This window comes from Dipteris shenzhenensis, chromosome 5, assembly GCF_047967505.1.
Source record: "Dipteris shenzhenensis isolate YYH24624 ecotype China chromosome 5, Dip_SZ_1.0, whole genome shotgun sequence".
In the NCBI taxonomy this organism is placed as follows: domain Eukaryota; kingdom Viridiplantae; phylum Streptophyta; class Polypodiopsida; order Gleicheniales; family Dipteridaceae; genus Dipteris; species Dipteris shenzhenensis.
The window spans coordinates 44,382,503-44,454,591 of NC_141600.1; positions in this window are offsets into that span (position 1 = coordinate 44,382,503).

Here is a 72,089-nt window from a genome sequence, read left to right on the forward strand (position 1 = left end):
AAACAATACATTTGTGAATAGATCTTGAATAGCAAACATTTGAATAAATACAAGATCATGTAGCTGGCCTTCTTCTACCGTTAGTTAAGGAGTAGGGAATTATACTTGCCAATGATCCAGAAATTGTGTGGGAGCTAGGTATCCAAGCATCCCCCACACTCTTGTTATCAATGTCACAATTAATACTAGAAAAAATAGTAGACTACTCAGCATTAAACGGGGGGTAAATATTAAAATGTTCTAAACACCATCATAGCAAGAGGTCTTCAAGCGGGGGGATAAATTCTCAAATAAACTATGCCAAGCAGGGGGATAATTTTTCAATTGTTTTTTACTAATCATTAAGGCAAGTGGTACTCTAATGTGTGGCTTAAAATGGAGGATAAGAGGGGTTTACTAGGGGGTCTAAGAAGGTGGATAAGTGGGGAGTTAACAGATAAATAAGGGGAATTTTTGGAGAAGGGTAAGAGGGGTTTTTAGAGAGAGACATTTCTACCCGAGGCACAAAGGAAAGATGATCTTATGATATCATCTTCTATAAGTAGATGTTCATTATTATTATTATTAAACATCCTAATTAAGTACACAAACATAACACTTTCTTGAGGTACAAAGTGTGGGGATATCACCATAGAGAAGCGTTTTTGCAAATCAATATGTCCATGGAATACATAACTTATGATTGCCAAAAGTTAACCAAATGTAGAAAATTAGTAGCTCCAAAGAAAAGGCCAGGTTGAAGAAATGAAAGACAAACTAAAAGTGCTTTAAAAGGTTAGAAAACTAATATTGAAGAAACAAATTACTATTTTAAAAGTTAATTTAGACAATTAGTACTTGAAAATAAAAGATGTTAGTGCAATAAAAAAGTAGTATACATTAAACCATTAGTAGAAATAAATCAATAAAGTACTAAGAAAAGTTAGTAAAGTAAAAAAACTAGACTTATCAAGCCTACCTGTAGAATTAGACATAAAGATACTTCTTGTAGAATTATAGAATTATATATATATATATATAAGCCTAGAAAGAATAATAGATACAAAAGTTAGAAAACCTAACTCTATAAAAGTAAGAATAGTTAGAAAAGGTTAGAGAAGTTACAATAATGACATTAAAAAAATAAATCTTTATATATATCTAAGAAAAAACCCGCCTTAAAGACTCATAGAATTTTAACTTTAAAAATACCTTATAACCTTAACCATAACTATAATAAGCATGAAATAACAAAGATACTTATGCATATATGAGTAAACAACAATACAAATATATATATATATATATATATATATAAACTAACAAATCAAGAGAATAGAAACAACCAACTAGAACCTCTTGGAGATTAAGAGAATTAGACAAGTGAAAAGCTTGTGAGCTGGCCAGAAGGCCAAGTTGCAATTGTCAAGACAAACAATTTAATCATAAAGATTGCTTATAAGGAGAGAAGGTACTCCTAACAAACAATTACCTATTGCAAAATAAATTTGTACACTTGTGAAGCGAGAGAAACAAAACCCCAGAAAGCAACCATAGAATTATTGCCAGAAAGAAGAAAGACAAGCCAAATGACACTATTGCCTTGGCATTTTGCTTAGCAAGTAATACTATCACAAATCCTAACTCCAAAGTAGGCCAAAGCCAGAACATTTAAGGTAGTTTGAGAGTGTAAATTGCTTGGGACACCCAAACAGCTCAAAACTATCATATCAACACATAACTAACTTTTTGAAGGAAGTGGAATAATTATTGGTTTGCCAAATCCACAAACTCGGTAATGTAGTACAAAGACATAATACTCAGGCACTAAACACAAAATAAGCCATCAGAAACTCCAAACACTGTAAAGAAAAACAAGCATAGAGTCTTGTGGGTGCGCATAAGAGACTTGCCCAAGAGTACGCCTGCAACTGTGAAGTTTTTAACAAGAGCCAAGTAGGCAAACACAAACCATTTGCAAACGTAGAACTCGACAAATTCAAAAAAGCCATTTAGCTCAAACAGCAATGGGTTAATGAACATCCAAAATACCCTAGCAAAATAAGTGATATCACAAAAAACAAAGCGCCATAAGGGAGTCTAACAAGAGTGATATATGTTGAAAACCTGCATAACCACAATAAAATTTTAAAGAGTAGTCAGCATCCCATCATCACTACATCCCAAAAAGTTTGATATACAACCACATAACGTTTATCAGACAATCTACATGTTATAGCAAGGTAACCACTTGAAGAAAATGGTTAGCACAAGGTAAGAAGAGGATATGTAATTAGCAGTACTACTATGAAAACTCAAAAAACACAGAGAATCGGTGCAAACTAGAACCCAAGAGGAGATAGAGAAGCAAGTGCTAGAAGAACTATGAATATCATGCAAAATCAGGAGCAAGTCAGCCTTGCAAGAAGACTAAAATAAGAATTAGCACCTAAATTGATGCCATAGCAAGCCGCAAGTGAGATGTGACCATGAAGTAGGGTAGAACTTTCTGACGAGTGGAAATGCAACAAGCAAGGAAGTAAGAGAGGCCAAAGAGTCCAGAGGCAAAGAGGTATTATAGTAACAAGTATGGAGTACAATATCTTCCACCAAATTCCATTAATGTCCACCCTGTGTGATTCTATCGATATATGCTAAAAATGTTACAATGTAAGAAAAAAGTGGCAATGTCACAAGTCAAACTAGCATTCAGGATGGCCCAAAAAGAAAGAAGAAGGCAAATCCTAGATAACTCAACACTTGCACAAAGACATGTAGAATAGAGGCATTCAAAGGCTTTTGTGAACCACAAGTGGTCAGATAGAGTTTAAAAACTTTGTAACAAAATGTACAATGTACAATGTACATATTAGTAGAGTAAAGCAGTGACTAAACTATGTAAACTTTGCAAATTTGCTAGAGTAAATCAGTGACTATATGATGCAAGTTTTTCAAATTTGAAACAACTACTCTCCTTTTGTTTTCTACAACTATTCAATGGAGGCATAAATTGATTTTTGTAAAGTGTACACGTGGACAAATAGAGTTTGAGCACTAGATGATGCAAGTTTTGCAATGTATCCAACTACTTTTCTCCTATACGACAAGAGTGAAGGCCCTCCTTGCAATTTTTATTGGTGGAAGCCGATCGATGGAACTGCCTTGCACCTCTTCCTTTTCATCTTCTGTCTACTCTCTGTTTGTTGTTTTTTTGTCTTCTTCCAATCCAATGAGTTCATATGCTAAAGTTGCCTCTCTAAACCTAAGAAGAAGGTGTCTTCTATGAGGATCTAAGTTGAGAGGGCTTGTAATGCCGCTTGCAAGGGCACAGGTGAGTGAAAGCACAATACGGTGTTTGATTTTAGTACTATTTTGGCAAAAAATAAATGGTATTAATTGTGTACTTGTGAGTACATTGAATTTTTTGCATGTCAAACTAGATTACCTTTTAGGTTTGGCTATGTGGGATGCAGTGTTTTATTAAATAAAATTCTTGAAGCGTTATTTTCACATAGGAGGTTTGAAAAACCAAAAAGCCATCTCACCATAATTGCTTAAATGTCAATGAAAAATTAATATTTTGCAGAAGAGAGACTCTTGATATAGTGAGAGAGGCTAGCAAGCTAGCCAAGACCTCTCTCCCTGCTCCCAATAGATCTCACCAGGAAGGAATAATCAAGCTAGTCAAGACCTCTCTCCCTGCTCCCGGTAGACCTGTCCCTACTCCTGATAGTAGACCTCACCAGGATTGAATAATCTTCAACATACAACTACACAAATAAATCAAAATGGGCATTCCATTAAAGGCAATGTGAACAGAGATACCAAAAGACAAAATCACTCAAATGAAAATGAGAATAAAGATAACAAAAGATAGATTACTCACCTTCATATTCTCATCTGCCAACTAGATCCTTGTCCTTTCAAAGGAAGATGTTTCTCTCTATGATATCTTCTGATATTCTTTGTTGGTCCTTCCTTTTTTGATATGGTCAAAACTTGAGGTCTCTTTGAATCTTCAAGAACGTCTCATCATCCATCTCATAGTCTATCTTACATTTTTGAATTGATTCAAAGCACATGGATCGACATTCCTTTGAGTTGAAGTTGTCTTCTATGCTATGGGAAGGGCCATCCTCTGTGATAGTCTTAGAATCAAATTGGAAGTCTTGGGCAATCATTACTAACATGTAATCCTCCCTCCAGTCAGAATATTTCTTGAATGTCTTGAAGAAGAACATACTCCATATCTCCAATTTTGAAAGTGGGCAATGTTACAACATGGCTACAGCTTTCAATGTCAAGGACATTAATACTTACAGACCCGTTAAGTGTCTCTGATCTTAGTGCCACAAGGTCCAGTGTAGTAGCTTCATCTCTCTCCTTGTCTACATTTGTCACCTCCTCCTCTACTGCTCCCCCCTCCTCTTGGAGTTTCTTTGTATCTTGGCCTTCTGGGTCTTGATCCTAGGGCCTCTCTTCTTCCTCCTCCTCTTAGATCTTCAAGCCTTGTTCAATGTCAACCTGGTGACAATTTAGATACATCACAAATGACAAACTTTCCTCTAGAAGTTTGCACTTTTGATTTGATACCCTTTGGCAGAAACTCATATCTTTTGTGAATGGAAGACCTGAACTTATTATCTCTCATTATATCCTTGATGTGTCTATAATATATGTCTGCAATGCAAACCCTTCCCTCCCTTGTTATATTTTGAAAGACACTAGCCATAATTTCCCTATGTTGATCAACCAAATCTGAATAATGGAGCTCCTTATTGAGCATGTTATAGAGAATGTGAAAATCACATTGGGCATTGCACTTATGGAGGAAGTCAAAAAAATGCTTATCACATGGGTTGCTTTTTTCTTTTGACTTCGAACCTTCTAGGCCCAGTGATCTCCTTTCCTTAGGGATAGTTGATTCTCTTTCTGGAGTCCTTTTCCATTTTTTAACATCATTGTAAACTTTTCATCATTATCTACTTCTAGACATCAACACAAGAAAATGAAGACACATAAAAAGAAGTGTCTACCAAATTTAGGTTCCTCCACATGGGCAGCATCAAAAGTGAAGTCCACAGTCCTCTTGTAGGAAACCCTGCCCTTGTCTTTTACATCGGATAAAGCAAACATATTTTCAAAGATTGATGAGAGAAATATCTAGCATGATGGGATGGCACAAACAAAATTTGCTTAAGAAAGTGATTTTTGATGTTTTAAGCTTGTCCAACAGGCCAAATCGCTTTCTTGAGCACAATCCTAGAAAATGGACTTAAGAAAGTGATTTGGTCTACTAAGGAATTGTCCAACAGCCCAAATTCTTTTCTTAAGCACAAATCTAGAAAATGTTTCAAAGAAAGAGATTTTCCTACTTTTAGGCTTTCACAACAAGTAAAATTGCTTTGTTAGGTACATCTTCTAGCACAACAGCAGCAGCAGTGTACCCTTTAGACGTGTGAAAAAGACAAACACATTCAAGTATAATTTCAATAGTTGGGCACTAGTTCCCCCAACAAGAATAATTGATCTCTTGAGTACATTCTTTGAAAATACCAAAATAAGAAAACATAAGGATCAGATGATTGTACCTAGTTTAGAATGGTCCCTGACTCCAACATTAGAAGTGTGCTCTTGGGGGCCCTTACCCTTCTCTTTTGGATTTAAAAAAGCGAACATTTTCCAAAGCTGATATCACTAACCAAAAATTAAAGAGAAATAGAGAAGACCTATACAAATTGCCCCAAAGAATGAAGAACTTGGTAGGAGTCAAACAGAAACTAGATTTGCTGTGATCCATTTTGCACCTAAGATAACTATGTGGACTTATTTCATAGAAATAATATCTATGTGGACTTATTTCAAGAAAGTGTCACGATTTGTGCTCAAGAAGGCGATTTGGCTTGTTAGATAGGCCTCAAAGGCCAAATTGCTTTCTTAAGCACAATTTATAGAACTATACTCAACAAAGCAATTTGGCATATTGGACAAAACTCCAACATCCAAAATCGCTTTCTAAAAGCATTATTTGGAGAATTAAACATCATTAAAAGACCTAGTGAACATGAAGGCTCCCCACAAATCCAATTTCTTTCTTATATATAGTGTACACATTCAAGGAAAAAGCAATTCTACTTGGTATAGGATTGCCTCTAATAGTAAAATTAGAAGGCATGGATCTAGCTTCCTTCTTTGGGGTAGTTTTCCCTTATCCCTTGGATCTTGAAAACAAAACACAAATTTTAAAGTTTGTGACATAAATATTTGAATTTGTGCTTCTAAATATGATTTGGTTTGTTAGCCATGCCTCAAAATCCCCAAATCACTTTCTTCATCACACTCTTTAGATATGTACTTAAGAAAGCGATTTGGAGTGTTGGCCAAGCCCCAATACAATGACTCGAATCTTGAGGAGGGTATGATTATGTAGACATGCTTCTTTTCATGGAAGATACTATGCTCTAAATGCGGCACACCTCCATTTATAGCACACATGTGGGCTTGCTTTTCGAGGCACCACGTTACCCTATGTATAGATCTCAACAAAGTTTATTTTGTTTATTCGCATGATTCTACTGCTCACCGTCGATTGAATTTTTTGCTTGCCTTGCTCACTGACGACCGAATACTACCACTCTAATGCTTACTGAATTGGTTGCCTCTTATGCCTATTGAATCTATTGCAAGTTAGCCTACAAGCAAATTCTATCATAGGTGAAAGTAGAATCTCTTAAACAAAAGATGGTATGGGTGAATCTACTCTTTCTATAGGTAGGGTTGAAAATTTGATAAATTATTTTTGAATGTGCTTAACAAAGTGCTTTGAGCTATTGGGCTCACCCTAAACACTCAAAATTGCTTTCTTAGGAACATTTCATTTGTTTCACACTCCCTGTTGATTTTGGAGTCCTGATAGGAATTAGAATCCTACAATTGTTCTTAGGAAAGAGACTTGGCCAATTGGATTTATCACCAATAGTACAAATTTCGTTCTTAAGCACATTTATTCTATAGCTCTTATTTGCGTGTGTTTTTGGGTGCATTTCTTTCTCTTGTAGCTTTTGGAGGTATTCAACAACTATGAATAGACCAAAATAAGACCCATTGAAGAATTATAGTGAGTATTCATAATTATGTAAGAATTTTTATTATGATGTACTACATCTTTCTGATTGTGCTTAAGAAAGTGATTTGGGTTGTTGAGGACTCTCCCCAAAATTGTGTGTACATTCAATGAAAATGCAATCATAAGAAGTAGCCTTGACCAAGAAAGATGATCCTATCTAGTATAGGATGGTCCTTGACCAGAACATTAGAAGGGATTTCTATTCCTTCTTTTGGGGTCCTTTGGCTTTATCCATAGGAAGTTTTAAAAAAACACAAATTAAAATGTGTAAGACTCCATAGATATTGATTTAAGCTCAAACAAGCCCAAATCTCTTTGTTTGGCACACACTGAGGATTTGTGAAGCGATTTGGCCTATTGGCCATGCCAAAATTGCTTTCCTCAGCCCATTCTTAGGATTTGTGCTGAAGAAAGCAATTTGGCCTATTGGCTAGGCCTGCACATGCCCAACTCATTTTCTTCAGCACATTCTTAGGATTTGTGATGAAGAAACTGGCCTACTAGCTAGACCTTGATGTGCCCAAATCGCTTTCTTCAACACAAAAACTAGACAAGTATTTAGAAAATTTTGTGAACGGGTACCTTCTGTGTGTTTCTTCATTGTATGTGCACCTCTTACTCAGAAATGCTAATGGATCGCATTCCTATTGCATTGCAAAAATGATGAATGGATGTAGGAGGATGAATGGACGTGGGTGAGTGGAGATGAAGACAAGGTCTAGGAGTGGGAAGAGTGATGTAGGAGGTGGGGTGTTGAGAGTGAGAGCCATTGCCCACTTGTGTACATGATGGGCACAATTACCGAATGATGACTATACATATGTTGTACATTGAGACTCGAGTCCCACATTACGTCCACATGCTTCTATTTATAGAAGGTATTGTGGTCTAAATGTGGCACACCTACACATTGGAGAGGTTTTTGAGGCACCATTCTTGATTTTGCCTACGTATTGCTATAACTCGAGTGTTCCACCCCACTTGTTGACAAATCTACTCTCTCACTCCGTCGGGCCTCAGATTGCTACAAATTTTGCCACCTCTACATCTATTGTTTTTGCCACCTCTCACACCAAATTTACCAAAAGTGAGCCCTAATACAAGTTCTAAAGACCACATGTCAGATCTGGTACAAGCAAGCAAGTGTAGGAAAAGTCTAATATGCACAAAAGCTAGTATGTGTTGGAAATATAGCCTATGGGGCCTTGGTGTGTTCCAAACCCCCTCATGGGCACCTATGGGTTAATGTGGTTAAAAGGATTCCCTTGATGGGCAATTGACATGAGGATAAAAGAAATACAAATCCAATAAGCATGGGATGCAATAAATGCACTTGGTATATAAAAGGTGATTGTGAAGCCTCTCTCATATCACGTCGACTCTTTTTCAGAGTGAGAGAGACGACGTGGTTAGGAGGCATAAGGAGTGGGACCCTCGTGTACTCGGTGCTTTTGTGGCTACCACTTGGTAGCATCTATAGCTTTTGTGGCTACCACTTGGTAGCATCTATAGTTTTTCCAATATGGTGTCAGAGCAGGAAGATGGCCTACGAACTGTGATGAGGACATGTGGCAACTGTGCACAACTATGTACTTGACAGCTGTGATTAAAAGTCCTAGCACAATGATGGCTTGGCAATAACTTCACACACATGGGAGTGGTGAACCACATTGTACTTTGTCTACAAGTGGTGGGCGGTGGTTGTCGCTGTATGGCCAGATATGTGTTCAGAACGGGCTACTACAAAAATCCAAAGTCGGCTGGTATGGGAATTGATGGTCTGCATCAGTGATTCGTGAGCTCATTTGTATCTGATTGGTTGATCATGCTCTGTGTGGGTGGTCATCATTGTTGTTTTGACGTAGCCCTACTTGGGTGATCAAAGTGTGTGATTGATTGGCCCTTTGTGGGTGGTCAGTGGTATTGGCCCAGCTAGGTCACACTCGTAGTGTTTGGACCATGGGGGGGTGTTGGAAATATAGCCTATGGGGCCTTGGTGTGGTCCAAACCCCCTTGTTGGTCTAACGCAGCGCTATGTGGGTGATCAAATTCTCTGATTGATTGGCCCTATGTGGGTGGTCAGTGGTATTTGACTAACTAGGTCACACTCGTGGTGTTTGGGGGGGTGTTGGAAATATAGCCTATGGGGACTTGGTGTGATCCGAACCCCCTCACAGGGCTACAAGGTTACACCTTAATTGGAATGCTAGAGTTGCACCCAAGTATTTCAAAACTTGCTTTTGAAATGCAACATTTGATATGATTAGATCAAATACAATCTATGATGAGATTGTGTTACCTTTAGCTTTTCATATATACAATCTAAGGTGTAAAATTTGACACGTGGCTTAATCATCTCGGGATGTTCATGTAAACAGCTTAATCCTTCAAATTCATTCTGTGAATCAACCTATTGATTCAGTGTTCCCCAAAAACTTGCTAAGCCTTACAAGGGAACTGCAAAGTTTTAGGTTTCACCTAGCTTTTTTCTATTTGCAGGTTTATGGAAATTGTTCTTGTAAGTGTTTCATAGGTATTACACTTGGAAGATTAAAAATGCAAAATTTATGGCTTTTCATTCATAAAACATGCCTGTTTTTTAGTCGACTAGAATATAAAATGGAGGTTTTTAAAGTGTGCATGTTTTCATATATAAAAACGTTAAATTTATATGGGTTTTAGTTGGATGAATTATGGTTTGTGGAGGAGGATCAAGATAACCTCATCTCCCTTCTAACGTTTGGCTTAGTCTCCTCTAAAAACAAGATTTGCCCTCTTTCATTAGTGTACTCCTTTGTTGGCTTTTCCCTCCACATACCGGCTAATGTCTCAGCATACCAGCTTGTTGGCTTCTCCCTCCTCCGCATACCGGCTCGTGTCTTAGCCTCCGCATTGCACCATGATTGCATCAAATGATCCCCAGCTCTGAGGTAAGATTTCTTTGTCGACTTCCTCTCCTCTTCGCTCCATCTTTTGTAGCTCCTCTTCTCTTCACTCCTCTTCTCTTCAAGGTAGTAAGGTGGTTAATTTCTAACGCAATCACTTGGATCATCCCAAAGTTTGACTGTGCCATCAGTGGGCCATGGAGGAGAGTCTCAGGCGGGTGCCACTGGTAATGCGGCTCTTCTTTCTCCTAGGGTTTGAAGAACTCGAGAGGAATTGTTTGATAGTCTACCAAATTTTTGGAAGCAGGTGAGTGCATGCTCTTTGCAGCAATTGTGGAGGATACAAGTGTGTGACGATCGTAATGTTAATGCACCTAGCTTTTGCCCTTAAACACCCTAGAGGAAGTGGCAAGAGCAGCCTAAAACTCCTCCCTAATAATCTCCGATAGCAGAGCATCGTCCTTTCTGTCGTATAGGTGAAAACAATCGACCGTCATGCTCTGGCTTGATGTTATGCCAATTACTTTGAGGTCAAGCAACTTCAATTAGTAAACAGCGGAAAGATGTTAAGTTTTAAATGGATTCTTTGCAGCAACCTACTAGCTGGATTCCTTATTTGTATCCACTTCCCATCAAATGATAGAGAAGGGATACACGCCATAGCCTCTGCTGCTACATACACAATCAATCACAGCTATCCCCCTCCATTGCTAGAAAGGTGAGATGTTGAGGGCAGTTTTAGGAGCGTAGGCATGCATCTAACTCTATTTTCCTGTGAGGCCACATTTGTTCCTAGACGAATGATCACCGCATCAGTTGAGCATCGTGACGTAACGAGGGGAAGGGCGCTGTCCATGATGGGTATGGAGAAGATAAGCCAGCTAGAATTTGGCAATGATGAAGGTAGTGGATGGTTGACATCGAAAGGAAAGACGAAACATGAGACGACATAAAGTGTCTAGAGATTACAAGGCAAGCACGAATGCATGCACAAGGGTGGAGTACAAATAAGAACAAGAGAGAAGAAGAGGATGATGGATCGTGGACAGTGGAGATACAGTGATGGAGCAGTCTTCCCACGATGATTAGGAGGTGCTATCCTACCTTGTGGCTTTTGGTCGTCCTGTCTTGTAAATCCGTTTGGAAACCCCTACGCTTTGTAAGCTTATTATTGTGCTAAGGAGCAGGAATGTCGAAACAGACTTAGAAAATCTGTATGCACGAACTATCGTTGCCGCACATTCTTGCCCTTTGGACAATTGACTTTAAACTGCATTTGGACATGCCGATGTTCATAAGAATTTCTCACAATCTCAGCTTTTTAGGGATGCTATCAACATAATTTTGCCCTGCAAATTTCCTCTCTCCATTGTTTAACTCTTGTGAGTCTAGAAACTTGTCAAGTTCTCAGAAATAATCTGCTCATCCTTGGAGGAGTGGCCATTTTTACTGTTGAATTTCTGATGCAAAACAACTCCCTCGATTGAGTTGGTGACCCTGCACCTCCTTTGTCTTTGGACTAGTCTTTATACTTTCTGCAACCCACACTTTATATGTCATAGGTAGAGTTATGCTCTTGATTATCAGGCTGCTTAGACTACCTTCTACCATATCATAAATCTGCTGGTTTCTTTTTAGATACATATCTCTATTGGTCTTTCCGGAGATATCTAATGATCATTACAAAAGCATCAGTTGGTGTTTCCATAGAGACATCTGATAAAACATGTATTTGCTATACTTTATCTTGTAATGCTATTTTTGCATTATTGGATATACAGGTACTACAAATTCTTCCGACTACTTTCTTTTGGTTTCTCTAAAAGGGGGTTTTTATGTGAGGTCTAGTCAGGTGCTAGGCAAGTTTTTCATACTTATTATGATGTTTTTTTCCTCAGTATTAGGTCTGTTGTTTTCTTAGGCCATCTTTGCTTCCTTTTTACCTCATATGCTTGTGACTTGATTGCTGCATTTGTTTTTTTTTGAGAGCTTGAATCTATTCTTTGACCTGCATGAACTTTATGCTAAATAAATAAATGTAGAATTATTGATTCAACTTTCAACTGCTTGTTGTTTGACCTGAATTTTGCATCCAAGTAGTCATTGCACTGCAATATTTTACAGATTTACACCCTAGAATGACCAGATTGATCCCTCTCGTGAAAAGAAAGAGTGTGAGAAAATCCTTGTCTGATGTAGCATCATCATCTCATGTGACATGTGACTCAGATCTAGAAGAGATACTAAGACTGGGTGAAGAAAATGATGTCTTAAGAATTAAAAATGCTTGCTTATTCTTGGGTTATTTCTTTTGAATGGGCATTCTTTGACAAAAAGCTTGGGCGTATTTTTTGTACAACATGCCAAAAAATGAGAAAATGTCGCAGTGAATTTGGCAATATTGGATCGGTGAATATTCAGCTTAGTGCGATACGATGTCATGCCACTTCAAAACAACACAAGTGGGCATCATACTCACAAAACTATGGGAAAAAAGCCCTCCATGAAGGTATCCAACGGCAATTAGGGGATGTTAATGCTGGAATTTTGAATTTACTTCGAGCTTCTTATCATGTTGCGAAGGAAGATATGGCATTTCTGAAATTTTCTACAATTTTGGATTTATTGCATATGTGTGGAAGTGTATTAGTGCCCCGAGAGTTATATCGTAATGAAAAAGCAACAATGACATTTGCCACTTATATTAGTGAGTCTATCTTGCACACAATAATAGAGAGGCTAAACAAATCACCTTTTTTTGGTCTCTTAGTTGATGAGTCTACGGATATTTCAGTCATGGAGCATCTCATTATGTATGCCACTTACATCTATGATCATGAGCCTTGGGTTTCTTTCTTAGGTTTGCTTGAAATACATGATAGGACAGCTAGGGGCTTGGAAACTGCAATTATAAAATTCTTTAGAGAATATGGTATAGATGAGAGAAAAATGGTCAGGATGGTGCATCTATAATGATTGGTTCGACAAATGGATTGGCTGCATTGTTGAAGAGGAGTCCTTTCATGACATCAGTACATTGTGTGGCACACCGAACTCACTTATGTGTTTTTGACACTTTTAAACAAAATTCTGATGCACAACATGTGGATTGTGTGTTGAATGAAGTTGCTGGAATTTTCAAGAAAAGCTCTAAAAGGTCATCTAGATTGGCAGAGTTGGCTAATCATCTTGATTTTCTAAGCTTGATGATGGAAAAGATACACAAGATGAGATGGTTGAGTAGACTTAAGGTAATTTCCAAGATTTATGAAATGTATGAGCCGCTTTTGGTATGCTTATAAGAGGAGAATACAAGAGTGTTTAAATTGGTTGCAAACTTTAAGTTCATGTACATGTTGCATTTTTTCGGTGATGTGATTGATCATCTTGCAAGCTTGCCATATGCCTTTCAAAACTATTATGTGGATGTTACAACTCTTCCTAGTTTAGTGGCTTCTACCATCACTATGCTAGATATGGAATTTATGGGGCCTCAAGACATCAACATCAATATGCAAGGGCATGATGGTTATGTTGAGATATCGAGCTCCACTCGTGATATGCCAGGGTGACCCTTGTGCATTTATGTCCCCGACTTGTTAGCTGCAGATGCGGTTGGTACACTGCCCATGAATAATAGCTGGATGACAGCTATCCTTATCTACTCTCGTTCGTGGCTCAATTAGTACGCCACCTTAGTTAGTTGAGTTTGGTTTGAGACCCACATATAGGATTCTTCTATTTCTTTGTACTAGAGTTCTTTTGGCTTTCACAACTAAGAAGAGGAAAACTGTTTTCAGCCTCCACCTTTGTGTGTATTCCCCCATTGTGTATGTGAGAAAACCGCAAGTGAGACTCCTTCCCTCTCTCCCACTATCTTCACATGGTATCAGAGCCTTGTTCATGGTAAGGAACTCAAGAAAGCAAACCAAGTTCGCGGTGTCCTGGTAAGAGGACCAGTGTTGCTTTCCTTTTTCGAGTTTGGGAGCAAATCTCTACAAGTAGCATAACTGGAAGTGCAAGAGTGCATTGTCTTAGATTGAGACGCCCTTCGCGGTGTGGCGAGGCCGTTTCGAGGCCTGTTTTGGAGGTGGAAGTTCTTCGCAGGCACCAAAAAAAAAAAAGGCCCTGTTTTTGCTGTGCAACCACTGCTCTGCAGGTCGGTGAAAAGTTGCCACAGAAAATTGCATTGTATGCCTGTGCGCAGAGATACTATGAGTTACAGAATCATCCTTATTGCTTGTTCATGCAAAATCGTCACTAGGAAGTGACTGTGTGGTCAAATACCACTTTCGTTAGTTTTGCAAAATTGCCTGTGTGAGGTAGAAGCTGTGTTTTTTGCAGTGACATAATATTTTGCAGTGTTCTACAATGGCGTCTGATTCTCTTTCACAGATTATCACTGAAAAGCTTAACAAGAACAACTTCCAAGCATGGAAGTTTCGAATGATGAATTTTCTTATGGGAAAAGGCTATTGGGAGTTCATTACAGGAAATGAAGAAAAACCAATTCTTCCTAATGTTTCCAATCAACAAGAAATGCAGGCATTTAAAGGATGGCATGAGAGAGCCACAAAAGTTATGTACTAGCTTTCTATCAGTATTTCGGATTCTATGATTGTGCATATTCAAGATGCAAGTACGCCAAAGGAGGCATGGGATACTTTGGCAAAAATGTACAGCACAAATACGCAAGCCAGGAAAACTCAAGCAGGAGTTGCACAATGTGCAAAGAGAAAATATGAGCATCAATGACTACCACATGAAGGTGAAGAGAATTGCAGATGCACTTGCTTCCATTGGGTCGCCAGTGGAAGATGATGATCTAGTTTCTACGACCTTGAATGGTCTAGGAAAGGATTATGCACAGTTCCGGACATCCATTGCCGTCCGTGAAAAATTTCCTGATTTTGAGGAGTTGTTTTCTCTTCTAATTTCTAAAGAGCAGAGAAATGGGGGTGCATCTTCTTCAGGAGGAACTTCAAAAGAAACTGTCTTCTACTCAAATGTTGGAAGAGGTAGAGGCAAAGGTAGAGAAGGCCAATCTGGAGGCCATGGTAGAAATTAGAATATGTAGCAAACTCAAGAAAACCAGTCCTATGGAGGAGGACGTGGTAACTCCAGAGGCAGGGGAGAGCCAAAGAGGCCGTGGTGGATGGCAGAGAGGCCAAAATGCAAACATCAATGTTGAATGCTACTACTGTGGTAAAATGGGTCATATGGCTAAATACTGCTACAAAAAGCAGAATGACATTATGAATGGAAAATTGCAGCAAGGCAATTATGCATCTTCTAGTAGACAGGGTGATGACAGAAATGAGCATCTATTTATGGTGCAACACATGACCAATTCTGTGACAAGTGCAGAAGAAAGAAATGATGTGTGATATGTTAACTCAGGTGCATCAAACCACATGACAGGTCATGTAGAATGGATGCAAGATGCAATGAAAATGGAAAGACCAGGATTTGTGGAGACTGGTGATGATACTGCACATCCTATTGTGCCGATTGGTAAAATTCCATTGTCTATGCAGGATGGGAAAAAGAAATACCTGTCTGATATATTTCATGTCTTGAACATCACCAAGAATCTAGTTTCTGTTGGTCAAATGGTTGAGCAGGGCTTGCAAGTCAGATTTAATCCTCATGGATGCTTTGTTGAGGATATGAAAAATAATGGTCGCTTGATAGCAAAAGGAAAGAAGAAGGTCAGGATGTTTACGTTGGAAGTGGACATGCCTGAATTGAGTGCAGCAATGTTTGCACATGGGACCGGTGTAGTTGCAAATATTGATATCTGGCATAAATGCATTGGTCATGTTAATGTACATCGACTTAAATCAATGCAGGCCCAAAACATTGTTGCAGGATTGCCTAAATTCAAGGTTGTAGAAATGCATAAGGTATGTGAAGCCTGTCAATTTGGAAAACAGGCAAGGAAACCATTTCCTAGGCATGTTCAAGAGAGTAAGAAGCCATAGGAATTAATCCACTGTGATGTGTGGACTACTAAAGCTGCATCTATTGGAGGCTGTCATTATTTTGTCACTTTTATTAATGACTACAGCAGAAAAAGTTTGGGTGCATTTTATGAAAAAGAAAAGTGAAGTGTTTGGGCATTTTAAAGCTATTAAAGCTATGGCTCAAAAAGAAATAGGCCTACAAATAAAATGCCTAAGGTCAGATGGAGGGGGAGAGTACCTCTCAAATGAGTTTGCAAAGTTCCTGAAGGAGCATGGCATAAAACAGCACTATTCATGCAGTCATACCCCACAGCAAAATGGACTTGCAGAAAGGAAAAACAGGCATATTGGAGAGGTTTCTCGGGCCATGCTAAATGAAAAATACCTTCCAGATTATTATTGGGCTGAAGCAGTTGCTACAGCAGTTTACATAATGAGCAGGACTCCCACTGCAGTAATACATGGCATGATGCTAGAGGAGATGTATACTGGTAGGAAACCAAATATTTCTCATTTGAAAATTTTTGGTTGCATTGCCTATGTTCATGTGCCAGATGAGTTGAGGTCCAAGTTGGATCAAAAGCTGAGTAGTGCATCTTTATTGGTTATTCTCTACAGCAGAAAGGGTATAGATGCTACAACCCTTCTACTCGTAAGTTTACAGTGAGCAGAGATGTTGTTTTTGATGAGATGAGAAGCTGGTATAAACTAGTAAATGTGATGATTGATGTAGATGCACAAAATGGTAATGCTGCACAGAATTCACAGCAGCAATCACAAAATATTAGTGGACCTACAGTGTCCTCTAGCAGTGGTTCACATACTTCACCATGGACAGGCAGATTTAGATCAGGAGAATCTCCTCAAAGCAATGCAGATAGTGGTATGCAAGTATCATGAAAATGAAAAGAGAAGGTAGATCAGCCCATGTTTGATGTGAATGCAGGTCACTCTTATGTGGATGGTGAATCCAATGGCTCAGAACAGAGCATTGACGATGAGTTGGGTATTCCTTCTATTGTTACACCTGGAGTAAGGAAGACCAGGGATATTTTGAGAGCAGCTGGAAGTGAGCCTATTTTGCGCAGGTCTACCAAAGCAAGATATCCTGTGGATAGGCTGAAATATGATGGAATGACAGCCATTCACTATGCCTATATGGTCAAAGTGATACAAGAACCAGAATCCACTTCTTTTGAGCAAGCCATGGGAAAAGAAAAATGGGAGAAAGCCATGGATGAAGAAATGGATGCCTTGGAAGCAAATGCTACATGGGAATTGGTGCCTTTGCCTAAAAACAAGAATGCAATTGGCTGTAAGTGGGTTTATAAGGTCAAGCACAATGCAGATGGTTCTGTGAATAGATACAAGGCAAGATTAGTAGTCAAGGGGTATGCACAGACATATGGCATTGATTATGAAGAAACATTCAGTCCGGTTGCAAGGATGGCAATTGTAAGAGCAGTCATTGCTATGGCTACATCAAAGGGATGGTCTTTACATCAGATGGATGTAAAGAATGCTTTCTTGCATGGTGATTTGCAAGAAGAGGTCTTTATGGAGTAGCCACCAGGTTATGTTCATGGTGTTCATCTTGAGTTTATTTGCAGGTTGAAGAAAGCCTTATATGGCTTGAAGCAAGCACCTAGAGCATGGTCTGACAAGATAGGACAGTATCTTGTCACTATTGGCTTTCAGATTTCCAAGGCAAATTTCTCACTTTATGTGAGAAAAACAGAGAAAGGTATTATGCTGCTTGTCATTTATGTTGATGATTTGATCATCACAGGTGATAGTGATGAAGATATCCTTCATGTGAAAATGCTATTGAAGCATAAGTTTGAGATGAAGGATTTGGGAGAGTTGTGTCATTTCTTGGGCATTGAGGTGATTAGATCACCAAGTGGGATACAGCTCTTGCAGAGGCAGTATGGATTGGACATGCTGTCCAAATATGGGATGACAGGCTGTAAGCCTATTTCAGTTCCTTTGGAGTAGAATGTGAAGCTGAGCACAGATGCAGGTGAGCTTCTGGAAGACCCTACTATGTACAGATGCATAGTAGGAAGTTTGATTGATATGACTATTACCAGGCCAGATTTGAGCTATGCTGTTGGATTGGTAAGTCAGTTTATGCAGGCTCCAAGGAAACCGCATTTGGATGCGGCTAGATGCATACTCAGATATGTGAAATCCACATTGCAGTATGGACTATTTTATGAGGCTGGGGTTCAGATACAATTGCATGGATACACTGATGCTAATTGGGTTGGTAGTATTTTTGATAGATGATCCACCAGTGGATCTGTGTTCTCTTTTGGGACTGCTGCAGTCACTTGGAGCAACAAGAAACAGCCTACAGTTGCCTTGTCGAGCACAGAGGCTGAGTATAGGGGTGCAGCAATGGTTGCATGTGAGGTAGCTTGGTTGCATAAGCTACTCTATGATATGCATCAGTCTACAGATGGGCCAGTTGTCATTCATTGTGACAACATGAGCAGTATACACTTGGCAAATAACCCAGTCTATCATGCTAGAACAAAGCACATTGAGGTGCATTATCACTATGTGCGGGAGAAGGTTTTATTAGGTCTTATTGATTTAGTTTATGTCAGCACAGAGGATCAGGTAGCTAACATATTCATGAAGGCATTGGCGCAGAGAAGCTGCGCAAGTTCAGAGACCTACTTGGTGTGCATGAATTGGGATTGATTTCGAGGGGGAGTTTTGAGATATCAAGCTCCACTCGTGATATGCCAGGGTGACCATTGTGCATTTATGTCACCGACTTGTTAGCTGCAGATGCAGTTGGTACACTGCCCATGAATAATAGCTAGATGATAGCTATCCTTATCTGCTCAAGTTCGTGGCTCAGTTAGTATGCCACCTTAGTTGAGTTTGGTTTGAGATCCGAGTGAGACCCACATATAGGGTTCTTCTATTTCTTTGTACTAGAGTTCTTTTGGCTTTCACAACTAAGAAGATGAAAACTATTTTCAACCTCCACCTTTGTGTGTATTCCCCCATTGTGTATGTGATGTATGTGAGAAAACTGCAAGTGAGACTCCTTCCCTCTCTCCCACTATCTTCACAAGTTATGGATTTCCTTCTATTCCTATGTTTGGTGGCCAAGATGGATGGTTATATTCCATGCATAGAGCTTTAAAAGGGGACATGTACTATGGGGTAAAAATTGATAGATGTGTTATTGGTAGTGATCTTGCTGAAGCTCTTGAGTTTCAAAGTGCTTTTTGTAATGAAGTGAAAAGAAACTTGCGATCTAGGTTTTTTGAAAATCATGTGTTGGAGAGCTTCAAAATCCTTGCACCTTCCATGTTTCCTTCAACTCAAGAGCTTAAAAGTTATGGAGGAGATGAGCTGGGAGTGTTGGCACAGTAGTTTAGAAATGATGCAATGTTAGTGGATGGTACACATGTAGGATGCTTGATTGATGGTAGAGCATTGAAGAGGGAATATCATATTTTTAAGATACAAGCAGCATCAGATTGGAGAGGAAAAGTGTTGAAAGATGCATGGTGCTTTATTAGTAGAAATGAAGGGCTTCGTGATAAGTATCCTATGCTTCTTCGAGTTGCAGAAATTGCCCTGTTGTAGTGCACCAGCACAGCTATTTGTGAAAGGGGCTTCAGTATTCAGAACATCATCAAGAACAAGTTGAGAAATAGATTGGAAACCAAGAACTTGGATTCACTTATGTGGATTTCAATCGAAGGACCACCTCTAGCAGAGTTTGATTTTGTGCCGGCTATACAATTATGGCGGAATGTAGCCAAAACGTGTAGACATGCATACAGTGAATTAGAATGATAATGTATCATGACTCCTTGAGCTGTATCTTGCTTTTTTAGTGAGTGAAATGATAATGTAGCATGACTCCTTGAAGCTGTTTCTTGCTTTTTTATGAAGATATATCCACATCTTGTCATGAATGTAGTACCATTATATTTTCAAGAATGTATTAGCAATGTTCCCTTGTAAACTTTTAATATATGATTATAAAATTGTTTAGAGTAGTTGTAAAATATAAGTTTAAGATTTATTAAATTTTTGGAAATATGGTTGAAAGTTTTCTAAGGCCATGATGACACACGATAAAATTCAAATGTGCTGAAGTGCTCAAATTTCCCTTTTCACAAGGCTGAATCATAATATCTCAGGTTTGTGATTGCTAGGTTGATTCAAAGACTTGTAAGTTTTGAGATATCAGGTTTCTCATTACGCAACCAAAAATATTTTTGGGGAACACTCTGATGATTGCGTGGCGAATACCAAATTGTCCTTAAAGGGCAAGAGGAATGAATTGATACAAAAAAATCAATACGTGTCAAAAATGGTTTCCAATCTAAACTACGAAATCATTACTATGTCCTTCCTTCTCAGACAGGCCAAAAAACAGGTATGGACTCCGGGCCCTGCAAAAGAACAAGAAATGTATGCAGTTGCAAACTTGTGGAGTGAATGGCAGTAGGCAGCGTTGGAAATATCCCATAAGTTGCTGTGCAGAAGCGGATGTGAGTTACATATTGCCTACTCAAGACATGAAATAATCGTCTTTTGGTACTGTTAACGGGTGATGGGTGGCTAGGCGAACAAGGTTGGACTTCTGCACGTGGCTCATCTTAAAGAAGATAGGTAGCTGAAGCATGGAAGCTTCATGATAGCTGAAGCCAGCCCATCAGGATATGGTAGAGTCCCTTGCTTCGACTTGCTTCGGGTAAAGAAGGTTCCCCAGGAGGCTGCTGCCCTGACACTCCCTTGCAAGCTTCAGGAAAAGAAGGTTTCCCCAGGAGCTGCTCTGGACGAGAGAACCCGCGCTGTTCACGAATGCGATGGGGGATGTCGAGTGGACGCATTCGACAAAAGCGTTTGGATGAACCAAAAATCAAGATGGGCACTTGGCACATGCTTTACCAGCTTGTCATAGGGAGCAGAGCATAGATTCCCCAGTACCTTTTTAAATATCTCGGCCTGGCTACCAGGTTGGTTTTTGAGTTTTGCTTTTGGTGGTAGTATTATTTTACGGGCCTTCCTACATGATTTTTGTCATAGTGCTGCATATAGATTATTTTCCTTACCACAGCTTAAAAGATCGATTGTCAAGTAGACTTGGAACCTTGGCCTATTGCGGATAGACCAGCCAGTCACGTCCTCAACAAATATGATTTTTGGCATACTGCCTCGATATGGCGTATAGATTATTTTTACCACAGCTTGTGGCTAACCTGGTTAAAGTTTTTCACTGCTGAGGTTGGTATTGTTGTGTATCTGGTTTGGTTTGCAGTCTGGTTGGTTGTCATGAGAGGAGACCACATTGGACAAATAAGTATTCCTTTCCCTGGGTGGAAAGGGCGCTGTTAAGCAAGCCTCTGTAGGCTGTAACATGAAAAGAAAAAATCTTCGTGGTAAGATGTCGCAATCTGCTCAACACTTTCCAGAAGCAGAAGAATCCCATTTGCAGACCGGCATCATGCAAGCTAAACAGCGATGACGGCTCTGTAAAAAGTGTTGAAATGATGACAAAGTATGCATGCAACCATCTCCAAATCTGAGACCAAATCTGCAAAATAGCATTTGGGGCAAATCAAGTTGCAGGTACAAGTGGCATAGCTGAATAGTGCCTTGCAAGCAAAGAGCCAAAACAGCACAATCAATGAAAAGGCTAATTGGGGATGGAAAAGGGTTGATTGAAGTTTTTCCAATGGATATGTAGTCCTTTACTTTGCACTGGGTTATTGTCATGTCCCACCGAAATGGCCATCTAGAGCCCAAAGGCTCTGAATGTTAGAGGGATCGTCTCTCATATAGAGACGTCAATAGAAGGCACCCAAGAATTTATCACTATTTGAAGCTTCGGACCCTCTGCTGTTCAGCTCGAACTATCTTATTAGGGACCTATTGTTTATCTAACAGGTACAATGCTCTAGGAGTGAGTTTTAGGCCGTTGAGGCTGCTGCAAGAATGGTAGAAGCGTCCGTGACAGTCTACCTCTTCCGTCTGCAATCCACACTGTTTCAAAGTAATGGTATGACATGTTTCGATGTCTGAAATTGTGATTGAAACATGATATGTGAATGCGTTATTCATTTAATATGTTACATAGAGAATAGAGTTACTGTTTCACATAAACTTCTTGCATTCTTGTCAAGCGATGAGCAGAGAAATGATTTAGCTTTTCTGGAGCACCAATGTATAGACTGTTGTCAGAAACCTGCTGGAAGAATCTACCTAGTATCATTTGTGATAGCGCCTTCTTGAAGACTTATTCTTTTCAAAGCTGCCTTGCCTCGATGGTAAGTGTTGGTTCATGACCGTTTGCGAGAAGACGACGAGACTATTTTGTCAAAATATTATTTTCTTTTCTAAATCTTAGTCTTTGTATGTGAATGTGATATACCTGGTGGGTCACCCTGAAGTGTGAACGGGTTTATGAGTGTCAGTTGGCTGTCAAAGTCATTTGCTTCTGTTGGGCACGTGTCATTGGTGTGTGTTGGTGAAAATTTCCCTAAAATGTGCACCTCTAGAATGTTATGAGGAAGGTGCCAGCCTCCTAGTTCTTGGATCGTGTTCTTGGATCGTGTCTCTGTAGCAGCATGATTGTTTGAGTCCAAGTTGACTGCTAACAAGTATGTATGAATATATTTGCCTTCTACAGAGGCAAGCATTGAAAGAGTTCAGCTTGACTAAAGCTCTAAATGTCATAGTGCATTGGCTTTTTGCTACTTTCTCCTTTCCATTTTCATGTTGATAGATATTGCTAAGAAGTGAGCCACACTCTAGCATGTCACTCGTCCCCCTTGGGTCGATGTAGCTAGTATTCATAAAAGCAATAAAATTAGACGTTTACTTTAAGGCTTGCATCAACAAGTAATGCAAGATCATAGAGTAAGGCAATTACCATGACTTTGCAACAGGTTAAACTATGAAGATGGGTAGCCTTATTTTTAAATGGCATTGTACCAGCTATATCTTTTTCTTTTGCATGTGAAAATGACTAAACAAGCCCATTTCTCACAAGAGATCTAAGGAACTCAACAAGGAGATCCTAGAACTCCCATGTACAAAAACCCTCACAAGAGATCTAAGAAACTCAACAAGGAGATCCTAGAACTCCCACAAATAAATTTCATAATTTCATAGACACAAAAACAAGCCCATTTATCACAAGAGATCTAAGGAACTCACCAAGGAGATCCTAGAACTCCCACATACAAAAATCTATCCACATGGGATCGAAGAAACTCAACAAGGAGATCTTAGAACTCCCACAAACAAATTTCATAGACACAAAAACAAGCACATTTCTCACAAGAGTTCTAAGGAACTCAACAAGGAGATCCCCAAACTCTCACAAATAAATTTATCTCATAAGAGATCTAAGGAACTCAACAAGGAGATCCTAGAACTCCCACAAATAAATTTCAAATGCATAAATATCTAAAGTATTTTTATCACAAGAGATTTATTGATCATCTAAAAAAGATGACAAATGAGTTGTAATGCTACAACAACAACCAAAAAACATTTGTACAAAATGAGATGTCCAAAATGACCTAGCTGGTACAGGCAAGACATATGTCCTTGCTGAAAAGCAAGAGCAAAAACAAGTAAAATAAGTTCATTGCAATGCACCTCGAGGGGCACTGTCCTGTGCTCTTAATTGCACTCCCATTTCTTCAAGTCTAGTGATATCTCATGAATGGCATAGGCAGCATGTGACAGTAAGTCTCTGTTGTCTCTTGGTCATCTGCTGCAACTCTTGCCAAGCCAAAATAAATTTTCATGTGCAACAGCAGAGTTAGTGTTATTACAATATGAAGGCCCTAATAGCTACACATCTTCTTCCAGCATATCCCACACATCACCCCAAAGGCAGACATCCCAATTGCATTGTATCCATGTTCAGTCTATAACCCACTCTTGAGGCTATCCTTGCTTGAGAGCATACCTTTAAAAGGACATCTTCCTTCACTCTTGGGCAAAAATGACGCTGATCCAACTTTCATGACTCAAATCTCATGTTAGTTGAGATAGCTTGATGCATAAACATCCACATCAAGACAAACTTCTTTTCTGGAATCTTAATATGCTGTCCTACATCTACTCATTATGGCCTTCTAAAATGTAGGGATAGGTCTCAGAGAGGAATTTTCTTCCCAAATAAACTCCATGAGATAATTGATCTAGTTTCCTTTTTTCCTCACAATAGGACAATGGAACAATGGATCCTTCCTACCAAAGATTTATCTTGTGTATTAGAAATTTTGATCTAATTAATTAATCCAAGTTCTCTTTTAACCTCAATTTTCATATTGGCTCTCACAAACAAGGCACAACCAGTACATGATAGTTGAGAGTGTTGGCTCAATAAAGAAGTTTTGGAAATAAGCCACCATAAGGCTCCAGGTTAATTAATTGTAGCTCAACAAGAGAATAAGGCAATTACAAAAACATAAGGACCACATTGAGCTTCAAGATGTTACATGAAACTCATACAATGGAAAGGCCCAAAAGTCAGTCAACAATTCACACAAGAGAAAGACAATTATAATATTAGCAACTATTTGCATAATGATACTTTGCTTTGTCGACATGGATTTGTGTAGAATTAAATGTACCCAAGTAATCACGCATAGTCAATTCAGGAGATTCTCCCCAAGTAATCACGCATCACTAGAACACATGATAGCAACAAATTCAAGACCTTACAACCAACACCTTTGCCATCCAAGTACAAGTAATGCGTACAATACATAGTGGCAACAATAGCATCTTGCCAAATGCGGCTAATCTAACCCATGGTCATCAGACAAGAATTCCAAATTGCCTTCAATGTTGCTTGGAAGACCAAGAGAATCCTATGATGGCATCACAAATACCTTCTTATGAAACACTCATTGCATGTCCAAGACCAAGTCTCAAATCACTTGTCACATGAATTATCTTAGAAAAAAGAGGGCAAGCCAACAATTTTAGCAATTGAAGCCAATAGAAGCAAACACGACAAGCAAACTATCATAGGCACACCTATTGCTATTGCACAAGATTCTTCTTCATCTTCCAATAATACATATAGACAAAAGCACCGTAAAGTTCTTGCATGAATGCTATAGAAGAGCGACTCAATTCCTTGAATGATTTAAGCATTTGCTAAAACAGATGCTTGCAGGATTGATATCAAGAAAGACAAAATTCCATGCTATGCTAATCATACCCATATGGAATTAAAGACACCTATCCAAGAAGTGTGCAACTTAAACTTGCTAGAGGGATGTTTTAATAGCCCTTGCATAGCATTCACTTAAATTACACAGTCCACTATATTATGAGAGGAACCAACGTCACGAATAGCCTAGATGATGTACAATCCGTCTTGCCACATCAATTGAAATGACCAAGCCATAGTTGTCACACTTAAAAGGCCCTCAATGTTCAATAACTTATCAATGAATGGATCATGTAGCTAAATTTGATGATGAAAGCCCCATGAAAGCATTACACCTCTCAGCATCACGCTTATTTACAAGAAGTGAAACTAATAATCAGCAAAAGGAATGATCATACAAGGTTCCAACTCTCAACTTCAACCAAAAAATAGAGCATCAAGGAGACATAGAATGACATCGCAATAACACAAAGATGATGCAGATGAGAACAAAGAGAAACTATTTGCATACATTCATAAGTGCAAATTCTATGTGTGAAAGCAAAAGTCAAGTATTAGCAACAATAACCAACCCAAAAATAGAAATTGTTATGTATATTCAAAGATGTACATTGAGAAGAATAAGATTACTAACCTTATTCTTTGGACACCCACGGGTGCCAAAAAATCTGCAAAGCAATCATAGTGTAAAATTCATCCCAAAGATAGATGCCATGCTTTTGCATTGCATCACCATTTTTGTTGAAAACAATGAGCTTGCTTTTCAAGAAGTTGGAAGGCTTGCATGGATATAGATAGGAAAAGAAAGTTTCAAGGCCACTAACTCACAACAAAAGACATCAAAACAAAGTCCAGCTTGGATAAGGTCCTACAATCAAAACAAAGACGAGCTTGACAAGATCCTCCAATCAAATATGTAGTTTGATTATCTAGAACAATTACAAAAATCAAGTCTTGACAAAGATCAGACGATTATCCATCTTTGTGTGTGTGTGTGTGCGTGCGCGCACGCGTGCAGGCGTGCTCTCTATTTCTCTCTCCTTTCTACGCAATACAAGAGACAAAACCAACATGGGCTGGAGCCCCCCTTAGGAATCTTTATTTCAAAGATAGGGGAAAATTTTAGAGTATAAAGCTTATGCAGCTTGAAGGCTCATAAATATACCTCCAGAATCCGATTACATGAGAGATGCAAGTCCCAACGTGGTAATTGCCATGTGTCCAAGTCCTAAACAATCCACTAGCTACATACCAAATGAGTTGGTCCTTGGTCATATGCTAATGTAGACTCCTCTTTGTAACCAACCTTGGCCCCTTACACTCTCTTATACTTGCAACATATAGTTATAGCACATAACCACAACACCCATTAATTGTTAGCTCTTGCATGCAAAATCTAGACCACATGAACAAGAGATAGTGAGGGAGTAAGGTGAGATGGAAGAAGAGTTTGAGAGTAAGGCTATGAGATGAGTGCAAGAATGATAATGGAAGTAGACTCAAGTTCTAGAGTAAGGCTGTGGGCAAGATGAAAGGAGTAAGCTTGAGGAGAGGAGGAAGGTAACGAGAGCAAAGTGGAAGAATTGTTTTGCAGTAAGGCTACAGGCAAGATGGAAGGAGTAAGCTTGAGGAGAGGAGGAAGGTAATAAGAGCAAAGTGGAAGAAGTGTTTAGTTGTAAAGCTGCGGTCAAGATAGAGAAGACAGACTAGAGAGGGATTTATAGAACTGCTGACTCATAATGTGAGATGAAATATTTGGAAGAGAGAATTTGGCAAAGAACCCAGTCTTTCATGCCAGAACAAAGCACATTGAGGTGCATTATCACTATGTGCGGGAGAAGGTTTTACTAGGTCTTATTGATCTAGTTTATGTCAGCACAAAGGATCAGATAGCTGACATATTCACAAAAGAATTGGGCGCAGAGAAGCTGCGCAAGTTCAGAGACCTGCTTGGTGTGCAGGAATTGGGATTGAGCTCGAGGGGGAGTGTTGAGATATCGAGCTCCACTCGCGATATGCCAGGGTGACTGTTGTGCATTTATGTCACCGACTTGTTAGCTGGAGATGCGGTTGGTACACCGCCCACGAATAATAGCTGGATGACAGCTATCCTTATCTACACTAGTTCGTGGCTCAGTTAGTATGCCACCTTAGTTAGTTGGTCCTAGTCTCTGTGGGCATCCCCACCAAGAAAATCGGTGCACAAAAAAAACAAAAGTATTTTGGTTGATTGAGGTTAACCTTTTTTTACTGTGGTTAAGAACCTTGATCGAGGTGGGTTATAGTTTCCAAAGCTGCAAAATACTAAAATGATTTCAAAATAATGGCATTAGATAGGCTAAACTAGTTAGTGAAGATTATTCTAAACTCTGACCAAGATATAGACAAAATAGTTTAAAAAAACTTTTTGATAATCGCACTAATGCTGCGAGTAATGATGCCCAAAAGATTACTTTATGGTATCAAAATTTTCTTAATGATGTTTCCTCTAGTGCATGGATCTTTGGCTCAAACAAGGCTCAATATGCAGAAGCTACTTTAGGCTAAAAACAATATTCCTTTTATCTGCTTTAGGCTTGAAAAAAATGTTCCTTGTAATGATGTGCCTTGTATCTGCTTGCACTTTCTTTTCTTCAAACAGTCTCAAACCTTACAATACTAAGGAAAGACAATTAATAGTCTTTGTCAAGAAGTTAAGAAACATATAGAACCATGACTTGAGTTCTTGATATCAGATTTCTAAAGAAACTCAAAGAGCTCTACACACTCCTCATCAAAGAAGAAGGAATGCCTCAAAGTGAGAGCTTCTACCTTGACAAAGAAAGGGGTTACATTTACTAAGGGAGATGGAGCTCAGACAACATATGGAGGCTTTGATACCATGTAGAAGAAGATGGAGAGAGAGAGAGAGAGAGAGAGAGAGAGAGAGAGAGAGAGAGAGAGAGAGAGGAGGAGGAGGAGGATGAGAGGAGTGCACACATTGTATTCCAAAGATGTTAGAGTATATACATGTTCATCCTTGAAGGTTGGGTTAGGGTTTGTCCCATGAACCCTACCTCTATGGTGCAATTTACACCATTCTCAAGCATGAGAGATCCACTCAATCAAAACTTGAAATCAAAGGGGTTATACATAAGGGAAAATTTTCCTCCTGAAATCATGGAACTAACAACTCCATGTGAGTTGTTTGTAATGTGCAATGTAGGAGGATCTAGAATGATCTTTATGAAATTCATAGTAAATGGATACCTCCCAATGGTTTAAGAAATCCATATTGATTCCATTGCAAATAAAACTTTTAAAAATTTGCAATGGTATAGTGAATTTGCATCCATTGTCAACAACCCTAGGTCTCAAATTTACCTAGGATGAAGATGCCTTTCCCTTACGAGAAAATACATGCATAACCTCATAGCAAAATCATCATTTGATGAGTCAAACCCTCAAGCAAAAAGACTTCTTTGTGAAATTCCTTATGGATAATCTTTGAGGTTTTTAGATTATAGCCAAATTTTGTTCAAACATACTCATAAAAAACATGTCAATCGATTTTGGTGATACTCATTTGGAGTTTGCTTCGACCCCTAATGGCATATTATTATCAATATTGTTTAGGTACTAGCCAAGTGCTAGTTAATTATATTATTAACAATACACAAGTAAGATTAGTTCATGATTGGTAATGATCGAGCTAGAACAAAATGCATTTGATGGGATGAATTTGATAGATCTACTATGGCTCCATTGGTGAAGATTCCTACTATGCTTGAACCTCCACACACCGTGTCTTCTTCTCAAGAAATATCACATCCTAATAATATTGGAGTCTACTAGATCCCTCCTAGTGTTACATCCCTTCCTTATGCAGGGTATGCTACAATAGAGTAATCTTTGTCAAATCATGTAGGGTCCATTTGATATTGCATGCAAACTATCCTACCAAATGTGCAGATGATCAACACTAGATTTGATGCAAAACATAAACCATAGATAGACAGAGTTTCTTATCAACTCCTATTGCACTTGATTCAAAAACTTTAGATTTTATTCATAAGACAAACTGCTCAGGCCGACTAGCCTTGTTATAGGTTACATTAAATATCTGAAGGCAACAAACTGATCACAAAGATCACCCTCATTACATGCACTTAGGCTCACAAAGAGTAGAGCAACAACAACATACGATGCTATGACCACACGAAGAATAAATTGCTAACAAAGAACCGACCCAATATAAGCATGCATAGAGAAGTCGGTGAACATCGACAGTAGCATCACCACTAATCACTGATGATGGTCCAGTGGTCCATCTCTTGAAGAACCTCCCAAGTTGACTACCAAGGACACCGCCTCCAACTCTCATGGAGAGACCACAGACCACCCAGAGGGAGCCGACCAAATGAACCCTTTGATGGAAGAAGAGCCAAGAAGTCACTTCACATAAACACCACTAACATAGTCGTATGCATGGCTACCACTTGGCTTCATTCTCAAGGACCATAGAGGTCCCTTAATTTTAATCACTCCCCCCCATGAGGTTTACTAAGAAAACTATCATGCTAACAAACCCCCCATAAACCGAAATGGGAAGAAAAACTCGACTAGTAGCTCACAAAGAGCTTTATCAGGAAATCGCCAATGCTCACAAAGGACTCCAAAACAAAGTACTACAACAAAATCAATACGAAAAACAAACCCACACTATATAAAAAAGAGCATACTTACACTAAAAAGCCCAATCTTGATCTTTAAGAAAATCTACTTCCATGTTACATCAGCTATAATCATGATAGCATGAGGTGTGGTTATGGTCAAGCAAGAAACCAGAGGGATCGACAGTGCTTAATTGACTAGAACCTAGAGGGTCAGGGACTAGGAACTATCCTAGGCCTAGGCAAGAGTGGGGGAGTGCAAGGTTAAGGTCCTTTATAGACATGTGGCACTCAAGTGGGTTCCAAGTGGTAAGCACTGTGTTCAAGGGAGACTTCTAGAGAAAGGATCCACAAAGGAAAAATGGAAAAAGAGATGGAACTCGAAGGGGAGTTCACGGGGTCATGGGAGGAGCACTCTAGAGGCCATGGCTAGGTGGAGAACTAAGGAGAGCCCTCAAAGTCAATTTTTGTATCATTGGTATCAGAGCTGATCTAACTCCTGAGTGAATAGTGTGGATCTATCAAAGAGTTGTGACCTTTGTAGTTTTACGTAAATGGTGTACTTTGTTTCATGTCAATCTTTCGCTCATGCACACGAGCTGTGTTGTTGTGAGCTATTGCATCTTGGATTGCTCGCTACTAGGTGGTTGTGGGTAGGCTGATCTTGTATTCTGAGAGACAGCCATGTAATAGCAAGTCTTCTAGCAATTGGCAATGCAAAGCTTTTTTACCTTATCTAGTACGATAACTTTCGAACTTGTGTGTCCAAAGGTCATCATCTACTTGTATGCAGCATCACTGGTGGGTGCCACTGAGTTGGAATTGCTTTCACTCCACCATAGCTCATTTGCAGCAAGCTCTTCATCGACTTGAATACTTCCGCTCCGCCATAGTTTGACTATTGCAAGCTCTTCTTCCACTTATAGTCTTCTCCTTTTTTATGCAAAGGTGGAAGCCTACGATCCAACAACACTCACAGGAGAGAGAGATCGGCGAGATATGCAAACATAAGATCTCATCACGATTTGACGACCTACATAGATAGACAAGGCTTAAGGCTTTGTAAAAGCCACATCATACAAAGAGACTTGCCACATCATCTAAAGTCATAGACCTTTGTAAAAGCCATGTCACCATAGTTCTTTTACCCCTCTCCATAGTTTAAGACCTCCCCTCTTTTTCCAAAGAATCTAAGGTCCTTTTCACTCGTTTCTCTCTTTTAAGATCCTAAGGTTCTCCAACCTTTAGCCTCGTTGATTTCAAGTAAAAGACCAAGGAGTTCGAGATCCAAAGAAGGGAAAGAGCAGAATCCAAAAGCGAGTTCATGATTAAAGAAAGCAAAGCGACTTCAATTTTCAAATCCAAGGATATCGAACAAATACTAGGGAAGTGGGCAGTGCATTTTCCTCTCTAATATAAAGCGTTTTTCTCTGATATAAAGCGTTTTACTTTATAATTTATGGGTAAAACGTATTTGTAAAATGACACCTCCAGAAAGGCACGAAATGGTTACCGAGGTTGAGGAAAGGGCTAGAAAAGGAAAAGCCATAGTGGTAGAGGACATACTCATGAGGAAATGCTTAGTAAAAATCAAGAGGATAATGTAGAAATGGAGGATATCGGTTATAGCAATGATTATGGAATTCTGTATTCGAAATTCATTAAATTAGAAACTCGAATGCAAAATATAGAAACATGGTTAGGAATGATCAATGAAACATTGAAGTCCCTAGCTGATGCCCTAACTAAATTGTCCAATTCACAATTAGTAACCACTATGGCAAAATCACCGACTCCTCCTAGTCAAGTTGAGAGGTCTACCTCTCAACTTAGAGAAACCTCTAATATACTAAAGGATTTGAAGCCACCAATTTTTAGTGGGGAAGAAAAAGAAGGCAACAAGGACGCAATAAATACGTTCTTGCAAAAATGGCAAGACTTCCATAGGCTCAGGATTAACCCTCCTAAAAATCAAGTCGTGGAGGCCATTCTTTCCCTAGGAAATAAAGCATATAAATGGTGGATGAGCCTCAGGGAAGCTGATAGAATTCCTAAGTATTGGACTAAATTTGAGCAAGCTTTCCTAAAAGAATTTTTACCCAAAAATGAACTAGAAAGAGCTTGGGAAGCTTGGGATAGTTGTAGCATGGGAAAAAAAAATCTAGTCCAGTATATAGCAAATTATAGGGAGGCAGTCCTTAAGCTGAAGGGAATTGATGAATTCCAAAAAATAAGGGGTTTTGTGACAAGCCTAAGAGATGCCTATAAGAGGTGAGAAGGAATTCTCCCAAAACCTTCGAGGAAGCCATAAGATATGCCCAGATTTATGATGACACCATGGGGAAGTTTACAGTAGGAACTTCGAAACAAACTGGTTTTGTTCCAAGGTCCAATAAACTTTCCAATCTTAAAAGAAAGGGACAATTCAAGAAGGAGATTTTCCAAGGACCACCAAAGAGACCTCAGACTCAGAGATATCCTCTTGTGAAAAAGGAGGATTATGAGAAGGCCAAATAGGAAAATATTTGCCTTAAGTGTCCAGCCAAAGATCATGTTGCTTGGAACTGCCCTAGAAACAAACAGGCAAGAGCTAAGCCCCCAAATAAACCTCCACAAAAACAAGTACACATAGTGCAAGTTTTACTGCTTAATGGTACTGAAAAGTACACCAAGGTAGAGGTTTATCATGAGGATAGCATCCATATGTGTTTTTTATCATCATTGACAATGTGGTAGCCCACATTTGGTCCTCATGATAATGAGGATGCATGGAAAAATTAAGGGGTAAAGAGTTAAAGTGATGGGGTTGATGATAGTGCAATGGATAACTTCTTAAATTACTAATTAAGAAGTTAAAGCTGCTTGAGAGTCCTAATGCCCATAAATATGTAGTCTCTCTAGCAAAGGGCAGTGATAAAAAGGTTTGGGACACCATGATATGTGGTGTAGAGGTGAATATTCAAGGCTATCAGGATGCCTTGATTTTCCAAATTATGCATCTTGATCGAACAGATGTTGTTCTTGGTCAAGAATGACTGTATAGTCTTGGGCATACCTTACAAGAGAGTTATCTGAATAACTCCATTAGTTTTAAAAAAGATGGTAGAGTCATCCAAATTCAGGGAGGACATGATGTGCCCAACTCTCCACTTATTTGTTCGATGGAATTGGAACGACTACTGCACCAACAAGAATGTGAGGTATATTTTTGTGAACGAACTTATATTGGTGATTTTATGTCTTCTGCATCAGAAAGAAGTAATTTTATTTTTAATGATGTTAAAAATTATAAAGCTTCTTTTAATGATTTAATGGTTGAGTTTAAAGATGTTTTTTCATCTAATTTACTTGATGGTTTATCCCCTGAGAGAGAAGTAGATCATTAAATAGAGTTAATTCCAGGATCTACCCAGTTTGTAAACCCCCATATAGACTTAGTCAAATGAAAGAACTTGAGGTCGAAAGACAACTAAATGAATATCTTAGGAAGGGCCAAATTTAACCAAGTAGCTCACCTTGGTTTGCACCAGTTTTACTGGTAAAGAAAAGGATGGTACTATGCATTTATGCATAGATTACTAAGCACTAAATAAAATCACCATTAAAAAAAAGCTCGTATGCCTTGCATTGATGAGCTCTTTGATCAATTGCAAAGGCCAAAATATTTATTAAAATTGACCTAAGATTAGGATATCACCAAGTACAAATTAGAGAAGAGGATGTCCCTAAGACATCATTTCGTACTAGGTATGGGCATTATCAGTTTAAGGTAATGCCATTCGGTTTAACAAATGCTCCAGTAACTTTCATGACACTAATGAATAGGGCCTTAAGATCCAATTCAGGAAATTTTGCTGTAGTATATCTTGAAGATATCCTTATTTATAGTAAAACCAAGAAAAGCATTTGGAACATTTGCGAAAGGTCTTCCAGTTGCTTAGAGATAACTCTCTTTTTGCTAAAGAATCCAAATGTGAATTCTTTGCAAAAGAAGTAAAGTACATGGGACATATAATATCCCAAGAAGGAATTTGTATGGATTCTGAAAAAGTAAGGGCCATACTGGAATGGCCACATCCTACAAATCCGGAAGAATTACAAATATTTCTAGGTTTGTCTGGATTTTATTGGAGATTCATCCAAGATTATGCTAGGATTGTTGTTCCAATGACGGACCATCTTAAGGGAAAGGGAAGTACCTTCAGATGAGATAAACCTCAAAAGAAAAGTTTTGAGAAGTTAAAGGTAGCTATAGTAGCTTCTCCTGTCTTAAAGGTAGTGGATCCCAATGAACCATTTGTGGTTGAGACGGATGTTAACGATTTTGCTATTGGAGCAGTACTTATACAAAAGGGTCGACTAGTGACTTTTGAAATCATAAAGTTAGACCGTGCCCAATGGAATTACTCGACATATGAGAAGGAACTGTATGCTATAGTCTATGCTTTAAAAAAATGAAGGCACTATTTGTATGGTGCCAAATTTGAGATCATTTTTTATCAAGAAAGAATTAAGTGGTAAAAGGGTCAATCAAATCATTGAGGATATGCTTCGAGCATATGCGAGTAAACGGCAAACTAATTGGGAATAGTATTTGCCCATATTAGAATTTGCATATAATAGTGCCAAGCATTCAGCTACAGGTTTTAGTCCATTCATGATGATGTATGGATTTCAACCTAGAGCCCCAATTGCAATGGGACTGAAAAAAGAGAAGGTTCAAGCAACCAAATACTTTCTTGAAGATATGAATCAAATGGTAAAATTAGCTAAAGATAGCATTAGGAAGGCTCAAGATAGAGCAAGAAGTTATGCTAATCCACACTATAGAAAAGTAGAATTCGAAGAAAATGAGAAAGTCTATCTAAAAGTGCTTGAATCTAAATGGTAAAATTAGCTAAAGATAGCATTATGAAGGCTCAAGATATAGAGCAAGAAGTTATGCTAATCCACATTGTAGAAAAGTGGAATTCGAAGAAAATGAGAAATTCTATCTAAAAGTACCTGAATCTTTAGAAAGTGTAAAGACAAGTAATTGTCCAAAGTTGTCTCCTTGGTATTGTGGACCATTCATAATACTTAAGAGAATTGGAGAAACTTTCAAGACAGGTAATTGTCCAAAGTTTTCTCCTAGTTATTGTGGACCATTCATAATACTTAAGAGAATTGGAGAATTTGCTACCAGAGGAATGTAGGGTACATCCAATTTTTCATGTTAGTAGGCTTAAAAGAAAGTTAGGACATGATGATAATCTCATTAGTAATGAAGTCCTAGTTGAACTCATTGAACCTCCATCTTTACCACATGAACCAAAAATAAATTTAGACAGGCAAGAAAAAAGAACATGACATACAATATGGCAAGAATGTCTGGTTAAGTGGAAAGATTGACCTGAAAAGAGTTCAACATGGGAAAGGGTAAGCAATCTCCAGAGGAGGTTTCCCAATTTTGTTTTTGAGGATGTAAACCATTAAGGGGAAGGGAATGTTACATCAGTTGCTGCAATCACGATAACATGAGGTGTGGTTATGACTAGGTGGGAAACCAGAGGGCTCGACAGTGCTTGATTGATGAGAACCTGGAGGGTCGAGGACTAGGAACTATCCTAGGCCTAGGAAAGAGTGGGGGAGTGCAAGGTTAAGGTCCTTCATGGACATGTGGCACTCAGGGTTCTAAGTGGAAAGCACTGGGTTCAAGGGAGATTTCCAGAGAAAGGCTCCACAAAGGAAAGTAGAAAAAGAGATGGAACTCGAAGGGGAGTTCACGGGGTCGTGAGAGGAGCACTTTAGAGGTCGTGGCTAGGTGGAGAACTAAGGAGAGCCCTCAATGTCAATTTTTGTATCATTCCACCATCATCCTGGATTCTTCTTTGCCACCTTCACTCACAACTAATACTTTGTCCTTGTTTTTACCTCTCAATAGGCAAGAAATCCTAGAAAATGTGTATTAATCTTGAAAGCGGGACGATCCTTTACCGCTCGAAGCAATTGAGGAGCCAAAGAAAAGAAAAACAAAGCAAGATTAGAAGATGATATGAAGATGTGCATGAATCCAGAATTTAACCAAAGAGCTGGGGGTCAAGCCACCAAGGACGATCGAAGAGAGAGAATCGATTGAGACGAGTGGCACGCCAAGAATGCCAACTGTGCCAGGTATACCTATCCAACATCTGGAGCATACATAGCGAGCACCAATCCACGAGACCATAGTCAAGTGGTCTACCAAGCTTCAAGTTCATAATTAGATATGCGCTGCAACCTATGTGAATGGTCTTACCATATTCCAATCCCCGACAAAGATAGCTTTCTTCACAAAAAATTGGAACTGGAGATTCTCCCAAAGTTGTGTGCGATGTATTCTTAGGTGCGTAGATGGAGACGAAATAAACAGGAGAACCATGAAATGAGATCTCCACTGCCAAAAAAGATCCATCATCAAAAGCTAAGTAAACATGTGGATTCGAAGCATTTCAACTGATTGATCCTCGTCTCAATACTGACACTCTTTTTTCAATTTCCCAGTGCGCAGACAAGGAGGCACTCATCTTGCGCTCTTGGAAAGTGTGGATGTCTGCCAGCCAACAATTTAAAATCCTGCCTACCACTACTTGCTTCCACCAAGTGCATAGACCTCAAACATTCCATGGGAAAAAGCTACAAGACTACATGTGTAGCTTAATCATCAGGAAGTAGATCAGCAACTTCGTCCTCTGGAATGTTCTAAAGCGGGGCGTAAGGGTTCGCGAATGGTTGCCTATTTCGTGCCACCCCTTTGGCAAGCCGAGTTTAGTAGTTTACATGCATCTTAAGCATGCTGTAAAGCACACGACTTCCAAAGCTGCTAATCACCACCCTTGTTGGCTACCACTTGGCAAGACTTCTCAGCATTCATCTAACTTGGCAATTGCTTCCCCTGAGAGGGTGTCGTACATATGCGAGGAGCTAGACATGAGGAGGGTCACCCTTCACCTTGCTAGACAATGACTCCACACGTTTTCTTTGGTAAGAGCAGCACAGACATGGGCAACTGAGGCTGGAAGTGGATCCTCCTTGTCTGAAGAATTAGAAGCATTAGATTTGGAACCGAAACAGCAGCTGCAAGATCCTTAAATCGTAAAGGACAATCCCTTGCATAGTGATGAGATTGATGCCAATGGTGATAGGTGTCTGGGAAGAACCAAAGCAAACTTGAACAACAAGCTCCCAATCATTCAAAATCGTGAGCGATGGGGAGGCTTCCCTTCCCTACCAGGATATATGTAGAGCACGATGCTTTTCGTTTCCATGTGTCACCATATGGGATCCTCCATTCAACGCCCATTTCACAATAGTCTCAGTCAACTTCGGCGATCCAAGCCGGCATGCCTACATGGAAAATCTATTCTAGTTCACCCTTGTGCCTGCCTAGTCACCCACCTAGTTGACTAGCTACATCATCACCACCTTGTGATGTGCATGGTAGCATGTTTAATGGACTGACACTAGGCCATGCACTATCGCCAAATTCAAATTTTCCCAAATTGCCCACCGCTTCTTTCAGAGAGCTCACCTGACTTTCACCTGAGGTTCTCCAATCCTCAGCATGAAAACGAGATGGAGTGCTACCCTCCAACTTCAACCTCTACCTCTAAAGTAGCCTCTGCTCTCCTGAAGATAGCAACCATGGCTTTGAATGACAGCAACATAGCCAACATAGGAGAAGCGAACGCCAACTCGAATGATTGCTTCGTAGGAAAAGAAGCGATCACCAACACCAATGAGTCTAGCATGGAAGGAGAGGTAGACACCAATATGGGAGATGGCCATGAAATGGAGAAGGAAGCATCAGACATTTCAATGGAAAGCGTGTCTACAGATGATTTTGACAACAAGTGGGTCCTTGGGCATCATGAAGACATGGTAAGTTCTCCTTGTTCCCCCTCTCTATTGTAAAATACGTCAATGTAATGCTTGTCTACTAGTTCATAAGAGCTCGAAGAGCTCAGTGCGTGAGAGTACTGAGCTCTACATATATCCTCACCCGAAAGTAAGGGTAGGTCACAGTGTTAGTGGAGCTATTAAATGCTTGCAACTTCCTCTTGAAGATAGATGCTACTTGTCTTGAGCATTGATTAGACATGCAGGCATGTCTTATAGGACATCACATGCTGCTCTATGGGCTGTTAAGTAGCTAACCCAATGGAGTTAAACTAAACGCCCTGAGGCTATTGATCACCTGATCACAATGCAGGAGGTGAGAAGCCATGGGTGGTCGATCAAGGTATAGTTCCTTCAGAACTAAGCGTACATGAAGAGCTCTATAAACAACCCAAACATACTCTTTCCCTCATACATCCTCTAATGCATACATTGCTTCAGCAACAATAGCAAACCCTACTGCATACTCTTGTATAGGTGCATACTTTCCTACATACTTTGCTACAACGTCTACTCCTAGAGCATCTGTATACCCTGCAAGTCTTGCTGCAACCTCTGCTACAGCCTCTCTTATTATTGCATACTTTGCCCCAACATCTTCTATAGCAATAACAGTGTGTATTGCAGTCCTATTTACCTCTATAATGCATCCTACAATATCCACTTCAACACAACAGCCCGGACCTAACATCCTATTTGCATGTAGAAAAGTTTGTTTTTGGAGGCTTGCCATATGTAAAGGTGGTAGATTACCATGTGACAATCAGTTTTACATATGGTAAAATGTGCAAATGTGGAAACTTAACTAAGAAAGTTCTTTCAAAATCTAGATGTGATTTAAACATGGGCCACATTCATATGATTTTACCTTTTGCCATTGCTAATTTTGAAGTTTCACATATGAGAAAATACATGAGAATATGTAAGATTCCATGTGGAAATATTAAACACGCATGTGATGTAAACTTTTACCATATGCCAATTTTTAAGTTACACATGTGAGAACATAAGTGAATGTGAAGGATTTCCATGCCATGTGTGAATATGTAAGATTGCCACGCGAAAATAAGTCATGTGACTCTAACTTTTACCATGTGTTAATTTTTCAGTTTTGCAAGTGAGAAAACAAGTGAACGTGTAAGATTGCCATGTAATAAAGTTTTGAGGATATCATATGTGATTTTAAAGCTTGTAAATTGGCAAGTGAGAAAATCAAAATGCCATATGTGATTGTAACTTTAACCATATATATAAAATTTAAAGAGCTCCCTTATTGATAAACATCCGTGAATGACAAGTGTATTTAGACATTTATAGGTGGAAAACTGTCAATCTGCAGAAGGATCCTTCTAAAACGAGTCATGAAAAGTGACAATGAGTCATGAGTTGCCATTTGCAATAGGCTATTATGATTTTTCACTTGTCTTAAATATTGATCAATTTTATAATCTTTTGGAGACATTAATGAGAACTATTTTCATAACTTTTACAAAATAAGCATAGTTTCAAAATTCTTTTGAAAAATGTACATATTGCTAATTAAAAGATGAAAAAGTTTCTACTTTTCACATCAAATGACAAATTAAAAATAATTCATGCATGTCTACGTAAAGTATAATACATTACTTAGAATTACAAAAATGTGCTTTTTCTTCTATGAAAACTTCATCCCAATCATTGAAGTTCATCCTTATCATTGAATTAGAGAATATATGTGGTGTTAAGATAAGTAGGTATATGTCGTCCATAGACAAAGAAGAGGCTTGCTGAAAGAAAATATTTTGATAGATGTAGAAACAAAATCAAATATTTGAACGATCAAATTTTAGACGATTGTGAGTAGTATAATTTAGTGGTTTACTTTATTTGATCTAAATATGAATCATGAGATGAAAACTGTTGTCCTTTTTAAAAAGGATGTAAATCTAGATTTTGGAATCCACTTTGTTGGTGATAAAGTTGAACGGATAAAAATTTTCGTCAATGAAAAAAAAATTCATTCGAAAAAAGAAAAATTCCTAATATGAGTGAATGCAAATGTCTTTCTAGTATAAGGAAAACCATTTCACCACATAAAACTTTCTAAAACTTTCATCGACGAAAAATTTCCATCGACAAATTTTTTCCCGTCGACGGAAATTTCAAATCCATTAACATAATTTTTTTTTGTCAATGAATTTTGGGATTGCAAAATCCAGTGGGATTCTAGAATCCCAAATTTCATCAATAGAAATGTTTTTTTTCCCATCGATGAAATTTTTTAAAAAAATCGTAGATGAAATTCAGGATTTAAGAATCCCACTGGATTCTGGAATCCCGAATTCCATCGACGGAAAAAAATTTTCGTCGACGAAAATTTTCCGTTAATGACAGTTTTATGTGAGACGAAGTGTTTTTTGAACGATATTTTTGTTTATTCATAAATCAAAATTCATCTTTTTCTTATAAAAATTTTGTTCTATCGATAAAACTTTACTTTTTTTAAGATAAAAAAATCATTATGTTCACGCTTCTCAACATAGTGGATTCCAGAGTCCAAAACTTCATGAATTTTTCAAGAAGATAATTGCTAGCATACTCATGCTTCCAAATCTAGCCTTTTTAAACTAAAAGCTATATTTTTGCAAAGGCTAGAGCTTTGAATTGAACCAATAGACCAAAACACGATAAATGATAAATTATACTAATAAAGACCGTTTACAATTTGACCATTTGAGTCATTGGGCTTTTATCTAAATCTAAAGACATGCTTGCCTTGAATAAACCTCTTCTATGGTCGTGGACTCCATATATACCTACCCATCTTAATGTCAAAATATATAAAAATTAAACCATTTGATCAACTGTGTATAAGAAAGAAAAGTTGTTTTGTAAGACAATGCACTAAAAGTGTTTCATCAAATTGTATTAGATCTTTAAGTCAATATAATCTTTCAATAATTTAATTCCTGCGTGTCATAATATATTTTACTCTTTCAATGGCACCTAACCAAGAGTGGATTTGATTTAGGACACAAACTTCTACTACTTGTAGAAGGTTGTGAATGACATCTTCTCTTCATTTGCTTACTTGTTGTTCATTTGACTCAATAGTGTTTTCCATATTTAGCCTATAGTAAAGATCTATTGGGTCTCCATGTTTCCTATTGTAGCACGCCAATTTGTTACAAAGCATGCTACTATAGCATGTTCACGATCTTGTGGCCTACGTACTATTGTTGTTCCGAATTGTGGGATTCAATTGCCATTGCATTTCTTGTAGATATTTTTATTTCCATCGCCTGATTCTTTCTCTTGTTTCAAATTCCTAGTTTAATTGTCATTACGTCTGAGAGCTAAAGAAATCTGTGTCATTGCATCTACTGGGTTGGATCTTTGTTGCATGAGTCTTCATTCAATTTGGTGCATTGGATCTTTGTTGCATGATAAATAATGTTAGAGAGATTGTAGTTTGAGGAGCGCGTTAAAGGACCCAAACATCGCTTATTTTGCAAAATTAGCAAGTATGTTTCCGAAAGGCCCCTGTTCCCCCTAAAGACCTCACTGGACAACCATCATAGACGAGCCCAAGGGCTTGGCCCTATTCCTACGATGGTGGAGAGGATGGGTCTCCATTATGGAGATGAGCTACTTCGTGATGAAGTAGACTCTGCTATTGCCCACTCCAAGCAAGCTGAATGGGCATTCAAGAAACAAAGACAAAGGCTAATATGAAAGACCTGCAAACAGTGGGAGAAATCTTGGGAGGGTAAACCTCCCTTGTCTCCACTTTTGCTAGCTAGTGAGAAAAAAGCATACATTAGTGGCGAGAAAAAAGCATATATTAGTGGCTTTGTAGAGCTCAGAATGGAGTACTACAAGCGAATCGACCATCAGTAGAGCCATTAGTTTTATGAAGCGTGAAAAATGAAAGTCAAGCAATTGCAATATATCATCTCCAGATACGTATGCTTGTTTTTGTTGTTGCAATGCAAAATGTTGACTCTTTTAATTTTTTCCACAACGCACGTGTACTTAAGTTTTCCTCATGTAGGTCCCTCAAAAGCCATTGCAACAACGATTGATCTTGTTACCTCCCCAAAAGCATGTTTTTGGGTCCAACGATATGTTGCCGGCCTCCATAAAAGAGAGGATAGAATTACAAAAGAGCTTTGACGCGATGTTTCTTTTGCGATAAATAATCTTTCAAAGGCCCTGGTTCCCAACATGCCTCAAGATAATCCCATTCTCTAGCACTTGCACTATCATTTTGTTCCTTTTGTTTGTGTAGGCATTTGCTTTTCTAAGTCTTAATTTCAGCCTCTTTTCATAGTATTTTGAAGCATGTATGCTATGTACCTTTGTTACATATTGCACACGATGGGATGTTTCGCTTATTGCATGAAGGTATATTTCTTTAGAAGTTGCCTTGCCTATCTAGAAGCATCCCTACATGTCTTTTAGAGCTCTATAAGCAACCCTACATGTCTCAAGGTGCCTTCATATGATGGTCCAATGGAAAAGCGGTTTCAAGACATGTAAATGCATCCCTACATGTCTTGTACAGCTCTAAAGACAAGCAGCCATACATGTCACGAGGTGCCCTCATGTGTCTAATGGACAAGTGTCATCTCTCAAGCCTAGACATGTCTTCATGTCATGTCATATGCTCCAAGTCGGTGTACATGTCTTCAACTTCTCTTAGTGTACACGTATGTCCAAGGTACTATGAAAAGAGTACAGGGAGGTCTACCTTTGTTGCATATTGCACACGATGGGATGTTTTGCTTATCACATGAAGATATATTTGTTTAGAAGCTACCCTGCCTATCTAGAAGCATCCCTACATGCCTTGTAGAGCTCTACGAGGCATCCCTATATGCCTTGTAGAAGCTCTACAAGGCAGTCCTACATGTCTTGTAGAGCAAGCAGCCCTACATATCTCGAGGTGTCACCATCCAATAGACAAGCTGTTTCAAGACATATGTAAATGTAACCCTACATATCTTGTACAGCTCTCTACAAGTAGCCATGCATATCTATGTCTTGAAATGCAGTCCTACATGTCTTATACAGATCTACAAGTAGCCCTGCATGTCTCGAGTTCCTATTAAGCACTACGTACTTGTGTCCAGCATTGCTTTGGCTCGTGACATGGGCCACAATCATACCACCATCAATAAATTGGCCATGTGAGTCAGAGATGTCGTGGGCTTGCCTAACTGCATGCTCCACAACCTCTTCTATGACATTATTCTTTCTAAATCCACTCTTTTTCAACATGTTTGCATACTAAAAATATGAAAACAAACAAGCTATGAACAACTTATGTATAAACCAAAATACACACGCCTACCATACATAGTTCTCTTCCCAGTCAAGAATTTGGACTTTAATGTGTTGTGGAAGGACTTGATGGATCCATTTGTGTCTTGATTAGAAAGAGGCATGGTCCTTATTGCATGCACCCATATGTCTATCACATTAAAAAACGAGATACAAGCATTAAAGGAGGCAAAGATTTCAGCAATCGTGGAAAGCCAAAAAAGACTATGAGGTCTATGAAAGTCTTACCAATGCGGGGATTCCCATGGCACTCAAATTACTATATAAATTCAGCATGGTCATGTATTTTCTTTTGAAAGCCTGAATCAAGCACCTTGCCTCTAGTATACTCGCTTCTCTGCTCTTAGCCAATCTTTTTTGGCTTTCCACGATTGTTGAAATCTTTGCCTCCTTTAATGCTTGTATCTGGTTGTTTTATGTAATGAAAATGTGAGTGCATGTAACAAGGACCATGCCTCTTTCTAATCAAGACACGAATGGATCCATTGAGTCCTTCCACGACCCAGTCCACCCAAAACGGTCGATTGGGGGTTGGTCTCAAAATAGGCCACCGACCATACGATAGAGCTGGTGCACAAAATAGAGCAACTGACGTATGGTCTCCGTTGCGAATATGTTAAAAAAGAGTGGATTTAGAAAGAATAATGCCGTAGAAGAGGTTGTGGAGCATGCAGTTAAGCAAACCCAGAACATCCCTAACTCACATGGCCAATTTATTGATGGTGGTATAATTGTGGCCCATGTCACGAGCCAAAGCAATGCTGGACACAAGTACGTAGTGCTTAATAGAAACTCAAGACATTGATGCACTTGATAGTTCACTCCACAAGAGTAATATGTTGGAGTTTGACATAATAGGGCGTGAGGTCTACTTTGTGCGACTTGCCTAGTGTGAGGTAGATCAGGAGGGTGCCGCCAAGGCTAGGGCAAGGCATGTCGTTGTCATCCTACCAAGGTACCGTGCGGTTGGGGGCAAGTTTGGGGGCCATTTTGGCCACCCAACATGGTCGGGTTACACCAATCACATTGGTCAAAAAAACTCGACTACACCTAATTGGGTTAGCCCAACTTACTGGTCATCCAGGTCGGCCTGCACAAGCAGTCGGATTGCAAGGGAGTCACCCCTATATATAGGGCCCTTTGCCCCTTTTCATTTTCATCTTATACTTAACGTTTTTCTCAGAAGTTCCATTTGAGTTTTCTCCTGACAGTCAGTGTCAACTGTCTTCCTCTATGGCATTTTTTTATGCTATTCAAGTTTGCTCTCAGTTTGTTGTTCGCGTTTTGCTACACTTTCACATTGCATTAGAGAAGCAAAGCGAGTAAAACCTGGGGTCAAGGGAGCTACAAGAGTGTCATGTGCAGGGATTGGTATCTGACGTGTACTCTGTACACAAGACTAGCTCAGGTAGCCTGGGGAGGCTTAGAGCTAGGCAGGCTTGATTCTCAGGTTGAGTGGCAAGGGTACGAACCAGTTAGAGGTCTTCGCTATTTTTGGCGCTTAGGACCCGAGTCTATATAAGGGGCCCAGAGGTTCAGTTCTCAGGGAGCCGATGGGAGCAAGTTTCGTTCCCAGGTGCTAGGTCTGATCCTAGATTGAGTCGCGGACGCGCACCTGCATCATAGCGTAGCCCAAGGCCCAGCAGCAGATCCTCGGCTTCACAGCACCACCTGGTGGTATGGGACACCAGGCTGGTTAGGATCTAGTTGGGAGTTCGTGCTAGTAGCTCAACTCATGGCTCGGAGGGGACATCTCCAGATTCGGGATCTCATCTCGTAGATGTCATGGTTGGGTGGTGAGCAGCCTGCTCAGTTTCCTCACGTTGGGTTGTTCTTGTGCTTGCTTGCAGAATCAGAGGTTTCAGGAGAGCTAGGGACGTGTCAGTTGGTATCAGAGCCAACTCCTGAGGTAGAAACTTATGTTCCAAGAATTTTGGACGATTTTTTCCTCCAGGTATGCCCTAATTTCGAAATTCATGTTTATTACCCTGCACGTGCCTTTTGCACGTGCCTTATGGTTCATGGTTAAGGGTGGCCGCTAGATGGGGAAAGAAGGAAGGAAAGACAGAGAGAAAGGGTGAATTCGCAAGTAGCAAGGTGGAGTGGAAGAGAGGCCATGAGAAAGGTCGTCAGTAAGGGGAAGAGCTTGGGAGCAGTTCGTTAGTTGTAGGAGTTGGCATTGGAAAGAAGTAGGAGCGAGCTTCAGAATAAAAGCAGAGAGCAAGGACGAGATGGCAGGCCGTAGGCAACCTTCAGGATGAGAGTAGGGAGCGGGTATTGATGGCTGGAGTGAGGATGGAGGTGCGCAGCAGATGACAGTCTCGAGGGACTGGCTTGGGTGCGAATCAGGCTGGGGAAAGCTGCATCCAAATTTGGGCTTGGAAAGCTAAAAAAAGCAAAATCCCTACGAAAAGTAGGGGTCTGTTTTTTTTGGCGTGCAGGTTGCTATAAGCCTGGAGTACGGCGCTCTTTGTTCAGGCGGCCATCTCGCATGCTCTAGTTCGCAGTCCATGAGTGCACATAGCCAACCATCCACCCGCCCTCACCTCGTATCACCCGTTAGCTCAAGCTGCTGTATCGCAATTCTGAGTTAGGAATAGCCCTTCTCTCATAGCCTTCCAGTTCACCATCAAACTGCTCGTCTGCTTCACCGCTCTCCCCTCTATCAAAATCTTCAGGCAGATCGTTGTTTACTGCCTGCTTCAGGATTCCGTTTTCTCTGCTGCCCCCTCCTTTCCTCACGACCCTCTCTCCTTACCCTTTGGCCTTCCGAGCTCCTTCACTCCACATCCTTTATGGCTGATTCTGTAGACCTTGAGCTTGCGATGGGAGACAAGGGTATGAACTACCATGCGGAGGATTACCACTGCTCTTGATGGAAAGTTTAAGCAAGTTAACATGAATCAAACAGGGTTGACACAGCAACTCCAAGGGATTCAAACTTCACTCACACTTTTGACTAGCACTGTTCAGGCGCTCACGCATGTGGATGCCATGGCTTCTGTGTTAGGTCCGAACATCACTCCAGATCCTTTTCTCGGAGATCAGAAGTCTCGTACCAAGGAGGTTGTTGACACTTGGTTGCACATGTGGCAAGTACACTTCCAGTTTCACCCTTACCCAGATGACAAGAAAATACAGCTTGCAGCCGGGTTTATGTCAGGAAAGGCTTTATTGTGGTGGAAGGAACTCCAACCCAAGCCTGCAACATGGATAGAATTCGAAGGGGTCTTCAGGAAAGAGTTTCTGAAGGAGAAAGATTATGATATGGTCGGCAAGCTCAAAGCCCTCGATATGTCCAAGCTGAATGTGACTTTTGAGGTTTATCTTCAGAGGTTTCGGGATTTGCAAACCAGAGCTACAAAGATGGATCCAGTGACCTTGTTAGGTTTCTTTGTGGATGGTTTGCCTGACTCGTACAAGTTACAGATCAAGAACAAGTGTACCACGTTACAAGAGGCCATGAATTACATGCGCATTTATGATGATACCATGGCCAGTGCAAAGGGAACCACAGTTGCCGACACAGGTGGGAAGAACAAGAGGAAGTTCTTCCAGTCACCGGGGAGTCAGGCGAAGAATGATCATGCCCGTTTCCTTCGTACCTTGAAGCTAAAGAAGGAAGGACGTTGCTTCTTCTACGAAGAGCGGGACCACACTAAGAATGATTGTCCTAAGCGCAAGAACCAGAAGCAAGCGCCCATACCGAAGCTTCAGGCGGGTCCGAGTACCAAAGCTAAGGAAGCTAATCAAGTTTCAATGACAGGTATTTCTGTAAATGTCATTACCTGTCCACTTTCTTGTAATTGCACTTTTAATACTTCGTTATTTGGTTCCCATTATCTTTTCCGAGTTTATGGAGAAGTTATGGGACCAAAGAGTTCACATTCTCTTTGACCCGGGCAGCTCTCACAACTTTGTTAATTATAAACTTGTGCAGAAGATGGGGCTGTCCACGATACCTAGCAATCACACCTATGAGGTGCAGCTTCCAACTGGGAAGCACTTTTAAGATTGCAAGATTGAAGCGCTTTCTATCCGGATTCAAGAATACACAGCGGCTTACGTGCTATGTCATGCACTTGGAGCATGTGGACTTGTTAATCGGAAGAGTGGTTTAAAACCCATGATATTCAGATTGGATGGAAGGAACATACTCTTTCGTTTTTGGATAAGGACACCCAATTTTGTATTCAGTGTGATAATATTCCCTCTTCTCAGAGACCTATTGTATGTGCGATGCAGCTTCGAAATATTTTAAACACTTCTCATTATGATGTCTATCAGTGTGTTTTGATTCCGCTTTCTTCATTTGTTGTCTCTGTTAATAACAAGAATGATTTAAGTGTGTTTGAACACCGTGAATTGAGAACGTTGTTAGATGATTTCATGGATATATTCCTTGCTCAACTGCCGGAAGGTTTATCTCCAGAACGGGCCGTAGACCATTGCATAGATTTAGTACTTGGGGCTCAACCTATTAGTGTTTCATCTTATAGGATGAGCCAGCTTGAGGAGGATGAGTTAGTTTCACAGCTACATGATTATTTGAAAATGGGCTATATTCGCCCAAGTAAATCACCTTGGGGAGCACCTGTCCTTTTAAGAAAGAAGAAAGATACTACATGGAGAATGTGTATAGATTATAAACGATTGAATAAAGTGACAATTAAGAATTGATATCCTCTACCTCGTTCTGATGATCTAATAGACCATTTGGCCGGAGCGAAGTATTTCACTAAGATTGATTTGCGTAAAGGTTATCACCAAATCCGTATCTATGCTAAACAATGCTCCTATGAGTTTCTTGTATTACCTTTTGGATTGACCAATGCTCCTACCACCTTCCAGCAAATGATGAACGATTTGTTCCGAGATTTTCTGGGCAAATTCGTTGTAGTGTTCTTAGATGATATCTTGGTATATAGCCGCCGTCTGACAAAAATGGCTAGATTCTTACCTACTAGAACAACTATTTCAGCTGTTCAGCTGGCTCACGAGTTTGTGGACCACTTGTTTAAACTGTATGGTTTGCCCTCTGACATAGTCAGTGAAGGGACTCGAAGTTTACAAGTAACTTTTGGACACTTATTTTTTATAAGTTAGAAATTACTCTAAGTATGAGTTCTTCAGATCATGCACAAACTGATGGTAGTACAGAGAAGGTCAACCAATTGGTTGAAGATATGCTTCGGGCATATGTTTCTAAGAGACAGTCTTCATGGGAAGATTATCTACCTATGATAGAATTTGCTTATAACAATGCAAAGCATTCGAGTACTGGTTACAGTCCTTTTATGCTTATGTACAGGTTTCAACCTAAGTCACCAGTTATGGTTGGGTTAAAAGGAATAAAAAATGATGCTGCAAAGACCTTCTTGCTAGACATGCAGGAAATGTTGCAGTTTGCCAAGGAGTCTATTAGAAGTGCCCAAGATCGGGACATATTTTATGCTAATAGACATCGTTTACCTAGAGAGTTCTCTGAAGGAACGATGGTATATTTGCGAATTCCCAAGGAATCCAAGAGCCTAAGTACTGGTTTGGTTTTGAAGTTATCTCCCAGATACCGTGGTCCGTTCAAGGTCGTTAAAAGAATTGGACCAATTGCATATAGACTAGAATTGCCTCTTGATGTTAAAAAACATCCAGTATTTCATGTCAGTAGACTGAAAGAAGTATTGGGTGTGAATGATCAACTTGTTTCTCCCCAAGAGATAATAGAAGTTATAGATTTAACTTTTATTCCACACGAGCCTTAGACTATTCTTGAATTTCCTGAACGACAGATTCGTAATACAACTATCACGGAATACAAGATCAAGTGGAAGGATCGTGTTCAGGAGGATGCAACATGGGAGATATTACAGAACCTCCAGAGGACATTCCCGGGTTTTTTAGCGAACTCAAGAGTGAGTTCTTAGAGGAGGGGAAGTATGTCATGTGCACGGATTGGTATGATGTGTACTGTGTACACAAGACTAGCTCAAGTAGCCAGGGGAGGCTTAGAGCTAGGCAGGCTTGATTCTCGGGTTGAGTGGCAAGGGTACGAACCAGTTAGAGGTCTTCGCTATTTTTGGCGCTTGGGACCCGAGTCTATATAAGGGGCCCAGAGGTTTAGTTCTCAGGGAGCCGATGGGAGCAAGTTTCGTTCCCATGTGCTAGGTCTGATCCTGGATTGAGTCGCGGACGTGCGCCTCCATCATAGCGTAGCCCAAGGCCTAGCAACAGATCCCAGGCTTCACAGCGCCACCTGTTGGTATGGGACACCAGGCTGGTTAAAATCTGGCTGGGAGTTCGTGCCAGTAGCTCAGTTCATGGCTCGGAGGGGACATCTCCAGATTCGGGATCTCATCTCGTAGATGTCATGGTTGGGTGGTGAGCAGCCTGCTCAGTTTCCTCACGTTGGTGTGTTCTTGTGCTTGCTTGCAGATCAAAGGTTTCACGAGAGCTGGGGACGTGTCAAGGAGCAAGCACCCCCACTTACTGCATCGTGCATGGGTGAAACCATCTCCAATGTCTTGCACGAGATCATGTAAAGATCTAGTAGGGGCTGATGGAGTTTGCTGCTGAAGGAGTGGACGGATCAGATGCGGAGGAGCACTTGAAGAAGGCGAGGACAATTCGGGGTAGAAGGCAATTCTTTGGAGAAGGTGTTGCAAGGCATGGTATGCAATGAACTCTTGAGAAGGTGTTGTGGGCAACAAGCGTTGGAGCAGCCTCTCCTCCCTTTCCACATTCTCTTCCAGCCTCCTCCTCGGTAGAGTTCTATGACTTTGGTTGCAGTCAGGCAATGTGTCCCTCGGCGACACTTCCACAATTCCACTTCGTGGAGAGAGAAGGCAACTCAAAGGTATTGTTTGTACCATCACTGGACTTTCACTTGTTGTCAGTGCACAAGTTGTGCAAGGCTGGCGAATGGGTATAGAGCGATGAGCATTCCGTGGCCATCCGGGACATTCTCAGTTGGCGCCTCCATCCTCTCCATTGTTATCCCACCTGAAGACCAGCCCTTCCCACGCTGCTATATATCATATATGGCCCACACAGTCAGCCGCTCCAGCAGTTGTTTCCACCCTGGCCTCACCTCTAATAGCTTGCCTATGCTAGACCCAGTCTGCTCCTTTGTACGATTCAGCCTGGATCAGCTATCTCTGTAGAAGCAGTTGCCGTAATCTGCTCCAAAAGTCACCACCAGCTTCCCCATGCCATCAGTCCATTTGTGATAAAAGCCTCTGCAACGAACCTGTGCGTGGAGTCAAAAAATGCAACAAAACTTTTTCAATCTTTTGCTCTCAGTCTGCAACGGCGCTCTCCTGAACGAGCCTCTACGTCATGTGCATTCCAGCCCTTACTGAAAACACATCCTGTGGGAAAATCTCTCGAGCAGCTTGCTCTTCTTTTGCCTAAAATACCCGCTATTTTGCCTGCCACCCAAGAGGGACTTCTCATGTCTACAGAAGCACTTATGGTGAATAACCACTCTGGCCTGCTGGCCACTACAAGTTGCAATAAACAAGCTGCCCTCCGGACTAGAAGAAAAACTGCTAGTTATAATGATCAACTGAACTTAGCTCACTCCCTTTGGCCCTGGCTGGCTAACGGTGATCAGTGAGATGCTGACTTGTTTTTGTGTCTCAATCTAGGCCCTGGTTGGTTAAGGTTGGCACTCTTCATCAGAATAGTGCACACTGAATTGCACCATAGAATCTAAAACCAATAGTACATAGTCATATCTCAATGGGCATGGCTCACTCATGTTGAGCCCAATCAAAAGCCTTGTATATAGCATATACAGTTGGTCAGGCTCTGATTATCTTGGTCCCTAGGCCTTTTAGGTTGATCCTGAAGGTCGGTTGTGTTGGGAAAAAGTTCACCTATGGGCGGAGGTCCCCAACCTTGGCCCCTCAACCAGTCTCCCATTCTAAGGTTTCTATGTGAATTTTAAAAATACTGCGAGGACTAAAGATAAAGTGACATTCACTCTACGTGACTAGTCAAGGCTATCTCAAGCAGCGGGTCCAAACTTGCCACATGGCTGTACAGCAGGTAGACCAGGTACAAAAGTAGCTGACTGCCAGATCACACGTGGCTAGTCGTGGTAGAACGTAGCAGCAACAGTCCAGTTGGGTCTACTGAGGGGGTCATCCAGATCAACATCCACTCGATCGTCAACAGGAGGGCTGAACCTGTATAAGGGGTCCCTCTCCTCGTCATTTAGGAATCAATGTCAGCTCCAGTTGTCCAGGAGCCAGAGAAGAGCGTCGCTGAGTGGTGCAAGAAGCAAAGGAGGAAAGTGGTTGGGAGGTTCGAGAAGCAAAGGGCGAATGGGATTGAGCTTTGCTACCAGATTTCCCTCCTGTCAAGCCTTCTTTTTCAGGGAAGCTTAACTTTGACAAAGATGACGGAAAGATAGAACTGCTAGTTCCTGTGCTGGCTCAACCAAGCGAGAGCTATTTTTTGTTGTGCAAAACTAGGACAATGAAAAGTGCATCTTAGCTTCCATGCCCTTGACAGGCAAAGTCGTCACTTGGTAGCACAACAATGACATACTCCAGATAGCTCACTATGATTGGTGGAGTTCAAGAACATTCGATCTTGATTCTTGCCACCACAACACATGACCGTGAATTCTTTTAGCTAGTTCAAGGGGCCACGAATTCAATCAACAAACATGTGAATCGCATCACGCAAGTTGCAGATTTCAGACAAGAACCAGATCAGTAAGCTTCTTAGGTCTGGCATATCCAGTGGTATGTTCCAGCGATGTACAACAATGCTCATGAGCGTGCTCAGAATTTTGAGCTCATGAGCAAGAGTCACACACCCAAATGCCCTCTCAACAAGAAGTATCAGGAGACCTTAGGGCAAGCAGGGTCCAAGACCAATAAGACCTCAGACAGCAAGACAACAATTGACAGTAAGTTTCAGGCACCTGGTTGCCAGGTGATAGGTCACATGGAAGCATACCAGAGGGGCAAGGCATTGTGTTGCTCAAAAAGATGATTAAGGCGGGAGGCATAGTTTGGGGTGGTGCAAGCTACAAGTTTACCACCAAGCCCACCATTGTTCTAAAAGAGCTCTGCTGCATTGGACAACTTGCCGGCAAGTCTGTCATTATGCTGCCGGAGCTTTTCTATGTTCATCAGTCTGCGAGGGTTCTCCCTGAGATTAAGGAGCTTGCAAGGCAGTCTGTAAAAGTTTTCTTGCACAACGAGCTTCTCTGTTAGAAGCCTAGTGCTGAGATTATGCAGGTGTGGAGGTTTAAGCAGAATTTGAAGGCAGCTATTAAAGCTATTGTTAACAAGGGCCTCCATGCTGATGGGCTGCTCGGAAGACTAGAAGGATGGAACATGGTGATATGACTAGCTAGTGATTGTTGCAAGATATGCCCAACATGGCTATGGTCATGAGGCTGTTAGACTTTCCCAGCTAATGTTGCAGGAAGGCATACAGCCAAGAAGCATCATATCTGTGAGCATTCTCAAGCATGTTTGCACCTCTCTGAAGTATTTGATAAGTACTAAAGCGCACCCATGGGCCCTGTCACCTGCTATGACTGCAGCATATAGCCTACATAGAACAAGAGCCTCTTCCAACTATATTAGCATAAGCAACAAGGGAAGATGGAGGCAGATAGTGTTAACTTTTTCTGTGTCTTATGTTGTTGCAACATTAAGTTAGGGGAAATGACATTTGCAAGTATTATTGAAACTGGCCATGAGTTGGGTAGATTGTTTATTCAAATGTGCAAGCATTCAGGGTGCATGACAGAGCTCCAACCATTTCAAGCTAATAAGAGAGGTACATGCTTGCATCAGCAATTAATGCAAAAGCATAGAGTTAGAAAATTATCATGAGATTTCCAAAATAAAAGTATCTACTGAAAAGCAAGAGCGAAAACCAGTCCTGTGCTCTTAATTGCACTTCAATTTCTTTTAAGACACATCACCCCGAAGGCAGACATCCCAATTGCATTGTATCCCTGTGCTGTCCACCCACTCTCAAGGCTCCCCTTGCTTGACAGCATACCATAAAAACGTACATCCTGCTTCACTCCTTGGCCTCTTTTGCAACACTCATCCAACTATCTGATCATGAAACATTTCAAAAAGTCTAGATAGCTCGATGCACATCAAGACAGTATGAAGTTGTTATGAGCAAACCACAGTTGTTATGACCTATCCATAGAGCTCACAATACGAAGGCCCTAAACTTGCCCATTCTTCTGCCATACCCTGCACCTCACACTAAAGGTAGACATCCCAATTGCATTGGATCCTCGTGCACTTTACCCGCTCTTGACATACCATAAAAATGTGAAACGCCTCTTTCACTCTTGGGCATCTTTTGCAACACCCATCCAACTCTTCAATCATGAAAGATCTCATGTTAGTTTGATGCAAAAGCATTCGCATCACGACACACTTTTTTTCTGGAATCTTAACATTCCAAATGGTATCAAATCTATGTCCTACACATGCTGTTCAGCACATTTGTCAACTCACTACGGCCTTTTAAAATGTAGGTTCTTAAAGAGGGGAGCCAGGGAGGGAGGACAGGAGCAAGATTGAGTTAGTACGGGAGCTCACTTGTCTACAATTCAAGCTGCCACCCACACTTCATTCGCCCCAAGGATGTGGGCTCTCCTCTTCTTCGAGCTCTCCTCCCGTTTGCATGTGCACCCTCCAATCCGTGCCTATGTACCTCCTACCCTTATAGGACTATAGGAGAATTCCCCCCTACCTAACAGGACACATTTTTTAGAAATGTGCCAGGAGAGTGTTGTCTGCAGGGCACTGCTAACAGTGGCACTTTACAAATCCTTGAGGGGGGCAGGGAAATAAAGAGAGCTCAAACCAGAAAATCAATTTTGACTCTCATTCTTGTTTTAGACAGCACTTAGTCTATCTACACCCTAATACACCACAATCAATGAAGACATCCACGAGAAACTGACATGAGCACCCGGTATCACTGATCATCGAGATAACAGCATACTTCCCGCCCTAAACTGCCCTGAAGTCTCCTATTTCTGAAGACTAAGAGCTACTGACTTTTGGCATTGCACTGACGGTGTTGGAAATCGAAATCGAAATCTCAACCTCAATATTGTGTAAATATACTTTAACATGGCAAGAAGCCATGATCACTAACCCTGTTGATTACATAAAGAGAGAGATATGTTACATGCATGCCCATTGCCTCAATGCCTTGACTAAAAAACGGGTCACATAACCTAAATAAAATTTCCACATCCATTATGTCTCTATGGCAAAGTTTCTTAACGCATCTTTCAAGCATCATTTCAGGCTCAACTTCCACTTCTCAACATTGAGACCATCTCCAAACTGTTGAACCATGGAGAGGAAGTAGAGGCAAATCACATGATGGAGGCAGTAGACACAAAGTAGATTGTTTATTCATGAACTGAGGCCAATATATAGGCAACAAGATAGACCAATGAACATCATAGATGATGTCATAGTACAAACCACCAAGATCCTCTAATCATGCCACCATCTCCATGAATCTCTCAATCATACACCACACGCCTAGATTCACTCATTCACACCTACTGACCTACCACAAACTCGAGTACATCTTCACACTAGATGTCCTCCGCTGACTCACACACATAACTGTCCATAGTCTCTCTAGACCATAGGACCCTCTAACATCAATTTGTTCCCACATACCCCCCCACAAATTGATGGCCTTTTGGACTGATACATCTAGGATCTCTTGGATACAAATCTATGAGGTCACGAATGGATACATAGCATAGAGGTTCACTGGATACATCTAGGTTCTAACCCAATACTTTACAATCATGGTGGGTGTTAGGATAATGACTATCCCAAGGTCTAGCAAGTCCCTAAAACTCAATAAATGAGAAATAATCATTTAAGGGGGACATCCCAGGGCAGAGAACCCTTATTGACTCAACACATTATTTCCTTCATTTTTTGGGAAACAACCCAGAGCAAAGGACCCTACTCTTTAAACAAATGTTCTAGTTTCTCCCATGTTTCTCTTGCTGGCTTGTCAAAAGCAACACGGTGAATAAGGTTTTCAGCCAAGTATAGTCCGATAATAGCCAAGGCTTTGTCATTGGACTTCTCCCATAAGAAAATCTCACTTTCATCTAAGTCTGGCTTTTGATCTCTTCCATTTACAAGGTCCCAGAGCCCTTTATGCATCAAGAGGAGTCTCCTATTTGTTTGCCATAGTGGGAAGCCTTCCCCCATGAACTTCTCTACGAGCATCGATCTAGAAGATGTCGAAGAAACGTGATGCTGAGAGTCTGAGAAAGTAGAGATGCTTTAGCTCTCACGTGGTGATCAGCTATAGGACCTCCAGTAATAAATCTATCATAGATAGGCTTGACAACGCTCCAGTTACAACTGTTGCGCACTGGAGATATATCTCAGAAACATGGGCATCTAGGTGATTACACAGGCAAGAACCACGAGCACCGCATTGCCCAAACAAATGTGAATTTCAGCAGCAGCTGATGCTTCATGTATGCTCACAGGTTGGAGCCTCAGGTCCACAAGCAAGCATTCACATACTGGACGAAGATAGACTGCATAAAATGATAGCTCATCGCCTTGCAAAAGAGCTGTAAACCTTCATGGATCAGATCACCATCGCAACACAGAATCAAATCTCAGAAATAGGCTGACAGAAGAAGCTCCACTTATTGAAACGCAATGGCATTTGCAGCACTCTTTAGCTGATGGTTATGATCAATTGACCAAAGACATTCGCCAGTATGCTCCACAAGACATGCTCAAATTGTCGAGTGACTCCTCATCGAGCCCTCCTGTGACTTCTGTGTGAAGGAGAGCTGGTGGGTTTAGTGCCTTCCTGAGCCAGAAGCGCTTGACCGACTTGCAGCAGGAAGAGCTCAACGTACTGCAACATGAGAACAGTCGTCTTCAGAAAGAGTCATTCACTGCTCCACCCCCAATGCGACCTCATGCCCGAGAGCTACATTGCAATGCTGCAAACTTTAGACCTCGTGAGAGTACTTTAGACCTCGTGAGAGTGCTTGCCTGAGCCATAGGAAGATTACGGAAGGAACTCAATCGTCCTCGATGGATATGTAGCTCTAGCTGGTCATCATGCAACTCACAAGCAAAGAGATGGAGTGACACTGCTATATACCCGCACGTCATCTTGATGAAAAAGTGGCACAAGTGTTCGGGCTTGTGGAATGCATCCAGTAGCAGCAGCGCAACATCTCCTTCAGCAAAAGGTAATGCCTCCAGCTTACCACGTTCAGAAAAATAGGCAGCTCCATGAGAAATCACAAAGTGGAAGAACAACGAGCTTCCCAAGCTCAACTAGGAAAGATATATCAGGAAATCATGCAGCTCTGATACCACATGTTGAACCATGGAGAGGAAGTAGAGGCAAATCGCATGATGGAGGCAGTAGACACAAAGTAGATTGTTTATTCATGAGTAGAAGACCAATATTTAGGCACCAAGATACACCAATGAACATCATAGATGATGTTATAGTACAAACCACCAAGATCCTAGAATCATGCCACATCTCCATGAATCTCTCAATCATACTCGACACTCCTAGATTCACTCATTCACACCTACTGACCTACCACAAACTCGAGTACATCTTCACACTAGATGTCCGGACCCTCTAACATCAATTTGTTCCTACACAAACATGTGACTTGGATCTCCAACGTACTTCTTAAAATACTAACATGAAACACATTATGACCTTAATCCTTTTTTGGAAACTCTAATCAATACGTGAGTCCCGATTCTTTTCAAGATGTTGGAATGGACCACAGTAGCGTGGTGCTATGGTAAATCTAAGTTGATTTCTCGATACAAATTCTACGTTCAACACGCTAGGAGCTTTACGATGCACTTTGAAAGAGAGATTTACACTCCATTATAAAAGAAGTTAACACGCTAGGAGCTTGACGATGTACTTTGGAAAAGAGATTTACACTCCATTATAAACGGAAAAAGAGAATTATAAAGAAAACGTGAGGCAGAGACCGCCACATATTTGTGTGGAATAGTTCTTGGCAAAAGGTACCGGGGAATCTTTCGACTGGCTGGCGTATGCATGGTCCAAGCACCTTCTCGTGCTCCTGCATGTTTCTAATGCGAACCCCGCAACCGGCACCAGAGCTGTTCTGGGTCGGCATATGTCAACAGTTCCATGCATGCACGTACACCGTACACACACAGCCTCCAACAAGCAGGTACGAACCAGGTCATGCTCCCTGGGTGGCCTTTCTTCCCGAACGTTGCAACCGGGAAACACGATAAGTACAAGGCCACACCTATGCATCCGCCACCAGCTTTCGTTTTAACGGGCCGCGTACAGGGGTTCAGTCCTGTTCGCCTAGCCACCCATCACCCCTTTACAGTACCTGCAGGACATCCGTCCTGCTATTCCAAGCACTATGTAACTCGCATCCGCTTCTTAACACAGCAACTTATGGGATTTCTTTCGACATGTGTCAAGATTCACCTGCATCTAGGCGTCAGAACGTCGTAACCTCCGCAACAAGAGAGCATGAATGCTCGAACGCACTGCCTCCTAGTTCATCAGGAGATATACAATTTGTATCTATCGCTACTAGAGTCAATGCAATTAAATTGTATCTCCTAAACACTCCCAGGGATTCATTTGGATTTGATTAGAAAATTTAATAGAAAGCTTACAAATGTTAAGATTTGTATGTGTGTGTGTGTGTGAGAGAGAGAGAGAGAGAATGGAGATACAATTTGAAAAATTTTTAAAGTTATAAATAAAACCTTAAATTTAATTCTTTGAAATTAAAGGCAACTTATGGTCTCAACTTTGAGACCCTTCGAAGCGGGTCTCTAACTCGTCGTAGACGGGTCATGCTACTTGTGAGTTACATAGAGAAATAATATGATCTAAATTAATTGAATTAAATTGGCTGACTATAATCAATCATCACATTAATTATTATATATTGATTTTTCATTTGAAGGTATGAATAAAATATATATTATTTATTTCACACACACACACACACACACACACACACACGAAGAATTTTTATTTGAACATTAAAATAATGTTAATTAAAGTCAAGTCCTAAAATTGAAGAAATGCAATTTTGGAGAAGCTTGTTTTTAAAGAAGAGGTGTGTGTATGATGATAATGTTTGTATGTTTGCTTAGGAGTGTGTGGGTTTTTTTGTGCATTGTGGATGATTGCATGTGTGTCTATGAATGCAAGTGGATGTATGTATCTATATGTCCATGTGCAATCCAATATGATTGTGTACTCATGTACATGTGTGCTTGTGTCCCTATAAGTGTCTGTATATGTTCATGTGATGTATGTGCACCTTTGAATGCACATGGCTAGAATATCTGCACCCATGCACATAAGTGTGTCAATTCCATCGATCTTGCACCATGTCTCTATCTTTATAAACATACATATATACACACGTACGTACGTACATACGTATGTACATTTGTATGTACGTATAAATGTACATACTTGTGTGTGTGCACGCGCACGTGTTCGGGTATGGCTAGAGGCTTGAAGGTGGTAGCTTGTTGCACAAAGGCCACATGTGTCATTTCATGGCAATAACTCACCGCATGCCCACTCCACACACATGGTTGTCAAGCTTGTGTCTTAGCCTCTCTTGTTACATGTGGAGTCATTTGAGCCTATCTTCTAGAGCCCTCACAATGTGCCACATATTTGAAAATAAAGCATAAACCCACCCTATTGCCTTGTTACCCACATGTGTGTGTGTGTGTGTGTGTGTGTTTGTGTGCGCGTATGTTTACTCTCTCTCTCTCTCTCTCTCTCTCTCTCTTTCTCTCTCTCTCTCTAAACATGAAATGTATAAATATAAATAAATATCATATATATAATATTCTCTCTCTCTCTCTCTCTCTCTCTCTCTCTCTCTCTCTCTCTCTCTCTCTCTCTCTCTCTTCTCTCTCCCTCTCTCTAAACATGAAATGTATAAATATAAATAAATATCATATATATAATATTCTCTCTCTCTCTCTCTCTCTCTCTCTCTTGCCTCCGAAAAGCGATAAAAATTAAATGAAAAGCATTTAAAAAAGGATTAATTTAAAAGGCAATTTATATATGTGTATATATATATAAATTAAACATGATATGTAAATATTGTATACATAATATAAAGTCTCTCTCTCTCTCTCTCTCTCTCTCTCTCTCTCTCTCTCTCTCTCTCTCGCCTTCAAAAAGAAATAAAAACTAAATGAAAAGCATTTGACAAAGGATTATTAAAAGGTTTTTAAAATGTTATGTGTGTGTGTGTGTGTGTGAATATATAAACTAAGCACAAAATTTTGAAAAAAAAATATTTCATTTAAACCGATCACTATTGTGGCATCGCACGTCAGCAACTCGCCTCGTGGTTATCTGAGAGACAATGTGCATCCATGTGGACCGACACATACCTACCTCGCAACCCCTCATCTAGACTATGCTTCCCCTTCTACTATTGATAAAACAGCAAAAGAGGTCAATCACTGTGCTCTGTCTATTGCATTGCCAACCATGCTCTTCTGTGTTGCCATCCACTCTACCAGTGTGTAGCCAATTCTTCAGCTCGACCATTCCAATCTGCGCGATTGTTCTTTGCTATGCACACTCTCCACTCCACTCCATCACTCGTTAGCTGTGAAGACCAATCACCGTGACACCAATCTATTCTCACATCTCTGGTCAGTCCCATTGCCAAAGTTCCCAACTCATATCTGCTTGATGTCTACAGTCATGACTTGCCGCCTCTGAGTCCTCACTTGTGTTAGTAGATGGCTTCTCTCTTTTGCCTTGCTCCTACACAGTGATGCCCAAGTGCCCTTGCTATGGCATGTCAAGATGGAAAGGGCACCATAACAACACGTGGCAAATCTCCTAGCTCTCCCTCCACTCCACCTCTTATTGCCAAAGATATTTCTGTCCAACCACAGAAGGGCACAATACAAAAGAGAGGCTTAGAGTCCCACAAATACATGGTCCTCTGACCTTACCAAAATGTTGTACTACTATCTTGCTGTCACCTCCAAATCCCTAATACTACATGCTCCACTGAGCTTATGTAGACTCTCTATCAGTGATCCCTTCCACCTTGCTATCCGGGTAGCCAGCCTAGGTGGGCAACACCTTTGCCTACTCACCTTGGCCCTATTATGTGTATCCTGTGAGATCAATGCATTCCAAGAGAGAACATCCGAGAAGGGCGAGATTTCCAAGACACGATGCCCTAATCTTAAAATACAAGCAAAAGCTTGCTGACCCAAATAAAAGGAACATACTATGGATCAATATGAAACAAATATCCCCATGAATCTATACAAAAAAAAAATAACCCTCCTGAAATGAATATACTATACATCTCACTCTTGACTCTATACAAAACAAATATATTGGCTTCAACTCTATACAAAATGAATTTACTCCAAAGTCTACACAAAATGAATATATTGGCTCCTAGATCTATACAAAATGAATATACTCCCTAGTCTATACAAAGCATATATACCCTTGCTCCTGGGTCTATACAAAATCCATACGCTCGTGGGGTGAATATACTCCTACACCTCTGCTATAAACAACCACCTGTGACATCCATGGTATAGTAGGCCCATATGTACAATGTGACCTTAAGAGGAAAGCAGACCATGTCAAGGAGTAGAAGCTGCAACACGCCATTAACAAAACAACAATGCAATGTTATTCAACCCTCAAATGCATACAGAGAAAGACTACTCATGGCAAAGGGACATAGAAGACAAATGTTGTATTTGCCTACGACCATGCAATACTAGTTCTTCATCTGCAAGACCATCTCTATAGTATAAGTGACTTGAATTTTTGCTTTGCCACAATTACTTTCTTGCACTTCTATCTATAATTCACCAATGCCCTGTTGCAAGGCATTTTTGCCAAAGATCCTGCCGACCTGATAGTCGCCCCATGTTGCATCTATTCGCCATCTTCCTAGGCCTGTTTTAGCCTTGATCTCTAGCTTTAGATTTTCTAGTTTGCTTTTAAAGTAATAGTATGATTTTAAAGTGTAATAGCGTGAATCATGACGATTTTTTTGAAAGTAGGATCTCTAGATTTGAATTTCAAAATTTGAAACTTGACGCTTGAAATTTGAATTTTTTATTTTAAATTTTGAATTTCGAATTTTGAACTTTAAATTTTAAATTTTAAAATCTGGATTTTCAATTTTTAAATTTAACGTTTGAAGATTTGTCCATGTGGCCAAATCTTCCTAGTGATTTGAAAGAAGATTTGGCCATGTGGCCAAATCTTCCTAGTGATTTGAAAGAAGCTAGAAACATTTGGTAGCACGGCAAAATCTTCCCAAACCCTAATGCTTTGAAAGATTTGGCCACATGGCCAAATCTCCCAGAACCTGGTGATTTGAAAGAAGCATGCAAGAGGAGGTTGCACGGCCAAAACTCTCCATACCCTAGTGCTTTGAAAGAAGCCTAGAAGATTTGGACACATGACCAAATCTCCCCAAGTTTGAAAGAATGCCACAAACAAATCTTCTCAGTGCTTTGAAAGAAGTCACCAAGGTCTCGAAGGATTTGGCCGTGCATCCAAATCTTGCTAGCTTCTTTGAAAGCACCAAGGTCTGAGCAGATTTGGCCGTGTGGCCAAATCTTATTGCTTCTTTCAAAGCACTACTGTCTTAGGAGATTTGGCCATGTGGCCAAATCTTCTTGGCTCCTTTCAAAGCACCAGGGACTGGGGAGATTTGACCATGTCGCCAAATCTTGTGGGCTTCTTTCAAAGCACCAAGGTCTAAGTAGATTTGGATGTGTGGATGAATCTTGATGGCTTCTTGAAAGCACCAGCGTCTTGGGAGATTTGGTTGTGTGGACAAATCTTGCTATCTCCCTTTCAAAGCACCATGGTTTGTGAAGATTTGGCCATGTAGCCAAATTTTGCTGCCTAAAATTCAAAGCACCAAGGTTTAGGAAGATTTGGTCTTGCAATGAAATCTTGTAAAGCATTTTCATCCTAAGTCACACCATCAGATATCAATATTGAACTATAACAAATGCTATGTACTATGCAGGTGCCACATTGAAAGTGGGGGTTAAAGTCAACTTGCTTGTCAGTGGAAAGATTGTTGCCATTGGGACAATATTCTCTACATCACATGATGACATGTGCCAAGGTGTGCCCTTGGGAGAAAACAATGTATCGGTGGCGATCGATATTTGTATGGATGAAAGTGCACTTCTTCCATTTCCTACAATGGATGCATTCTTAGTCTATGAGGCTTTAGGTAGTGTTGTTCGTTGGAAAGCACGATCAATGAGTTGTGTGGACAATGTCAATGGAGCTATTGTACCAATGAATGATATAACATCAGATACCATTGACGTTGAACCTCTATGTGAATATGATGAGTTTTCCATTCGAGAATCATGGAAGGACAAGAAAGTCTTAATATGGGATGAGCAGAAAACCAAGAGCATTGCAGAGGGTGTTGTTTTGTATGTCTACCCATTTGAACCTATAAATTTTGAGATGCTTGGTGAAGGTAATCTAGGTTTGGGAATTGAAAAGTATCATAGTGATGTATCACGCATCGATACCATCCACTTAATAAAATGGCCCATTGCACAAATAACCTTTTTAGATGGAACTTCATTAAGAATTGATGACACCATGAATTCTTCAAGTGGTTCTGGGAAAAAGCACATGGAAGATGAGGACCCAATGGAAAAATCCACAAAAAAGAGGCGTTACTGCATGATAAAGAGAAAAGCTAAAAAACATGATATGCCATTAGCATCATCTAGACTCACAAGGGATGCAGTCATAAAAGTATCTATGATTGATTGTTGTAAACAAAATTGTTGTCAATTTGCCGATCATCAAATTATATCCAAATTACGCATAGAGTATTGGGGCCAAAGTTTGGAGGCTCGCACCAATTATGTATATGACACTCTTGGGGTTGCTTGTCGAAAAGATGACAACGGGCAGTTCAAATATGTCTTTTCATTGAATGGTATTCAAGTTTGTTGTAGAGCATGGTATGAAATGCATGGTATTCCAAAAACAACATTTTATCGATACAGGGAGCAATTTGAAATTGGTATACGAAGGTGCATACATGGTAATAAAGGAATCGTGCGAAGAGGTTGGGACCACACAGAACTGGGTAGAGCCATAATCCAAGATTTTGTGGATAACAATTCTGAGCATATGCCACACAAAAGTAGAACACTTCAGGATGGATCAAGGGAAACACAGTTGGTGATACCGGATGTATACAAGCAGGCTGATATTCTTTATGAAGTTAACATGCAATTAAAGCATAGTTTGGGTTGTAAGGAGATGTCAACTTCCACATTCAACCGCATATGGAACTCTGAATTCAAGCATGTAACTTTGTCAAAAACAAGTGAATTCTCTAAGTGTGGTTTATGTAGTGCAATCAAGGCTCAACTTGCAGCGACAAAATGCCAAAATGAACGTAATAAGTTGATGGAAGATAGAAGAAAACACATGTTACAACAAAAAAGTTGTAGAAATGTGTACTACACTTGGCGTAGATTTTCTGAAATGTATCCTCAGACATACTTATGCATTATCCATGATAAGATGGACCAAAAGAAGACAGCCATCCCTAGATTACGCAATCGTTCAAAGGACACAGACAAGTCCTTTCAGCTCCCAGTGGCTTTGACTGGCTACACTTGGCGCAGATTTTTTGAAATGTATCCTCAGACATACTTATGCATTATCCATGATAAGATGGACCAAAAGAAGACAGCCATCCCTAGATTACGCAATCGTTCAAAGGACACAGACAAGTCCTTTCAACTCCCAGTGGCTTTGACTGGCATGATAACACATGGACATGGTCAAGGACGTTATGGTCACTTTTCTTTATCCTTGTGGCCATCGGATCTTAACTTCACAATTGGTTCATTGGCTTTGTGTTTGAGAAATCTTGAAAGACTTGATAACCATGCACTTAGAGATTTGGTACATGATGGGATGCCAAGGTCTGACAACGCTCTGCTAAATGCACTAACCTCAAGAGAAGCATTGGATTCTCACTTTGTTTCTAATGGCAAGCAACAACTTCATCTTGGAGCAGTGGGTGGAACATTCAAAGACCTTGGACTTGGAAGTTCCCATCAAGAAAATCCTTATAAGAAACTACCCGAACACCTATTGTTGCAGTTGGATAATTGTGGTTCTGAAAACAAGAATAGGTACTTGTTTGCATACCTATCATTACTTGTTGCTCGAGGGATTTTCAAGTCAATTCAATTGGGATTCTTGATGGTTGGGCATACACATGAGGATATTGATGCAATGTTTAGCAGGTTTTCAGAGAGGTTAAGAACTAGCCAAACATTAACATTTGCACATCTCATGGATACTTTTAGACAATGTGAGGAGTCTTCTCCAACGCCATTTTTGGTAACGAAGTCCCTGATTTCAAGAGCTATGTTGATGGATGCCTATGCGATGGGAAAGATTCTTTAGTGGGACACTCAAAGCCTCTCCAATTTCGGTTCTTTATGCGAAATGAAGTTCCTATCATATGCAATATAAAGTGCATCCACGATCATTAGATTGGCAACCAAGTGAAGGTGGCATTGAGTTGTGGAAGAGACATCCGGATGGTCATCCAATGCTACCAAGTGGAGAGCCACCTTATGTAACCATGTTCAAGTATGTGAAGGATCACTTAGATGTGATAGTTGGTATCAAGGAGTATGTACGCTTTTGGGAAAAATGGGCACACCTGCAAGGTCCAGATGCATCTTTCACAAAGTTTTACAAGCCAGTAGTGAAGTACTGGAAGAACTTGATAAACCAAACAATAGTGTAGAGGGCATGTACGAGAGATTTTGGCCAAAGACGCAACATATTGATTGTGTGCAAGTATTTGATAATGAAAACGATGAGTTTCAAGGAATTGAAGAGTTGAATGATCATTACTGTGGACCTCAAAGGAAAAAGCCAAAACAATCGTTTGATCCAATGGTTGATGTACAAAAAGGACACTTTCTTTTGGTCCGACTAGCAGAAAAAATTTACCCAATTTGGCTAGGCATTGCTCAAACTAATGTACAGAAGGATAATAAATCTAAAAATTTCAAGAAGGTTTTCATACAATATTGGGCACCTATATGCAAAAGACACAATGCAGAAATTGAGGAGGTGTATGCAGATTGTTGGAACAAGATTTGGATGTGCAATAAAGGTGATCCTCCACGTTGGGAATCTGTTGATGCTATTGTATGGTCATGGGTTCCAAAATGTAACCTCTCAAAGAAGGTTTCCTCGAAGAGCAGCAACCTCCCCATCAAGGTGAAGATACCAACCATTGCACGCAAGCGAGCTTTATCTAATTTGGCTCATAGAACAGATTCCGACTCTGATGCTGACTCCACAATGGAGTGAAGGTACTTGAAAAGCATGACTTTTTTTTCCTTGCACAACAATAATTTATTTGAATACTAACAAATATTTGGAAGGTATGACATTGATCTTTTTTCTTTATCTTTTTTTTTGCAGACCATTGCTTTGTGGTTGCAAGTTTTGCACACTCGACAAAATATCAAGGACTAGTGTTGCATTCTTACTTTTTCTCCAACTAAACTAAAATGGTGTTTTTGAACACCACCTTTTTTTGAGAAGCTTCGTCAATGGTGAGCTCCTACGAGATCCTTACCTCCACGGTTAACCCATGCTCCAGCGCCCATGACATCGCAGCACCGAACTCTCCTCTGCGCCTTCGACACCATTTCGTCTTCCCCATCGTCGTCGTCGTCACGCGTCTGCAAAGTTTTTCCTTCTTCAAAGTTTCACCACAAAATGCCACATGGCAAGATAAGGTGGTAATTTTTAACTGTGGTTAAGTTAACTGTTCAGGTCAATTGAACCTTGGTACAGTTTAAGTAACTGTGGTTAACTAAACTGGGGTAATTGGTCACTACAGTGCCACCCAAGCACAGTCCCTTTGTAAGCACAGTTTCAATTCTGCATGTGAATCCCTCTGCCACATCATAAGGCCCCCTCTTTTTCACAAAAGTTTCAACAAGCCATAACTTGCAATCCAGGAAGAATTTGTACACGCTCCAAAAAGGAAAAATAACCAGTTTTTTGAGCTCTACGCACCTGTCAACTCAGATTTTATGTATGCAATTAGACACTGCCAGATTTGAAAATATCATCAACTGGTAAGACCTTTGCAATGGCAATCCGCACCCCAACTGTTGAGAAGTTCACCGGGGATGGATTTCACACATGGTCTACACAAATGAGATATCTCCTAATGCACCAAAAGCTTTGGAAGACTGTAAAAAAAGATATACCCACTGCACAAAATGATGCTTGGAAGGAAAAAGATGAAGCAGCACTATCACTCATTGGATTGCACTTGGGTCCTAACATAATTCATCATATAGACTCTAAGGATCATGCCAAGGATGCATGGGATGAGTTGAACACAGTGTTTGGTGCAAAAGCCAAAAACCAAGAAATCCATCTTAAGATTGAATTTTATGGTATGCACATGGGCTTCAATGAATCCATGGCACAATTTGTCAACAAAATCAAAAGCATTATGACTCAACTAGAGGGCATAAATGCAAAAGTAGGAGAGAAAGATGCACTTGCAATTCTCCTTAAAAGCATGCCTACAGAGTATAGTGCATTGACAACCACTTTGAAGAATTTGCCAGATCCAAAGTTTGAAGAATGTGTATCCTCTCTTCTCGAAAAAGAAAGAGAGTTGAAGGCATCGACATCGACATCGACATCAACACTCAATAGCTATAATGAAGAACAAGCACTATTCAGTAAAACATCAGTGAAATGCTACCATTGCAGAAGGATGGGTCACTATCAAAGTGACTACAGATTGAAGAACAAACCAAAGTGTCACCATTGCAAGAAGCTGGGACACAAGGAAGAAGATTGCAGATTGAAGAATCAACAAGTCAACTACGTGGAGTCATCATCAAGCCATGAGCCAAAAGGTGACATCAATGGAATGTATTGAAAAGCAAAAACCTTGCCAACCTTGCCTATATTTTGTAAATCAAACCTGACCACCTGCTCGGGGGGGTCACTCATCATATGTAACCCTATCACGTGAGTTCAACAGAAGGATTTTTTTAATTTCTAAAATTTACAGAAATAAATATACATAAGGGACTATTTAAAATAGTTTTGGAAAAAATTTACAGATTTGTATAGAAAAGGGGTACATTTTATTAATGAAATTTTTTACAGATAAGGGACTTTAAATATAGGCCTTGAATGCACGTGATATAGAGGGTTTATATGTAGTGACCCCCCTGAGACCACCTGAGAGTAGCTATGAAAGCACCCAGGGGAGGTATTGACATGTAAAAGCCACACTTTACCACCTTAAGTAGCAATGCAAGCACTAAGGGGAGGTGATGGAATGTAACTCACATCTGACCACCTTGCAGTAGCCAAAGGATTATGGCACCAAGGGGAGGTGTTGAGAGTTGTGGTGCCATGAGCACATGTAGAGCAAAGGTATGAGCAAAGGACAAGCTGCCACATGGCATGGAGGAGATATCCCACATGTGAGCAAGCAAATGGATGTAAGTACCCTCACCTATAAAAGGGAGGTTAATTTGAAGTAATATAAATCAAACACTTTGCACTATCTCAAGATTCTCTTTATGAGTCCAAGCTAATCTATCTTGGAACCTAATTGACTTGAGATACATGTCATGAGCACTCTCTTCATCATGTTTCCAGATAGGTTCCATCCACTTTAGAGCGCTCCATAGATCCTGAGGCACACATGTTTTGTCACTAAGGTAGTCTACCCGATGACCAAGCACAAACTTGGCGTATAGCTACATGGCAAATGACTTGGCTATCTAACAGTTGTGAGGCAATCGACCACCATTCGCAGCGAAATATCTCAGATAAATATGCGCTACTATGACGGGGTGCCTACAACGTAAAATATAAAAGGGCTGCCCTGATCGTGGTTGTATCGCCTCAGTGTGACCATCCCAAAACATATCCTCTACAACCTGCCTGTGAGGTGACTCACGCTCAAACAACTCTCGAATGGATCTCCAACCCAAGCCATGACCATTGATCTCTACCTCAGCCTGTGCCTAAAAGGTATCCAAAACGTCCTCAAATGTGTCTAATCGACCTAGAGCATGGATGACTGAATCAAGACTCACGACCAAGTGAGGGGGTGCCCCAGCATCCTGCAGTGCCCTCATCTCAGCTCTCAAAATCACTATGTGCATATGAGAACCTGCGCGCTGGCTAGTGCATGCACAAAAAAACACATGGAAATTAATATTCTATTTGGGTAATGAAAATTAATATTCTATTCAGTGGGACTTAATATTCTATTTGGGTAATGAAAACTTTTAGCTAGCCAAATTTGATTGAATTTTTGCAAAAGCTCATGACAAGGTTTCATGGAATCACATAAGTCTTTGTATTTGTCTATGTAACTATATCCATACATAGATCTACAACCTTCCCTAGTTCCCCATTTCTATAGTTTCACGTGCCACCTAAAGGGATTGTAGCCACATGATCTACCCTCTTCTTGCATCAACCTCTCGCACCATATGATTTGAAAATGATGTGTAGGCGAATGTCTTGTTCAAATCATCCTATTTGTTTGATTGATTACACTTAGTCAAGTACTCCTTGATGAGGTAGGATGTCCTTGGGATCATAGGATTGGGATCATCCTATGCACCTAATGGTAGATGGGCCAAATCTGTGGCTATGCCTACAACTGCTATGTTGCAAATGCAACACATGCACTCTTGCATGCTCCAAGTTGCTCCACTCTTCAATGGAAGATGCACACACGATAGTTATTTAACGGTGTTATTGCCAAAGGGATTTAGATGTACATCCTTGGTCTTATTTCATTTTAAAAGAAATTTCAAACTTTGTGTTAAAGATGCTACACTTTCTATTGTATAGTTAGTGGGGTCACGTACATGGTGATAATATATGCTAAGAGAACAACCATTTTGGCAAATACACTAGAAGGACAAGTTTAGTAGAGCTATGTTCTCTGAAGTTGAACACTTCATTTACAATTTATTACACATTGAGTTTTCGATCAATATATTTAAAGTTCCATGGCTTGGTAATAGCCCTTTAAGGTACTAACTTCTATATGAATTTCAATCACCTATTGCTTGGTTCTCTTACAACCCTACACATCGATTGATCGCTTGCATGATGGTTGTAGACTACATGCGATGAATTTCTATATGATCGATCGCATGATGGTTGTAGACTAAATCTTTTAAGTATAGAGTCTAAAACCTTACCCTTTGAAAAATAATATAAAAACTACATTACACTCTTGTTTTCTCTTTTTTTTAATATATGATTTTTAAAAACAAACTATATATGTTTTTACAATTAAAGGAAAACTTTCCTAATTTGAAAAATAATATAAAAACTACTTTAATCTCTTTTTTTAAATTAAAAAAATATATGATTTTAAAATACAAAATATATACGTTTTGACATTTAATTTAAAACTTCACTAACTTGAAAAATAATATAAAAACTACTTTAAACTCTTGTTTTCTTTTTTTTTAATAGATGATTTCTAAAAATAAAATTTATACATTTTTATATTTAAATAAAAACTTCACTAATTTGAAAAATAACATAAAAACTACTTTAATCTCTTTTTTTTTTAATAGATGATTTTAAAAAACAAAATATATACATTTTGACATTTAAATAAAAACTTCACTAATTTGAAAAATAATCTAAAAACTACTTTAAACTCTAGTTTTCTTTTTTTTTTAAATGATTTTTAAAAACAAAATTTAAACATTTTTATATTTAAATAAAAACTTCACTAATTTAAAAAATAATATAAAAACTACTTCAATCTCTCTCCTTTTAAAAGATGATTTTAAAATACAAAATATATACGTTTTGACATTTAATTTAAAACTTCACTAACTTGAAAAACAAGATAAAAACTACTTTAAACTCTTGTTTTTTTTTTAAAAGATGATTTTTAAAAATAAAATTTAAACGTTTTTATATTTAATTAAGAACTTCACTAATTTAAAAAATAACATAAAAACTACTTTAATCTCTTTTTTTTAATAGATGATTTTAAAAAACAAAATATATACGTTTTGACATTTAAATAAAAACTTCACTAACTTAAAAAATAATATAAAAGCTACTTTAAACTCTTGTTTTTTTTTAATAGATGATTTTTAAAAATAAAATTTAAACATTTTTATATTTAAATAAAAAATTCACTAATTTGAAAAATAACATAAAAACTACTTAATCTCTTTTTTTTTTTTTAATTGATTTTAAAAAACAAAATATATACGTTTTGACATTTTGAATAAAAACTTCACTAATTTAAAAAATAATATAAAAACTGCTTTAAACTTCTATTTTCTTTTTTTCTTAAGATGATTTTTAAAAAACAAAATTTAAACGTTTTTATATTTAATTAAAAACTTCGTTAATTTGAAAAATAGCATAAAAACTACTTTAATCTTTTTTTTTAAATAGATGATTTAGAAAAACAAAATATATACGTTTTAATCGCATTCTGTCCCACCACTCTTGAAGGCAAAGCAGCTAGGTGGTTAGCAGAATACGCAGTGGACCATTTCCCAACGTATGATGAGTTCAGGCAGCATTCTTGAGATGGTTTCGCAAGGAGAAGACGATTTCGCAAACTCTAGAGGGACTGCGATGCCTGAATAAAGACGATCAAGTTGTCAAGGATTATACGGTTCAATTCCGCCAACTTATGCAAAGAATACGAGCTACTCAAAGGCCTGCAAGAGAAGTTCTCAATGACTACTTCATTTCTGGCTTGTCTCGTAATCTGAGAACGACATTAACCATAGTTAATCGAAATTCAGGACACTTAGCCAGGGATTGTGCGATGAATCAAAAATGGTGTGCCACTTGCATGACAAACACTCACAACACAATGGAGTGTCATTATAACGGACAAGGCCAAAGAGCCAGAAATCACGCGAACAATGATCCTAGAGAGTCCTTCACACAAGACAAGGCAATCAAAGAAAACAACCAACCATCAGCGTCAGGGGCGACTATGGACTAAGAGGTCGTGGCCGTGGACATGGAAGAGGAAATTACCCATGGATGAATAGACTCAAAATGTGTCTATTTTGTCTCATAGAAGGGCATTGGAGAAGTGAATGCTCAGAAGCTCATAAGTATGACAGACAAAAAGCAGAAAGGCAGAAGCTAGCAGGAAAAATGCCAAATGGTCCATATTGTTGAAGTGGACCATTGCGAATCACCAGACATCAATGTCATCACTCAAACTGGAACTAAGGTAATACCCCTAACAAAGAAGGATAAAATAGTGTTACATTCCGATGACAAGTTGTCGAATGGATAAAAGAGGATGAACCATCACTTATACCAGAGGCCAAGTCTCGAGGGAAAGCCCCAAAACAGGTGACTTTCAGGGAACCACTAATGGATGACTTTCAGGAAACCATTAACGGATGACTTTTAGGAAACCACTAACGGATGCGGAACCAGCAAACAAGTAACATCCACAAGAAGAGGTAAATGAAGAAATACCGGAACAAAGCAGCACGCCAAACTCTGACAAAGCAATCGAGGTAATCATGGATGCACCGATCCAGATTCCATTAGGTCAATTACTGAGGTTAGTTCTGGAATTTCATAAGCAATTCATTTAAAAAGTATCTAAAGATCTGAAAGCAAAAGAGGTCAATATCTATCAAGCCGCAACAACACCTCTTCCGGATGGACCATTGACAAATATGAAGTTTCCCGTCATCATAATGAAAGCAGAAGGCCAGTCATTTGACCAAGTGTTAATTGACACTGGATCAAGAGTTAACATAGTAACACTAAAGACCGATCAAGAAATGGGTTGGTTAGAATGGGAACCAGCACCTTTCTATGTCCAAATGGCTGACCAAAGACGAGTCAGAC